The sequence below is a fragment of the Mauremys mutica genome, chromosome 4, assembly GCF_020497125.1.
Source record: "Mauremys mutica isolate MM-2020 ecotype Southern chromosome 4, ASM2049712v1, whole genome shotgun sequence".
NCBI lineage: Eukaryota > Metazoa > Chordata > Testudines > Geoemydidae > Mauremys > Mauremys mutica.
In genome coordinates this window covers 76,577,030-76,649,118 of record NC_059075.1, presented here as the reverse complement: position 1 = coordinate 76,649,118, position 72,089 = coordinate 76,577,030, and positions in this window count along the sequence as shown.

The following is a 72,089-nucleotide window of genomic DNA, read 5'->3' as shown; positions in this document are numbered from 1 at the left end:
ATGATTGTCCTCCCATATACACCATTTTGATACCTGTGTAGCTTTACTGACTTCCATGAAGTTATTCTTGACTTACACCAATTAAATGGGAGAAGAATAAAGTTCTATGCACATGTGATATTATGTATTTGAACATATGAGTCATATAAAGCATATAGACCACATCCACACATTAATACATGATATCACTGACAATGTTTTTCATTAATTTTATATAAACATCAACATTCCATCATGTGGTTTTCCAGGATAATTGTGTTTAAGGCAAACAAAGTGTAGAAATGGACTTCTATTGGGACTTTTGCCCAGACGTTGGTCTAGATTTGAATGCAGAACTGGCACATTACTTATACCTATTTTGGTGCCAGAAGACACTTATTGGTACATGAGCCCTCCTGGATCACTTCCTCCTCACACTCACTCCATATGGTCTAAAGACTTTCAAACAAGATGCACAAAGGGGATCTGGATAGTATGTTAAACCTCTAATACAAGCTGAATGCTGTGTCAGCATCAATTCTAGCTACTCTCGTTGGTGCTATTAGACACACATGGTGAGACTTCATTCCCATCATGTTTATAGCTTCAGCATTGCCCAAGGGGGTTATAAAAACCAGTAGTGCCTGTGTAATTTTTCTGGCATGGCAAAGAGAATAGCCTTGAACTCAAAGAATGATCTCTGGGTGTAAAGTGGTAATGGGCTATCATTCACTCCTTTCTTTCCAGGCTGCATTAAATAACACTTTGGTATTTAGCCATAATTCACAATCTGAAGAAGCTGTATCAAAGGGAAAGAAGGAAGTTCACTCAGTGTGACTACAAATTCAAACGCAGATGGGGCAAAGAAAAGCTTCCAATGAACCTACACAAATTATTATTCCACACACAACTTTATAATTTGTCAAGATACCGGATCTTATTTTTTTTAAAGTAACTGAGATGGTATACTCTGGGAGGTAGAACATTGGATTTCAAAACAGGAAGATATCACGTAAGTCTCATCAGGATAAAAAAGAAAAGAAAGCATGAGTATCTGAGGTGGTTGAAAATAGCAAAGTTGAGCAGGCCCAGGATGTGACATGTTTACTCACATTAATTATTATCTTTACTTCATAGTACCCTCATAGACTTCAGTAGAACTACTCAAAGTGTAAGGTACTAAATATTTAACATGAGCAAGGGTATCACAGTCGATCCCACAATGAAGAAACAAGTAATATTTCAATACAAATTAAAAAAAAACACTTAAATTTTCTCTTTCCTCAGAAGACAAAGGGCATAATCACAAGACAAGGGAAGGAAGGATGATTTTGTGATTAAGACTCTGAACAGGGACTCAGAAGACCCAGATTCCACTTCTGTCTCTGACATGGACTCTGTATGACCTCTTTGGATATGTCTTCACTATAGAATTAGTGCACCCAGGTTAGCCTAGCCTGGGTACAAGCAGTCCCACAGCAAAGCCATGACCATGTTACTGTGTCCTCACAATTCTGCACTCGCCTGTGTGTATATGGGGGGCATATCCCATGGTTCTTTGTGCTGAGATACTCTAGGATTCTTTCCCAGTCAACTATGTCAATTGCAGGATAACTTGTCTGTCCTACAGGCAAAACTGAAGACAGGCATTGGAGAACTCTCAGTACTTAATTGATTTAGCCTGTGTCCTCACTGCAAACTCCAGCCTGAGTTAAAACACAACTGAGTTCTAAATCACACCTCCCTCTCCCAGTTGGGTCAGCTAGCCTGGACATAAACCAACTCCAAACCCAGGTCAGAAGATCTGCTGCATGGATGGTAGGGGGTTTGGGCTAAAACCTGGGTAAGAGCCCTAGTTAACTGTGCAGTGAAGACATACGCTCTGTACCTTAGTTTCCCTGCCTAAAATATAGGGATAATAATTCTTTTCTCCTTCACATAGGTGTGATGAGGATAAGTTAGTTAATGTTAATGAAGTACCCAGGACTAGGGCTGCCTCCTGCTTGCTTAAATAAATAAATAATAAACATAAAAAACCCCAGCAAACAAAGGATGGGGGAAAGCAGCCTAACATACAAATTATCTTCTTATATAACTAAAATGGTCAGCTTGCTGCCTGAGACTGACCCTGTTCTTGACTAGGCTGAGAGAGAACTTCCTTTTCCTCCTCAAGAGACCTTCCTCTTTGTGGCCCTGACTCAGCAAAGTACAAAAGCACACCCTTAGCGATAACCACATACCTATTCATATCTATTTAACCATCCCAATTCAGCAACGCACTTAAGCACATGCTTCATTTTACGTATATGCCTCCTTGGCTTTAATTAACTACTCACTGAAGTGCTTTGCTGAATTATGACCTATATGCTCTAAGAAGACCATAGTTAACTCTTTTCCTGGCTCTTTCAGTGTGGGTCTATACAATCCATGACACGATCTTTATATCATACTGGTTCTCCCACTGACCTCTGATCAAAACATTAAAAGACCCATCTCCACATCAAGGCCTGCTAAAGAAAAGAAACATAGAATTTTTAGGCTGAGCCATCTTGGAAATATGAGGAGACCCTACCTCCCCCTGCCCCACCCCAATAAAGGAAATGTTTCAAATTGCCCATAATAGGGATTTTAAAAAAATACCCTGCTTTTTAACTCCTTTTCTGATTTTAGCCCCCAAAAAGACAGAAACATTGTTCCCTGGGTGAAGAATGTGGCATGGGAAATTTCAGGGGGACTGGTTCTGATTGTGAAAGTTGGGAGAAGGAAATCAGGATTGTAATAGGAAGCTGGCTCTGACCTTAACAGTGGTGTAGGTTTTCCCCACTCCACAAGGCAAATTTTTATATTCTTCATGAAATAGCCAAAGGTTGCCAAAAGTTAAACAGTATTATTCATTTAAATTCCCACTGTGAAACTAAAACTTCTATCATGTTTTCTCATCTAACAAGCTAAAGGTTTACATCAGTTTATCATTTCGGTACTTCCATTGTTTCTTTTTAATTCACATTGGAATATACTTGTCAGAAGACCTTCAGTAATGAAAATGCTTGCTTTTACAAACACATTGCCCTTTTACTTTGTTTATATTGAGTTGCGGCTAAACTTATTAGCAATTTTGCTTCAAAAGGGCCATTCATGTTGGGTGCCCTATTAGCATACTGTATGTGAATATTTCATATTCTAACAAATCTGCAAGTCACCAAGGATTTCACAGCTGTCTCTCTGCAGCACATCATGGTCATATGGAACTTCAGAACAACCACAGTACTGAGAATCAGCTCCATCTTCTCCAAGAATACAGACCCCTCACCATTATAAATAAAGGCACATCTCCATTACCATTACCATGATAGGGTCCATGACATAGCCAAGCAGTTCAGATTCCATCTACTTGTGGCCAGTGATGCAAATATACACTAGTCAGTTCAGAACTGTACATACTAAAGATAAAATTGTAATGGAGAGAGTATAGTTTGAAGATGTCACTTAAAAGGCAGATTTGTCTAGTGTTACTAATCCAGATGTCTGTAAAAGGATTTGAATGGATCTGATTAGAGACATTTACATCTTTCAACCCACTATCCATAATGCTGTATAGCTAACACAGTTAACTTCAACCTCTGACAAGAAGCATCAACAATAGCAGAGGAACCTTGATTTACCCTTGTGCAGCTGGCAGGCCACCCCCACAAAATGGTTGATAGGTAGAAAAGCTTCACATTATCAAATGCAAATTTGCTTTGAAAATCAATTTTGGAATGCTTAGTCAGAACCTGTGGTAAGCAATTATTGATTTAAAGCAGAAAAGTTAATAGACAAATCAAAATGAAATTACTTGGTTGTTCACAAATAACTTTCCATCCTTTACTCATACAACTAGCTTGCAATTAAAGAAAGAAAGGCTTCTCAGACACAAATTGCATTTGCTTTCGATATAATGAACAAACACCTTGAAAGACATTGGGCCAAGTGCTGCTTTCATTTACTGTACACTGTGTAAATCAGGAAGTAAATTGATTAGCTTTGTGGAATTAATCTCCAATTTCACCATTCTGTATTAATCCAGAGACGAATTTGTCCCATTAAGCTCCTATTGTTAAGTGAAGACTTCCTGATTCTACAAAGTCCTATTCATTTAGTCATGAAATAAGGTTTGTACAAGACACAGGCAGCATAGACTTGACCAAGTCTAGCTATAGCTAAAATCATCAGATTACAAAATCAATGGTATTACTTTTACTGACAAACCTGCTAGGTGAGAAGGGAGATGGAGAAGAAACTCGTATTCTGCTTCTTTAAGGTATTTCCTGATAATCTCACATTCTCAAGAGAGAACTTCCTGATTCCCCCAAAATGCCACCTCAAAGTTTGGAAATGCATTTCATGTTTGGGAATGATTCTGGACTGAATCCATGGCTAAACAACAAAGTAAGAGAAACAGTGAGAGGTAAAAGGCATCCTTTAAAAAGTGGAAATATAATCCTAGTGAGGAAAATAGAACGCAAGAACATAAGAATGGGCCTATTGGTTCAGACCAAAGATCCATCTAGCCCAGTATCTTGTTTTCCAACAGTGGCCAATGCCAGGTGCCCCAGAGGGCATGAACAGAACAGGTAATCATCAAGTGATCCATCCCCTGTTGCCCATTCGCAGTTTCTGGCAAACAGATGCTAGGGACACCATTCCTGCCCATCATATCTCCCCTTAGCAGTCTCTTTTCCAAGCTGAAAAGTCCCAGTCTTATTAATCTCTCCTCATACAGAAGCCGTTCCATACCCCTAATCATTTTTGTTGCCCTTTTCTGAACCTTTTCCAGTTCCAATATATCTTTTTTGAGAACGGGCAACCATATCTACATGCAGTATTCAAGATGTGGGCATACCATGGATGTATATAGAGGCAACATGATATTTTCTGTCCTATTATCTATCCCTTTCTTAATTATTCCCAGCATTCTGTTCACTGTTTTGACTGCTGCTGCACATTGAGTGGATGTTTTCAGAGAACTATCCACAATGTCTCCAAGATTTCATTCTTGAGTGGTAACAGCTAATTTAGACCCCATAATTTTATATATATATATATATAGTTGGGATTATGTTTTCCAATGTGCATTACTTTGCATTTATCAACATTAAATTTCATCTGCCATTTTGTTGCCCAGTCACCCAGTTTTGAGAAATCCTTTTGTAGGTCTTCGCAGTCTGCCTGGGACTTAATGATCTTGAGTAGTTTTGTATCATCTGCAGATTTTGCCACCTTGCTGTTTACCCCTTTTTCCAGATCATTTATGAATATGTTGAATAGGACTGGGCTCAGTACAGACCCCTGGGGGACACCACTATTTACCTCTCTCCATTCTGAAAACTGACCATTTATTCCTACCTTTTGTTTCCTATCTTGTAAATCACTAAATCATGCATTTGTGAAGTTATTCTTCCCCACTCATCAAATTAGAATTCAGCGGGTTCTCTTTGGTGCACATATTTTTGTTATGACTAAAATGTTGTAAACTACTTCAGAGACTAACAGTATCTATGTATAATTGATGTTCTAGGAACCAGTATGTGAGGCGAAATAATGTGGCCAAAGGTCAGGTCCCAGAGTGTGTTAGTTTCTTATAAAGAAGGTATTAAAAAGGGAGAGAATCCCATGAAAAAATCAACAAAGGGGTTTGATATTTGAATTCTTTTTATCCATATGAATTCATTTTTCATTAAATCACCATGAAATATTCAGATAGTGCTCCAATTGTGTTTTTGTCACTCCAATGAGATTTTTACAAAATAGAGGTTTAAAGCTCCTACTAAATTGAACTCTCACACACCCTTAATTATAAAGTCACACCCTGGGAATACATAATACTGTATTTGCATAATATAGAGACAGACAATGATACAAATTTGGATCCCATTTAAGTCAAGGGATTTTTCACTTAGAGGCTTCAATGACTGAGCTTTGGTCCAATGTGTATGCTACATACAAGTATAAAATCATTTTGCCCCAATGCCAGAAAATGGACAAGATGGCCCAGTAAAGAACCTTTTCAATCCAAAACAGTACGCAGACAAAATAGCCCATAAAGAAAATATTGACATCTAAAATCTTCAAAGAGAATCACAATGCAACATAATTATAACTTTCTCCACAAAAGCTCTGTCAATGTATTGAATGCCTGTCCAGCATCACCTTCTGCCATTCAATACTTGGGCCTGTAGGCAGCAATGTACCATCATCCTACCACATTGACACCCAACACCTTAATCCTGGTCTCTCCAAAGCACAGGCCACCAGTTGGACCAAACTGTGAAGATCAACAGGGAGTGAGGAGGGGAAGACACTATTCTTATTTTCCCCACTGATCCGAGTCAGTATCCAAATGAGAAAGGCTAGTGCAGCTGACTTGCTTGTTAAATTAACTTTATATCTTAATGTTATCATTTTTATTCCTTTCTTGTTCCTCCTAAAGGGTAGGTGTGCAGAGATTTAGTGCTATGAGCTCCATTAACATTAATGGAGGTCATACAGCTAACAGTCACTCCGATATGCTTATAAATAATAATACACATGCATGAATGAATGACTGGTAGATTAAAGAGAGATTGTCTAGATTTTACAATGTTCACCAAGGAAGTGTTTTTTGTTTGTCTTTTAAACATGTACTTCATACTACTGAGAGGTACAAAACCTCTATCCATGGACCAGCTAAAGTCAGGGCTGCCCCGGGGGGAGGGGGGAACTTTTTTTATGGAAGGGGACCCCAAAATTGCTTTGCCCAAGGCCCCCTGAATCCTCTGGGCGGCCCTGGGTAAAGTCTGGGTAATAGCAGTGCAAAGTCAGTGATGCTGACCTGAAACCCTGACTGTAAAGGAACACCTCTAGATTTCAAAGGGGCATTCATCTTTGATCCATTCTTAATCTCTACTAAGACTGGCAACTGTACAGGTATTTAGAAGGAGCTGGTTTAAGATCATTCATTCCTCCAAACATCATTATTGTAACCAAAATGGCACGTGAGGACCTAGATGGAGAGTTTGGGCTCTTTGGAGAAAAAAAAGAAAAGGATGCATCTCAGAAATGCTATTTAGGAAAGAATAGACAATATTTGGGCAATGCTAAGAGGTGAGGGGACAGGGCAGAGTGGAGGATGATACTCATGTTACGGACATGAATGGTGGTAAGTAAGAAGGTTTCTTAATATCAGATATTTGCATCAGCTTAGTGTGACCCCGGAACCTCTTGATGGTAGCTGGCAGAGGGAGCATACAGGTTGTAGAGATCCCCAAAGTCTGGAATTTACATTTGAGTTCACCAAAGAAGGTCTTGTAAGGTTGCTGCTGAAAGTCTGTGTCACACTGGTCACCCTAATCTTTGTGAAATGTATGTGCAGATAATATGCAGAAAGATGTGAATACATATATTGGAAATTATGTTCTTCAGGCTTTGTAGTTAAAGGCCGGTCAATCAAAAGTAGTAAGACAAACTTCGAGACAAACTTCTCCAGACAAGAGGTGGGAGACACTTATCTCCCTAGCTACCTATTGTATATCTTACAATAGCATACTAAGCCAAATGCTAATAAAGAGCTTGCAGGGACTTCAAAAGAAAAATTAACACAAAGAGGGGAGGATGGGGGGGACTCTGTTCTTATGTGAAGATCAAAGGTCTGGTGTGGTATATCTGGGTGTGCAAAAGACACCCTGTCATCCTTCATCAAAGGAGGCAAGCAGGCTCGGTCTCATGAAAGAAGGGTCTCTGCCATCCTGGTTGAAAAAACTCTGAGAAGGACTTTGAGGTAAGCTCTATCTTATTAGACAAGAGGTCATCTTGTGAGCTGAGTTTAGGCTCTAGTATGCACATTATGATTTTGTTTTATATGTAACCCTTTGTTTCCAGTATTTCTATGTGCTCTATCTCTATTTTTGTTATATAAAACTTATATTTTTCTCTCTCTGTAAACTAAGCTAAATGCTTTGAGTTAGGCAAAGCTGTGCTTTAAAGTGTAACTAGTAAGCTGCAGGGCCGCCCAGAGGATTCCAGGGGCCCGGGGTCTTCGGCGGCGGGGGGCCCTTCCGTTCCGGGACCCGCCGCCGAAGTGCCCCGAAGACCCGCGGCGGGAGCCCCCCCGCCGCCAAATTACCGCCGAAGCGGGACCCGCCGCTGAAGTGCAGCCCGGTCTTCGGCGGTAATTCAGCGGGGGGGGTCCCCGCCGCGGGTCTTCGGGGCACTTCGGCGGCGGGTCCCGGAACGGAAGGGGCCCCCCGCCACCGAAGACCGGGCTGCGCTTCGGCGGCGGGTCCCGCTTCCCCCCCGCCCCGGCCCCAGCCTCTTACCCCCGGCTTCCTCCTCACCTGGAGTCTCAGCGCCTTGGCGGAACAGCCGCAGCGTGTGGCCGGCGGGGCCTGAGCTCCATCCTGCTCAGAGCCGCGTGGTGAGGGGGTGGGGCTGGGAGCTCCACGCCGTGCGGAGGGAGCTGAGCTAAGCCTGGAGCTCCCGGCCCCGCCCTCTGACCACGCGGCTCTGAGCGGGGCGGGGCTCAGGGGCCCCGGCGGAGACACCCAGCTTGATGCGCTAAGGCTCCCGGAGAGGGGCGGAGGCAGGAGCCTCCGCTGTTCTCTTGGGGGCCCCTGCGGAGCCCGGGGCCCGGGGCAAATTGCCCCCTTTGCCCCTCCCCTCTGGGTGGCCCTGGTAAGCTGTGGTGTACTGTTCCTTTGGGAACAGCAAGTCTGGTCATTTTGTGAGTGTCCAGTGGATAAGGGACTGGACACTGCATGGGGCTGAACATTGCATGGTTTTGGAGTGTACCTATCACTAATCTGCATGAGGAAGAACCAAGCCTGCAGGGGCTGAGACAGGAATGCTTGTGTTACCTATGGCTGGGAGAGTCAGGGAGCTGATCTGTTGCAGGTATACACAAGGCTTCCTCACACTAAGGGCGGGTGGTAGTGAGTTGCCTCACAACCCTCAGTACCCCCAGAGAGTGTCACACTTAGTAACCTATCTTAGGTCCAAATTAAAATATGATGTGGGCAAGATCTCCTGCTTACAGTCCCAGAGTCTTAGCATTCAACTTGTTCTGTAGTAGTAAAGAACCTGTTTTAACATACATTCAGTGTTGCTCAGTGATAATCACCCTACAGGTAGAATTTTAAGTCTGTCTAGAGATTTAGTGTGACCATATTGAAGGTGGTTCATTTTACTTGAATGAGGCATAAAGACAGAACAAGTCACCTCCCTGCACCTATAATGCATCTTGTAAAAGCTAGACCAGATTCAAAAGCAATCAGTCTCCCCATTCTCACCTAACTAAGCCTCTTGTTATTTCCTTTACACTCAGTCCCTTAGATCAAAACTGTTCTGCACTGCTGACAATATGCACCACCTCTTAAATATAGACAGAGATTTAAAAAGATGCATTCCGAAAAACATCAGGAGAAGTTTATTACTGTAGCCAGCAACTCATCATCTTTCAGTCTCAATGCACACACATTCACCCTGTAGGCATGGTGCAATCAATGCATGTGGGTTGGCGAGAGACTGTAGTTTGGAAGCATATTGGTCACCAAGCTTTACGTTTAAGTCACTAATCATAACAGTTTTTAATTATTGTCTTATGATAAGTGGCAGCGTGTTACATTGGTCATTGGATTTAGACCTTGTAGCGAGGCTCCGAGATTTGTTGAGCGAGTTGGGGTTTTATTCTGCTTACGAGGTGTCTCTTAAATCATCAGCCAGATACTTCCTGGCACTGTTCCCTCAGCAATACTAATGATTTATGACAGCTCATCTCAAATTGCCTGGCTCAAACATTTAAATGTCCACCACAATCTACAAATGAACCCATCTGACTGCCATTGGGGATCAGTGAGAGAAGATTATTAATACACATAAGGGCAGGCAGCATGTCAGGGTTAATCTATCACAACAGCTGGGATAATACACTAGTGGCTTCTGCTCTTCTACCTTGTGGATGGGACAGGAGAAAGGGAAGGCCACAGTGAGCCATCACCAGAGTGTGCTGGCTTGTTGTCTTGCTTTGCTGTACCCTTTCTAACTAAACACCTATAGGTCCTCACTACAGGAATATCTGAGTATCTTGTGTCCCCAGGCCCCTAAGACATCCAACTTCCACTGAGTAGATACATTCTAAACTTTTCACTCATTAAAAATATACCAAATCCTTTGAAAAATAGCTTCTAGGAAGATTAATACTGTGGCACACTGGCTAGTAGTGAGTACCATGTATGCACTACTTCCCCCTAGTAGGTGGAATCACAACCACTCAACTGTGTGTCACAGGCTGCTAACAAATAATAAGGACACTATTAGCTGAAATGGTTGGCGCCTATACATTTTGGGGTAAGAGTAGCTGAGTTCCATCCCTGATCTTGCCATGAAGTTATTAGTGGCTTGTAGACTGCAGCACAGTGACAGCCAGGAAGTCCTAGGTGACTATGGATTTGTTGAAGGATCTTGGAAAAGCTTTTTGGGAGGACCTCTCATGTTTGCAAAGCACTGCTGTGTATTGTACAGTGCTATTATATATCATTAACTATTAGCAATAACAAATTGGAGTTTATTTAGTTTGCATTGTTATTTCCCAGTCCAATGGAGGAGCAGCTATTACACAAAAAGCTACTGTAAAGAAATGAAATATACTTTCATGTAATGATAGGTGTACTAGGCATTGGAGACACCAAACTTTGTTTCACATTAAGTATGTCTGTCATACAAGGCATATTAATACCATAAGAACTGCCATATTGGATCAGACCAATTGTCCATCTAGACCAGTATCCTGTCTTCTGAAGTGGCCACTACCAGAGCTTCAGTGGCAGTGTATAGAGCAGAGCAGAGATTCACCCTGTCTTCCCATTCCAGCTTGCAGTAAGAGGTGTAGGCTCACCCCAAGCATGGGGTTGTATACCTGACCCTCTTAACTAATCATGGACCTGTCCCCCATGAACTTACCTATTTTTAACATTATATTTTTGGCCATCACAATATCTCCAGGCAATGAATTCCACACATTCATTGTGCATTGTATGAAAAAGTGCTTCCTCTTGTTTGTATTAAACTTGCTACCTATTAATTTCACCAAGTGAACCTCATTTTTGTATTGTGTAAAAGGGTAAATAATACTTCTCTATTCACTTTTTTCACACCATTCATGTTTCATAGTGCTCTATCATATTCTCCCTCAATCATCTCTTGTCCCTAATCTTTTTAGTCTTTCGTCGCCTGGAAGCAGTTCCATTCCCTTGATCATCTTTATTGCACTTCTCTAAACCTTTTCCAGTTCTTCTTTATCATTTTTAGATGGGCAACTAGAATGGGACACACTATTCAAAGTGTGGGTGAACCATGGATTTATATAGTGATATTATGATATTTTCTGTCTTATTTTCTATCACTTTCTATCACTTTTCTATCACTAATAGTTCCTAACATTCTGTTAGCCTTTTAGACCACTGTGGAGCAGTGAGCTGAAGTTAAGAGAACGTTCCACAATGGTTCCAAGATCACTTTCTTGAGTGGTAACAGCTAATTTAGAACTCTTCATTATATATGTGTAGTTGGGATTTTTTTTCCAATGTTCATCACTTTACATTGATCAGTGCTGAATTTCATCTGCCATTGTGCTGCCCAGTCATGCAGGGTTTTTTGGGATCACCCTATAACTCTTTGCAGTTTTGGATTCCCTTTTCCAGAACATTCATGAACAAGTTGAACAGTATAGGCCCTAGTACAGATCCTTGGAGTCCCAATTGTTTACCTCTCTCCATTGTGAAAACTGATATTCACTTTATTCACTGATTCCTCAGACAGGTATGTCTGAGCCACCTTCTGTGTTTGCCCTTGTTGGGGAAGATGCATTCTCTTGCCTTACCACAAATGTGAATCTCATTACAAGTCAGTCCAAAGCACTTCCTGAAATAGTTCTATGTCGCTCTGAGACATCAATGATCTTCTATCAATTATTGCCGTTAACTAGTTTAACTGACAGTACATTATTGAATGTGCATTAATGTTATCAACTTCTATTATTATAACACTAGCCTGAACTCACATTACATTAACACTCAAAGTCATTTCATCTGGAGATGCCCCTTAGGTGATATTTGCTAGTTACTGGCCACTAATTATTGGCAGATAGGTTATTTTTTATTTAATTTAAAATGAATTTAGTTCTGGTGAAAGGTGCTGGATCTATAGCCTATGGAATTAGCTATGGCATCTCTGCTTATCTGCAGTAGAGCTAAATAATGTCAACACAAGCTTCCTCTACATTGTCTCAGCACAATGCCTCACCACTATTCTGGTGGGCTCACTTACAAGGGATAAGAGTGTAAAGGAAGTATTTATGTTGAAGTTGCATTGTTTTATGATACTATGATTTAATGTGAAGAAATTGTGTAGCGTACTGTTTTGACTCATAGGTGGAGCCAACAATAGAATTATGGGTGTTTATTTTAGGAAGCAGAACTTTGTTCTCCTATAAACCAGGTCTGCAAGAGTGGAAGAGGAATTGTTAGATAGAGTCAGAACAGCAGCCAATTTCCCAGGAAAGTAACAGGGAAGCAGAGAGGCTAGTTGTCCACGCAAAGTCAGAAACAAGGAAGCAAGGCTACTGTGGTGATTGTTGGAGACCAAACTAATTTTATATCGCTGGGAACCTGAAGAAGGTATAAAAATCCTCCTGGTAGTTTCAAGAGATAGAAAGAAGATTAGGACTGACAGAGCCAGACTGAATTCTTGAAAGCAGAAGGAAACACATACACACAAAATGAGGATTGCTGGAACAATTTTTAAAGTGATAATAGAAACTATGTATTTGGTGTTTGTTATTACTACTTCAAGCCAGCGGGCGCAGCAGCACTCCCAGCGCCCTTAGTTCCATCACCAGTGCACAAAATCCCTTGATCTAGTTATAGGACTAAGAGGAGATACTTGGGAGAAACACGGCAGCAGGTGCAAGCGTTGTTAGTCTTACCCCCAGCATTCTCCAGACACAAATACAGGCACCTTGATCATATTGAAATCAACAGCACTAAGTTGATTTACTCTTTTGCCCCTTCTTCCAACGTTCCATTCTGATTCCAGCATTACCACTCTGCCACGTGATAGCAGGTGACTAGAGTTGTCCAGGAGAAGAAATCAGTGGCAGTGAATCTGGGTATATGTTCAGTGTCGTTTGCCTTATTTTTGCATGTACACCAGTCCTGGGATGAGATGGGCAAGCAGCATGCAGGCAATTCCTTCTTCCAGAAATGTCAGCGCAATACCAATGCTTGGCTCCCAGGGAGCAACTCTGCCTCAAGAATAGAGTCTATTCAGAGCCCAAGGCAGAGAGCAAATTCCCCTGCTGCTCACACAGTTCCCTTTCTCCCCAAGCTGCCTCCAACAAAAACCTAGCATAACCTGAAACTAACAATACTGCATGCCTTCTATGTCAAAACTTGCCCACACACTAAGCAGCACTTGAAAGACTGTGTAACAGTGCCAACTGGTGAGGTCTGCCATAACATCATCAAATGAGAATCTGGCCTATGATGTGTTGGTGTTTTCTAGGTCTTTGCATAGAATGAATAATACATTTTAATGCTTTACCCTAATAACTAAGGGATAAAATCAACTAGCTAAACTCTATGCTCTAAAGAAAAACATATTAAAGTTTTGATGCTGATCCTCAGCTGGTTTATTCTGTTCCTCCACACATGCACAAACCTGAATATTTATATATCTGTTTTATGTTATGCATTGAAGGGGAACCAGCATACATACATCTATGCCAGGGGTAGGCAACCTATGGCACATGTGCCAAAGGCGGCACGTGAGCTGATTTTCAGTGGCACTCACACTGCCCAGGTCCTGGCCACCAGTCTGGGGGGCTCTGCATTTTAATTTAAATTTAAATGAAGCTTCTTAAACATTTTACAAACCTTATTTACTTTACATACAACAATAGTTTAATTATATATTATAGACTTATAGAAAGAGACCTTCTAAAAATGTTAAAATGTATTACTGGCTCGTGAAACTTTAAATTAGAGTGAATAAATGAAGACTCGGCACAGCACTTCTGAAAGATTGCTGACCCCGATCTATGCAATCATATCCCCTGTGGTTTGCTCAGCAGATGCCACACAAAAATTGCTATTGCTTTACCCACAGGGCTGCTCAGGACAGCTGAAACTTCTTCCCCTCCTTAAAGGAACAATATTCCGCTTCCGACAAAACAATCATTTCACCTGTTCTGCTAAAGCCATTGTCTCCCTGGATGATTGCACCAAGGTATTTGTGGTTGACTCTTTAGCTACTCTTCAAATTATCAGTGCCACCCTTGTTGACTTAATTATTGCCATGCTGCCCTGATCTTTCCTGGCTCCAACTGGCTTTTATTGCTCCCATTCTGATACAGGGCTGCCACATTTTTTCATAAGAACATAAGAATGGCCATACTGGGTCAGACCTAAGGTCCATCCAGTCCAGTATCCTGTCTACTGACAGTGGCTAATGCCAGCTGCCCCAGAGGAAGTGAACCTAACAGGTAATGATCAAGTGATCTCTCTCCTGCCATCCATCTCCATCCTCTGACAAAGAAAGGCTAGGGACACCATTCCTTACCCATCCTGGCTAATAGCCATTAATTAACTTAACCTCCATGAATTTATCTAGTTCTCTTTTAAACCCTGTTATAGTCCTAGCCTTCACAACCTGCTCAGGCAAGGAGTTCCACAGGTTGACTGTGCACTGTGTGAAGAACTTCCTTTTATTTGTTTTAAAACCTGCGGCCCATTAATTTCATTTGGTAGCCCCTAGTTCTTATATTATGGGAACAAGTAAATAACTTTTCCTTATTCACTTTCTCCACACCACTCATTATTTTATTTACCTCTATCATATTCCTGCTGAGTCTCCTCTTTTCCAAGCTGAAAAGACCTAGCCTTTTTAATCTCTCCTCATGTGAGACCCATTCCAAACCCCCTAATCATTTTAGTTGCCCTTCATTGAACCTTTTCTAAGGCCAGTATATCTTTTTTGAGATAAGGAGACTACATCTGCATGCAGTATTCAAGATGTGGGCATACCATGGATTTATATAAGGGCAATAAGATATTCTCCGTCTTATTCTCTATCCCTTTTTGAATGATTCCTAACATCCTGTTTGCTTTTTTGACTGCTGATGCACACTGTGTGGACGTCTTCAGAGAACTATCCACGATGACTCCAAGATCTTTTTCCTGGTTAGTTGTAGCAAAATTAGCCCTCATCATATTGTATGTATAGTTAGGGCTATTTTTTCCAATGTGCATTACTTTACATTTATCCACATTAAATTTCATTTGTCTAGTGACACAGAATAACCATACAGAATGTATCATGTTGCCAGAACACTGCAATATTTTTGCCCACAAATAATGAATCAGTGTCACAAGCTCCAAAATAAAATTGGGACACTTTAATGGCTTGCAGTAAGCACAACTCATCCATTAAAATCTGACTGTTCCTTAGGTTACACCTGGCCAATGTACACTTGAATCACAGGGTCACAAGCTTACTTGTATTATGGAGGTAGAGGAAAAAGAGACCTAATTCCCAGAAACTTGAGAAATATGGGGGACTCCTTCAGAGAACGAGGACAAGATCAGCTAGCCTTGTCCCAATCCTTAAAAGATCAAGTTACCATATGGAACTGGAAACCAGGACACTCCCATATCCAATGTGTACCTAATTCTAGTGCCTGGATACTCCTACCAGTGCTGCTCCAGGCAGAGAGAATTCTATTTCATATATCAATACTGAAAGTGCAAAAATACGCCATTCAATTCCCTGGTAAAGCCAATATCATAGAAGGGCTTGAATAATGTATGAGCCTTTAATCCATGGCCCCCTCACTCTCCCAATTCTTTCTCTGACTTGCTCTTGTTTTCTTATAGCATTTTGATTCAGAATGGATTATTCATAAGGGACCTTCAAGCAACACAACTTCCTTGAGAATTTAAATAGAGCCCTCTAGCTTAATTAGCCTTCCCCAGAGTTGATAAATGCCATTTTATCATGTTATGAAGGAGGTTTATGAGCACCCAGATAACTGACATTCAGGCATAAATTCTCAGAGTTGTGGCAGCGTGCGTATCATTTCCTAGGCTCCATTAATATAACTTACTTTACAGTCTCCTCAGGAAAGTTTGTGAGAGGAACAGTGGCTTTGCTGCTTTCAAATACGCAAGATACACAGCTAATGACTGTGAGATTTAATATGGTGTTATAGCTTCTCTGGGAATCTAAATACAGAAAATCCTCAACTGATAGAGCAACTTTAATGCTGGGGCCTTGCTTGAGATGGGACCAGAGCAAGGGAGAGTGATTTTAGAAGCAGGGGGCAAATGAATAATTCAGCAAACAGACATAGACAGCTGAGTAGGCAGTGAAAGAGCTATCTTTCTTGTTCTTAGTATTAAGATGAAATTAAAAGGGGACATGGCACAGGTATGTAAACTAATGAACAGTAACAAAGCCAATAAATACATTTAAAATGGAATATAAATGGAAATATTTCTGCACAATCCAGTGAACTTGTAAAATTCTTGGGTAAAATAATTGATGAGACAAAGGGTTTAGCAGGATTACAAAAATGTAGATTGGATTTGCATAATGGAAAAAGAGATGCAAGTGAGACTAACTTTATATTTATATTATTATGTGTAAGGAACTAACAATAGGTTTCTAGCTTATATATAAAAATATAATTATGTGAAAAAACACAGAACTAACAAGATGTTTATCACCCTGATCACTTGGCTTGTATCACTTAGCCCATTCATCATCTGTTCTTTCATTTTTTTAAATTAAAATCTACTTAGTTTGCATCTCTTTGAGACAATGACCCCATCTATCTAAATATCTGTATAATACCTAGCACATTTTGGTCACTACTGTTTACTATTGTATAAATAATTAAAATGTACTTTTTTATATGATGAAGAGGACTAATAGAGAGAGAAAGAATTATCTTATTGTTAAGGCACTGGCTGGAAATCAGATGATCTGGTTCTGTGTCCCAACTCTGCCATAGACTTCTGTGTGACAAGGGAAAATTGCTTAATATCTCTATGCCTCAGTTCCCCCTCTGTAAAATGAATCTTACTGCCTTACCTGTTCTGGCTATTTAGAGTACAAATTCTTCAGGGCAGGAACCGTATTCTACAGTGTCTTTGTACAGTACCTATCAAAATGCAGAGCCACTCACAAATGGAGACTCATCACCATAATACAAATAAATAAATATGAATAAGAAGATCCATAATTGTATTAGACTGGATAAGAATGTACACACATCTGGGACTGGCCATTGTTGGAAATGAAATGAGCCACAGTTTTATAGTACAGTAATTTTTATGTTCGTATTCATACAAACCTACACACATTTGTTGTCAGGGTTCTGTTAATTCCCTACCTGACAACGTTGTACAACTTGTGAAGATTCCATGCTGGTTTATACACATTCTCATACTGTTTCATAGAAGACTTCTCAGCCTATATTTTCCATAACTCAATTTCACCTCATCGCTCCTGCCTACACGCAATTGGACCAGTCTAAACAATTCTCCTCCCTGGCTATTTACTCCTTCCAAATCCTTATAGGTAGTTAGATGGAACTTCAGGAAAAGAATGCATTACTAATCCTTCTGGAGGTGAAATAATATCTGGGGGATGTTACTGGTGCCAAAATCCTTTAATAAATGTATGTGTTATTTTTACTTTTCTGAGGAATATTTTATGAACATCAAATATTCATAGAGAACAGATAATATTTAAATGACATATTTAAATGATTAAAAATGTGCAACTCTGGTGGGGATTAATACATTAAGGCCTGCAATACATTTTCATTAGTCACTATCTGTCTCTGAGATTATATAAAAAAGGCTTCTGAGTAATTTCTGTGTGCTATTAATAAGGGAGCACAAGCCAAGCCCGTGTCATCAGAAAGGTTAAATTAGGGTTCAGGTGGATATTTTACGTCATGATCGATAAATATGTAGAGATTAAAGAGACAAGTTTAGGCATGTTTAATTCAATGCACGGGACAGTAGGTATATTTTCCCAAGACTATGCTCCAATGCAGTAGTACTTTTGCCACAATATTCCACAGTGAGATAGACATGGCAGCCATGCCACTTTGTACAGTGATCGCTTATCCCACAAGTCAAATTGTGTTGGCCCTGGTCAGCATTTGGAAACAAGTCTTGATGAGTGATATTGGTGGTACAGTATACGGTGCTTCATAATAGCATTTAACTGGTGCCTCAAGTTGATAATAGGGTGTGATAGTGGAGATGCTATCTTGAACACTTGTGCTCAAGACCTTTTGCACAGGAGAAGTGGTGTTAGCTCCTGTATCTTGGAAAAGCTCCAGTTTTGCCTCCCTAAATTCCTCATGCAGCTTCAATTGGATATTGGAGTTCTTCACTTCCTGATTTAAGCATCTGAAGAGTGCTGCTGTATGCAATAAGGTGGATGAGGTACTATGGATACAAGGCACATCTCCATGAATTAGCAGTCCAGAAGTTGTAAGATTTAGTGAAGAAGAGTGTTAGTCAATGTATTTATACCAGGGATTGGCAACCTTTGGCACATGGCCCGCCAGGGAAATCCGCTGGCAGGCCAGGACAGTTTGTTTACCTGCAGTGTCCGCAGGTTCGGCTGATCTCACCTCCCAGTGTCTGTGGTTCGCTGTGCCAGGCCAATGGGGGCTACGAGAAGTGGTGCGGGCTGAGGGATGTGTTGGCCGCTGCTTCCCGCAGTCCCCATTGGCCTAGCACGGTGAACCATGGCCAGTGGGAGCTGCGATTGGCCAAATCTGTGGACGCTGCAAGTAAACAAACCATCCCAGCCTGCCAGCTCATTTCTCTGGTGAGCCGCATGCCAAAGGTTGCCAATCCCTGATTTATACTGTAAAACCCTCACTAAATTGCACTAATGATTGAAAGACCCAGTGTAAATTACTCAGTGTTGTGAATTAGCTAGTAACTGAGCATGCACAATAAAAAAAGCAAGATTTAGACATCATAAAATGCACCTTGTTTATGTTGATAATACACCTGTATTAGTAAACTTACCCTGAGATATTTGGCAAAAATAATGAAACCTTAGTAATAGGAGATGTCACTAGAGTATTGCCTCTGTTATTAAATCCTTGCTAAGAGATGGGAAGACTAGTGAACTATCATATAAATGTGGAAGTAGGGAAAGAATTAACAAGGATTTGAAGGGGATCTTAATGCATGTCAGTCAGTTACCAAGAGTCAGGCTAGTAGTTAGCAAGAGTTAGGCCACACTGTAACCCTAATGACGTGAGACTTGTAGAAGCGAGGATGGTGTGAGGCGAGAGGGAAAGAACTGTGTGAGAAGTTATTACGACCTTGCAACTGATAACCAAATATGTAGACTGGCGTCTCCTAGAAGTGAGAAAAATAAGATAGCAGGATGGCTTATGTATAAACAAAATGCAGTTGTTGCTCATTATTGTCTGTATTATTCCTTGTTATTGTCTGTAACAAAGGTATAAATGCTTGCTGTAATTGTTTACCTGTTGAGAGACCTGTCCGGGACTGGGGCGACCCTGTGTCCTATGGCACTCCCTCCCTCTATTGTAATTACTGGAGAAATAATAAAGTATTTGATTTTGCTGCACCCAAAGAAAAAGCGAGAACTGAGTTTTTCTCCGACATAAAGAAAAGTAACTAGCCTAGAATATGTTTTCTAAGTGCACCCCCCCCGCCGCCAATACAGCAGTTCATATGCCCTCTCTCTCTTTTGTAAACTTAACACAAGCAGGAAGCTATGTGTTTAAAGGTATTAGGACCCGCCTCCTTTCCAGGCTTCTTCCTGACAGGCCAGTGCTCATTCAATCACTCTGGTTCCTCCCCTACATATTTAGAAAGAAAGTATGGAAGTTTTTACTAGCTCATTACTTCTAGGGAGGGGAGGACTTATGCCTTCTTTATCTGCTTAGCTCTGGAGGATTGAGGCTGTATAGCTAGTTCTTTTGTGATCATCCCATAAAGCTGCTAGCCTCTTTTTTTGCTGACTGTCAGAGTACAGCAAAGAAATCAGCTGGCTAACCCAAAGCAGTTAACCCCTTTATCATACAATGAGCCAAGGTTTCATAAAACACTGAGGGAGGGCGTCACTGGAAAATCAGTGGCTGACAGTTGCACTAAAAGCCTGATCCTGTTTCTGTGGAAGTGATTGGTAAGGCTTCCACTGACAAAATGATTGAGCCATAAGAGAGCACTTCAGTTAGCTTTTTGGTTTGGGTTTGGTTTTTTTTCCCTTAAGTGTCAGACACAGAGAGAGAGGAGACCACAGCAAGGCCTGAGCCCTCTTCAAGAACATTCATAAATTCTTTTTTTCTATACTGCTAGAGGAAAAACAGAGCTCCCAAAAGGCCTTGCTGAGTGTTTGTTTTCTATGAACTTCCTAGTGAAAAGAAGACAGGAGAGCACATGGGGTAAGTCCCCACACAGCACTTTTAAACATACGATACTCTCCCCAGGCACTGGGAAGAAACTGTACATTTCCTGCTTCACCAACAGGTTCCAGTACTTTATCCAGGGTAATTTGAGGAACTAAAATGACCTTGGAAAGTGTATATGTTGTTTTAATGGGGAGGAGGGATGTTGATTACAGCAAAAGGTCACAATGGTGCTGCTGCTGATGATAGTATTTCTGTCCCACTGAGCAGTAGTACCAACCCCAGGCATTCAAAACTGATGAGATTGGCTTGAAAATCATGAGACTAATAACTATACACAGGGATTATTTGTATTAGCTTTCTAGTTTCTGTACTTGGTTCCTATTTTAAGCTTTTCTCTGCAACCATGAGGGCTAGAAACATACTTAAAAATAAAGATTCTTAGGTATTCAAATGAGTCCTGGAGCTGCGGCTGTAGGAAAAAAACAGAAAATATTGCAAGAAGTGATAAAATCACAAGAGTTGGCACCTATGAGATGGCCACTGTTGCCTTGCCCAACATATTATATCTGCAGAGCCACTCAGACATTTTTAAAAATGCTAAAATCTCTTTGGGGGTGCCAGTATCTTCAGTTGCCTACCCTATAGAGGGGATCTCACTATACAACTGCCTTCCTCATGAGACTTTACTCACTCTTATCTCTTCATCGCTTCATTCATTCCTAGCTCCAGGACTTCAGCTACCACGAGACAGGAGATGTTATGTGCCACTAAGCTGTGCTCATACGTAGTAGTGGCTCTCCAGAGAACATTTCAGGGAGCTTACCATGGTGTGTGTATTGTCTTAAAAGATAAAGCAGGAAGCTCATATATATATTTTTATTCTATCCTAGTCTACCCAAGATGCTGAACCTAGTTCTCCCAAAACATCCTTCCTTTTATGTCTTCAGACTGTACAGCTCGTATGTCTAGGGTGATGCTGCTAATGGTTGTGTAATGAAGTGTATAGATCCCAACCAGTGTTTGGTGGAGAAAGGGTTAAGCCCTCTTGCTGAGTGGGAGAGTGACAACAGGTGTCTCTCCTCAATGCATGGAGACTGGGAAACTGGAAGAGACTAGCAGGAGGTCCAGCTGGAGATGATTGCTCATTAGAAGGGATAAAGAGAAGGAAGCTCCAGTTCTCACCGAACTGGTTCTAGCATAGTGAGAGAGGAGAAAAGCAATAGGCCTGATTCTCCACTAAGGTCTGTCTCTACTTATAACTGTAGCACTCCTCCAGTTCCTTGGCAGTCCCTGGCTGTAGGCAATACAATTTAGAGCAGGCTTGGCTATTTTGGCCCTCAGCTGGCCCAGTGTCAGAGCTGCAGAAATGTGGCTTAAAGCAATCTCCTTCCACATCCCCTATTATCCCCAGCTGTGCCAGGTTTATACTGAGGATTGATTCTGCTTAGCACAAATTATAAAGGATGTGGCCTTATGATAGATCTTATGTCATATAAGATTCAGCAGAGTGGAGAATCAGGTCCTCTGTGTGCAAAAGGGTTACTAAATATTTCAAGACTCTCATTTTGGGTGCTTATCTGGAGATACCATAGGCCTGTTTTTCCAGAGTGTTGAATGGCCACAGCTTCCATTGTGTTCAGCACCTCTCAGGCTTTCTCCCATCATCTATATAGCAAACTGAATCTCTCCAATGATTAAAGAACCTGGGACTAGCTGGTTACACCCCAGTAAATGGGCAGGGCCTGTCAGGAAGAGCGCAGGTCAGGAATGTCCAGTAAATTAGACAACGAGTGAGATGAGGTGCTTATTTGGAGATCTTGAGGGTGGTGGTCACATACACAGCTGTGTGCCATTAAAATAGAGTCTTTTCCAAGCAGTTCCAATGCCCCTTCTCTTCGGACACCTCACCAACAGCACCAGTATAATACAACAGATACTGCCCGTCTTCTATCTGTTCTCTTTTGTAACCACCATACTGCAAAGTGCTGAGAACTCCAGACTGCCTCCTTTGTAACGGGAAGTTTATGATCTTAGAGTTCAGACGCATCTCACTTCAATTACTGCATGTTTATTTTAGGGTACACCAGACAAATTATATAGTGCACATTGATTTTCTTAGCGCCCCTGTACCTCTCACTAGGTGCTGAGGTGGTTGTGAGCCTGATTATGTAAACTTTGACCCCATGAAAACAATACATTGACAACTTTTATTTTTTCTTTAAAGCACACTAAGTACTTTGGGGGCAGTGATTTATTTGTGAAATTGCTAAGGGGACACTTAAGGTCCAGGCCCAAAGAAAAAGCATCTTGTTATATACTGAGCAAAGGATAACACAAACTGAGAAAAACAAAGAGAGGCTGGGATAAATGCATTGCCTGGCTGGAAAGTTATTGAATGTTTACACCAAGAGAGCATTTAGAAGGGGAGTGGGGGAGAGATTTCTCTGGCATTCCTCTCCTATAAATAAATCTTGGGTATCAACTAATAAAACGCGGCAGTGGTCAGATTGTTCCATGCAAAGGTATTAAAGCCTTTGAATGCCTAGGACAGTCATTAAAAGACCTATCTCCACAGAGCCAGAAGCAGGATTATCATTCTGTCTTTAACTTCTTATAGAGGCAGCTGGAGAACTGCCAGCTATAGTAAATATCTTTCATCATTGGGGAAAAACTCAGCACAATGTAGAAAGGATGAAAGAGCCTAAGAACAATGGCCTGCTTGCAAGCAGGTCTTTGAAGGCTGAGCAGAGTAGCTCCCTTGTCATTCTGCTGTTCTCCTCCCCGGGCTGCTTGTGATATAGGGTAGATTCTGCAGGTGAATCCCATCCGTAGGCATGGGAAGTCTGTCAGGACAGAAGATACAGCAATGCAGGCTGCCCCTGGGAGGTGGCTGTTGCAGCCCAGAAAGTGGATGGGGCCAAAAAAAACCCCAGAAAATTCCCCGATTCTTTATGTAAAGAATTGGCTGGATTGTAGAGGTGCTCCCTTCCAATGGAATTCCCCAGGCTGTGTGACATGGTTCCTGTCTTTGGTGTGAATCTCTGTGGTGGGAAATTCAACAACAAACATGAATCAAGCCTAGGGCATTAACTCACATTCTCACAAATGTGCCTATTGCAGCTGAAGCTCTTCCTCAGCCTGATCCCAAGCAGTGATGGAAGGGGTTAGATAATTCCTTGCTTCTGGCAGAGTCTGTCCCACTTTTTTGGAGTTGTTTAAAATGTTTGTGGCAGGGATGCCGTCTTGTATCTCTGTCTCAGACAGGTGCTTCTGAACAACACATGTTGCACTTGGAATCCAGTATCCAAATACATATACTGATATTTTCTATAAGTTTCCTATAAGACCCCAGAATCTGCCACAAGGAGCTGATCTCTGCACTTTGCAAACTACTCAGTTCAAACACTGCTCACCAGAGACCAGAGAAGAGGTTGTTTTACTTTGCACAAACACTGATGAAAATGAGGACTTTTGTTCTTCTCCAGGTTTTGCCAGTGGTGCTAAGGTTTTTGTACCCAGAACTGACCACAGCTGTCCCCATGTGGTATGTGATCTATGTTGATAGCACAGTAAGTGTTACCTGAATGACTGTGTGACTTTTGAATATAATGGAGCTGCGAAAGGGATTGCTCTTTCTGATATACCCAAAGGCCTGATTAAATCACTTGAACAGCTCCCTCAGGCATCATTTTGCATCTCTCGCCCCACTCTGCAAACCCCCGCTCAGCTCTGTCTCACCTCTCTGCTCCAACTTGCATTACTGACAAACTGCTGTAGCCAATCATTTGAAATAATGCCAGAGGATGTGGATGTCTCCGAAATAGCCATTACAGACTCTTGTGATATAATATGGATCCCAAAGATTTTCAACACCTTTAGCAGTGGGGCTTGGAGTGAAAACATTAATGCATATTATCCAGCTGATTATTGTCATACTCTGCCTCCAGCCATGTCGATATCAGAATGGCTTAGTAACATTTATATCAGGCAGTTATATTAGGACTTGTGTGTGTATCCTCAGGCAATGCAGGGCCTGGGAAGGACTGAGATACTGGTATAAATAGAATGTAAAAAATGAACCCAAATATACATCATTGCTACCTTTTCAAAGACAATTTTGTATTCTGTAATGAAGACTGATAAGTGTACAGGGGAATTCAGTTCAGGCAGAAATAGCTGTGGGATTCTCCCCTCCCACCCACAGCTTTTCTATTCTTTGGTTTTTGTAACCATTTAGTGACTATTTGTCTTATTATTAGGGCTATCAAGCGATTAAAAAAATTAATCACAATTAATCACGCAATTATTCACACTGTTAAACAACAATAGAATGCCATTTATTTAAATATTTTGGATGTTTTCTACATTTTCAAATATATTGATTTCAATTACAACACAGAATACAAAGTGTAAGGTGCTCATTTTATTTTTTATTACAAATATTTACACTATAAAAAAACAAAAACAATGTATTTTTCAATTCACCTCATACAAGTACGGTACTGCAATCTCTTTACCATGAAAGTTGAACTTACAAATGTAGAATTATGTACAAAAAATAACTGCATTCAAAAATAAAACAATGCAAAACTTTAGAGCCTACAAGTCCACGCAGTCCTATTTCTCGTTCAGCCAATCGCTCAGACAAACAAGGTTTTTTTTACATTTGCAGAGGATAATGCTGCCTGCTTCTTGTCCACAATGTCACCTGAAAGTGAGAACAGGTGTTTGCATGGCACTGTTGCAGCCGGCGTCGCAAGATATTTACATACCAGATGAGGTAAAGATTCATATGTCTCTCCATGCTTCAACCACCATTCCAGAGGACATGCGTCCATGCTGATGACTAGTTCTGCTGGATAACAATCCAAAGCAGTGTGGACTGATGTGTGTTCATTTCCATCATCTGAGTCAGATGCCACCAGGACAAGGTTGATTTTCTTTTTCGGTGGTTCAGATTATGTAGTTTCCGCATCAAAGTATTGCTCTTTTAAGACTTCTGAAAGTCAAAGTATTGCTCTTTTAAGACTTCTGTCCCTCTCAGATTTTGGAAGGCACTTCAGATTCTTAATCCTTGGGTCGAGTGCTATAGCTATCTTTAGAAATCTCACATTGGTACCTTCTTTGAGCTTTGTCAAATTTGCAGTGAAAGTGTTCTTAAAATGAACAACGTGTGCTGTGTCATCATCTGAGACTACTATAACATGAAATGCATGGCAGAATGCAAGTAAAAGAGAGCTGGAGACATACAGTTCTCCCCCAAGGAGTTCAGTCACAAATTTAAATAATACATTTTTTTTTAATGATTGTCATCAGCATTGGAAGCATATCCTCTGGAATGCTGGCCGAAGCATGAAGGGACATACGAATGTTTAGCATATCTAGCACTTAAATACCTTGCAACGCCATTTACAAAATTGCAGTGTGTTATGCAAACGCCTGTTTTCACTTTCAGGTGACATTATAAAGAAGAAGTGGGCAACATTATCTCCCGTAAATGTAAACAAACTTGTTTGTCTTAGCGATTGGCTGAACAAGAAGTGAGACTGAATGAACTTCTAGGCTCTAAAGTTTTACGTTGTTTTGGTTTTGAGTGCAGTTATGTAACAATCTACATTTGTAAGTTGTACTTTCACAATAAAGAGATTGCACTACAGTACTTGTATGAGGTGAATTGAAAAACATTATTTCTTTTGTTTACCATTTTACAGTGCAAATATTTGTAATAAAAATAATATAAAGTGAGCAGTGTACACTTTGTATTCTGTACTGCAACTGAAATCAATATATTTGAAAATGTAGAAAAACATCCAAAATATTTAAGAAATTTCAATTGGCATTCTATTGTTTAACAGTGCAATTAAAACTGCAATAAATTGGGATTAATTTTTTTAAACGTGAATAATTAATTGTGTGAGTTAACTGTGATTAATTGACATCCTACTTATTATTCTTACTATTGTTTATTTATATTACCATAATGCCTAGGAGCCCCAGTCATGGACCAAGCCCCCATTGTGTGAGGCACTGTAGAAATAGAACAAAAAGATGGTCTCCACGCCAAGGAGCTTACAGTCTAACACTTGAAACACACTTGTCCATGTAGCTATCATCCACTGACTTTTTGAGCACATTTCTGCTTAATTTTCCCCTCTACTGTCCTTGAAAAACTCTCAGTCTTCCATGTCACTTCTGAACCTTTCTGCTCTTGTCTTCACAACCCAATAAGAGAACCAGACCCTTCCCAATCACAATTTGTCTCAAGTACCCAACTAAACAGACTCTCCCACTCTGTTGGTTACCATCTTCTACCTCAATGTCTACTCCAAAACACTGACTTCTGCCACTGGCTACTTTACTCCTCGAGATATAAGCTTCCCTCCATGACCTTTCTGTTGGTATCAAGTTGGGACCCAGTAAAGAGGAGGCAGGTCTTTTGAAATCTGGAGGGTTTCTGGCAATAGGAAGATTGTTTGACAAACTGGCCTTTCTGCCAGCCACCATAATCACTCTTTGCTCTGAAGAAAATGCCCCCAACCCGACTCACCATCCAAGCCCGTAAAATGGCCGGTATTCAGGTGTCACTCACTTCGAATCTTCCCGGTGTTCTAAGGGTTAACATTGTGATGTTACACTCCATATGTTTTATGGAAATATGCTTATGAGTGTGAATATGATGTAACTGGAATATGCTTTATGCCTAAGATTTCTTGTAAGGTATCACAACAAAGGTTATAAGCTACTAAATATATTCCTCCTATTTGTATGTATGTATCATTCTTGTATCTGAAAGTAGATATATAAAGTATAACTCTGAGGTTCTATTGTCATTATGCATTATTAATGGTGGTTTAGAATCTTGATGGCTCCCATTGACTAGGACAATTGGTTGTAAATGGCTGTGTTTACTTGCAAGCCTTCCAGTGTTCCTGTGGGCCAGTGCTGGAAGAATGGAGGCTGGGGTCCCACAGGACATGTGACCATGTCATCTGATACTGGAATCCATCTTAACCCTGGTGCCTTTCCATTTAGAAGGAGAGGTGGGGACCCAGAGAGACAAAAGATTCCTGCCTGTGCCAAAGCTATAATAGGGGGTGGAGCAGAACAAAGGGGGCTGCAGTGATGAGAAAATCCCTAGTTTCCACCTTAAATGTCTGCTAACAAGGACTGTACCGGGGAAAGGATTGGGCCCAGACTAAGAAGGAGTCTAGTCTGTGAAAGAAACTTATTGGAACATCTCTGAAGATAAGATATTATCTGTAATCAGTTTCCTAATATATTAAGCTTAGACTTGCGTGGTTTTGCTTTATTTTCCTTTGTTCTGTCTGTTATTACTTGAAAGCACTTAAATCCTACTTTTTATACTTAATAAAATCACTTTTGTTTATTAGTAAACCCAGAGTAAGTGATTAATACCTGGGGGAGAAAACAGCTCTCTATCAGTGATATAGAGGACGGACAATTTATGAGTTTACCCTGTATAAGCTTTATACAGAGTAAAATGGATTTATTTAGGGTTTGGATCCCATTGGGGGCTGGGTGTTTGGGTGCTGGAGGCAAGAAACCTGCAGAGCTGTTTTCACTTAAAGCCTGCAGCTTTGGGGGTGTGGCCTGGGCCCTGGATCTGAGTTGCAGCAGGCTAACATGTCTGGCTCAACAAGGCAGGGTTCTGGAGTCCCAAGCTGGCAGAGAAAATGGGCTCAGAGGTAATTCCGGCACATCAGGTGACAGTCCCGAGCGGGTGTCTGTGAGTGAACCCGTCAGAAACATCTCCCTGAAAATGGTAGGGGGGCAAGGCCACTAAGCTGAATAGCAGATATGGTCTCAAACACAATCAGTGCATTGGATGTTTGACAGGGCACAGTCATGTACCCAGCAGGAGTTGTTGGAGGAATTGTGCTTCAGACAGGCATGGTGCATCCAGGATTGGAAGGGGTTGCACTGGCCTGTGACAATGCATAGCACATACTCGTCTGCCTTTTTGGTGGCTCTGGCTTTGCTGGCCAGTGCTGATGGGGGCAGGCATTTTGGAAAGCAAGGAGGCTGCCATTATGCCCAGACTCTGTGCAGCAGTGTGTGGAGAAGACTCCTTGCTCTCCTTTCTGCCAAGCAGTCCTGAGCAAGTTCTGGGAACAATCAAATCCAGAGTCATAAAGCAAGTCATCATCAGAGCTAGAAATACAACCCAGAGCACCTGATTCCCAGTTCTACATCTAACTCCCATTAGAGACATCTCTGCCAGTGTTCCTCAATCCTGAGCTGCAGCATGCTTGTTCTTGTGTCATTTAGACCAAACTCTCTGGTGGCTGGGGTGTAGTGAAATAGAAGGGGGATGAAAAGAGTGTAGGGCCAGTGTGAACCCCCCAAACTGATTCTCATTTTCAAACTGTGTCTGAATTTGAACACAATCCTCCGTAGAGGAACATAAAAGATCCGCTTCTTTGTTTGCTTCTGTTATGATCTTCATTTTTCTCCCAGGTCACATTCTATTTCTTAAGCAAAGTAAATCCTCTATGTTCACATCTGAGCCATGTAATGAACTAACTTGCATTCTGTGAAAAGCAAGGTCACAGGGAAGTTTAGTTGATAAATGTTCTGCTTTAATGCATTGGTCCTTAACTTTGGTGCTTTGTCTCTAATCCACTTCTGAATCTGAGCTGCTGGGGGGAGGGGCGGGGGGAATGCCACTTCTTGTATGCTATGGAGGTCAGACAAATGGACCAGAATAAGAAAAGATAGCTTTAGTCTATTGGTTTTCCTCCTCCCAATTTATCATATAACAGGGGAAACATCAGTATGTCTTTCAGTTAGAACTGAAGCTTCAGATGGCTAAGGAGACACTTAGACAGGGGGGTACTGCGAAGATTTCCCTCCTCGAAAGGGTGTAACGACTGCATTTGATGCCATTCTAGACTCAATGGACCAACTCTGTGCTTCTAAGCTAAGCCTCTGATGCTAAGAAATCCCCTTTACAGCCAAATTGCTTCCTGACAATTTGTATCCCATCCCTTTTACAGCACTTTGGTTTTGTGTTTCTCTTGAATGCTATTGTGTGCTGGCAGTTTTCCTAATTAAAAACACTCTTGGTAGTTCTTGAGGTAGGAATTTAAGGCTTTAATTCTCCCTGTGATTATCAGGGATGGGTGCAGATTGCTGTGAAAGGAGTAGCTGTGTACCTTGACCAGCCCAAACATCAGAACATAAGGATGCAAAGGAGAGTATTCATACAGGCTCTCAGAAGAGTTACAGTTGCTCCAATAAAGAGACTTTTAATTCAATTTATATGAGATAACAAATAGCCTTTCTTGTCACACAAGATCCTTGAAAAATCCTGGACATTTTTATGGTTGCCAGACTTGTATCTAATATTTGCTAGCATTCTAAATGCATCCTATTGTAAGGTGGTTCCCTTCCAATAGCTCTGTCTATACACCAGCCGGTTTGAGACTGCAAAAAGCTTAGCTATGCTATTTGGTTCCCTCTCTTCTTTTATATAGAAGAGAGGGAAAATCCCTTAAGGGAAAATCCAATCTTTGCATCTACTTGGGGCATCCTGCAACGCGTTAAAACAATTACAGCATCTGATCTTACTAATTCTTTTCTCATATCACGGTGGGATACCCCATGTCTCAGAATCAAGACCTACTCCACGCCTAAGACAATTTGGATAGAAAAATAATTAATAAAAATTAAAGCTCTGATACAGATGATAGATGGCCTCCTTCTATTACATGTGTAACAACAGTCTCACAGTTCCTTCTTTCAGCGGCTATGTTCAAGGATTCGTGCAAGGATAGGGACAATCGGTCTGTTTCAACTCTCTCACCTCTAGAAGAATACATTAAGAAATATGGAAACTAAAATCACTGTGTAGGAATTACCTACAGGTGGCTTAATGCTTTGCTGTACCCTCTCAATCTCAGTCTTAAAGAAGAATGGGAAAAAAGAACTTAGCCTTGCTATCACAATAGAAACCTGGGAGGATATCTGGCTTATTGTGAAAAAGACTTCCAGTTCTTGATCCTTGCAATTCTTCCACAACAAGATATTTACCAGGTACTACTGGACTCCAGACAGTTTGTTTAAGGCTAGATTTGCAATACACACTGACTACTGGAGATGCAAACAGCCACATACCAACCTTTCAAACATTCTCTATACCTGTCAAAAATGCATGTGTTCAGGACTACCACATTCATTGCCCTGTCAAAAACTTTAAGTATTGCTATTTTTCCTTCTCTGAGCTTGTGTATTTTAGCGTTCTGGATGAGTTGGTATTGCCAATTAATGTTAAGAAATGGATTGCAGTAACTATTTTTGTGGCCAAATGAGTATTTTGAGAAAATGGAAATTGGCAATTCCTTCTTCATACACAGACTAGCTTAGTAAGCTCTCTACTACTGCATTCATGGAAAAAAATATTGCCTAATAGAAAGGCTTGGGAAAAAAATATGTGTCTGGTCACACGTGAAACTATTGCATACTTTTGCAATTTAGTATATATGGGTCCCTGCTTCTCAAAGGTTATGTTCTCACTTATTTAGCTATTTAGTCACTTTAAAAATTGATGCCCTGCATGACCTCTGTGAGTTCAGGTGTTATTGTTTTTAATAGTTTGTTTTAGTTTTTGTTATTTATATGGTATTTCCATCTTGTGCATCTATTTACATATGTTTTTGTTATGTGTTTATATTTTATATTAAAACAATAAAAATAAAGGTCAAAAAGATTTACTGGGAAAAGGAAATGTCTGAAACAGAGTCGCTGTCTTCACGGGAGAAAAGTGGAGTAGCAAGCAAAAAATTGGTAGCTCAGAATGAACTCTATAGCCCGTGGATCCAGTTTCACAGCCTAGAGAGGGGAGGGTCAAATGTTGCTTTAAGCCGTCTTTAAACTGCTCAGAGTCTGGGCCAGTTGAGGACCACAGCAACCCTTGATGTAAGTTAGAGTAGCCTTGGCATTGTTCTAATTTACAGCCATTTATTATGAATTGCCTAAATGCCTCCTGTGATGGGGTGTGCACTGACAGGATTAATGAGGGCCTTAGAGCCCAATTAGGTTGCCTGGCATCACTTGTGTAAGGGAAGGCCAGGATTAATTAAGAATGATGCTCTGCTGGGGAAGGCGGGCACATTATAAAGCCAGAAGAGGGTGCAGAAAGGGAAGGAAGCTACAGTCAATTCCTGGGATAAGGAAGATTGTCAAGGACAAGGAGAAAGTCTAGGGAGAAGGGTAAGCTCTGAGATCTTGCCCTAGAGTAATGAGTCTAGCAAGAGGTTGGAAGGTAGTAGAGAAGGCTCCTGCGGTAAACTCAGAAACAAGCAAGGGAAGAGAGGGAGAGGCTGGGTAGGAAGGAATCCAGGGAAACAGCAACAGGGATGGGGACTGAGCAAGACTGGTTTTAGGGTCCCTGGGCCAGAACCTGGTGTAGTACATGAGTGCAGATTCCCTTGCTATCCACAGAGCCCTTAACTGGCACTGAATGCTATCCGAAGAAGGTAGCTGGACACTGGTGCTGTTGGACTTCACAACCCTCAAAAGGGGTGTACTAAATGGGTGCCTGGCTGTTAAGTTATCAGAAGAAAGACTTAAAGAACACATTTTCTCATGAAGGTTCATCGTGGGGCTCAAATTTGCAAACTGCAGAGGTTTCTATGGCTTAAATAAGGTTTATTCCTAATGGACTGCAGATTCTTACTCCTCTTCTGTTGTCAGTTCCTCTTGTCCTGCCACAAGCTGAACAGTAGCCATATTGGATTTTTACGTAGACCTTGTCACAGTTTTCTGCTGTCATTCTCTTTTACTCTATTTTTTTAATTTCCTTGGCCTGCCAGGCTCAGGAGACTCTTATATGGCATGTGATTAAGAAACCATGAGCCACAGAGAAGAACAATATAATAGGAAAAAGAAAGACTCAATTCAACAGAGAAAGAAATTTCTATGGAAGATAAAGCTCTTTTTCCTGTAAAAATGTGATGGTTTCCTGAAAGTCAAATGCAGTGAATTATGAAATAGATTAAGGGGGAACAGTATTTGAATGGATATTGTCCTTAATTGTAATGGTGTGGCTGAAGCAGCATCTTGTTATGGACCTCTCTGTGATGGGTCTCCCCAAGGATGGGAACTCTTTCTTTGGCATCCACTGAGGCAGGCTCCGGCCAACCAGCTAATTGTCCCTTCAGTCTTATCCCCTTGGGGTGGGGGAGGGGCAGAAGGTGAATATTCTAAAGTAAATAGTAATACTAAACTGTTCCTAGTGGGGTATCCCTGCCCTTTCCTTCAGGGTTGGTTCCCAAGCAGTCTTTTACTCAAGCATCACTTTCTCCTGGGGTTTAACTGTTCCTGTCCAGTGGCTGTTCTGGTTAGAAGGCCTATCTGTCAGCAAAGTTCCCCTCATTCAGAGAGGCAGAGTTCCATATTGGCCAGGCAGCCCTGAACTGAATCAGGATTTCTCCTTTTATTTCTCCATCAGGGTTGGTATTGGCTGCAGGTATAAGAGGGTGTGGCTAGCTGGACCCACAGGTTCTCCTTAACCCTTTCCCTGCTATTGTGCGGCTTCTTTGCCCCATGACATTGATGATTGAGAATTCCACCCCCATGATGCTGGAACTTCTGCATATATTCTTTGAAGAAACACTATGATTATTGAATCTGGCTGAAAAATGGGGAATGGTTTGGTTAAAAAAAATTCTTTGAAAAATTCATCCTGTTTATTTTTAATAACATTTTTCAACATTTTAAATAATTGAAATTATTTTGACCTGCTTTGTAGCAAAAATTCTTCCTTTTTTATTTGTTTGAGAAATGAAATTTCAATCACAATTTGGAAACTTTCAAGCAGCTCTAGTGATTCTGATTGTGTCATAAGGTGACCTTACAGAGTATTTACACTAAAGCAAAAGATTGTAGCTATTCCACCCAGATCCTTGCTTTCTGGATTGCTAGATATTTGGGTTGGTTCTGCCCCTCAGTATTTGCATGATGTAGTAGAATCAAAACTTCTTTCTTCATTACCTCTTTTTCATCTCTTCAGTCTTTGAATGTCTTTGATGATCCATGATTGTGTTAGCAGATAGCACCTTGGCTGACCATAACTAGTATTTGGTATGCATGGCAGGCTTTTTTTCCTCCAAGAAAGTGTCTCCAAAAAAAATTCCCATCTTTCACTGTTAGCTAGAATTAATTGTGTTGTCAGTGATGTCTATTTGCTTAAATTAACTAATGTTAATCAATCTCCCCACCAGACCAGCCAGTCCAAAGGGTGGCCAGCCACCCTTGTGATTTTTGCTGCTGATTGGTTTGTAAGCTTGAAGGAAAAATGAACAGAGCCACAAAACCAGAAGGGCCAGTTTAGTTTCTACTCTTCATCAGTAATCATACCTGTGGCAAAGTCACTCACAGAGTAGCTCTTCTTACCACCGGTGGGAGAAATACTCAGACCCCAAGAATAGAATAAGTTGCAGAAAAGGTGGTTAGGGATGTACTGAGGAAAAGCACTTGCCTTTAAATCACGTGGTCTCCTAGTAACAAATATATATATGATCCATCTATATAAAAAGCATCACACAAGTTAGCCCTAATGGCATTGGACTTCTAGCCTATAAGATGTTATCTTATTGACACATGTAATCAGCTGCATTTAACATGTTGGTGAGCAAAGCAGTTTGTGGATTGTGGACACCTAAAGAGAAAGTTGATTGCTATCACAAACCACATGAGTGACAGCTTCCATGTCCCAGTGAAAAGAGATTGATGAAGAGCCTTGCATGATCTTTCATTTACTTTGCAATTATTCCCCACTGACATTCGCCATGGAAGTGGGCAATGTGTCCTGACTGGGTTTTGAGCTATTACACCTACTCTAAAGACAAACTGCTACAGGTTAAGAGGTGACATAAAATGAAATATACATATGTTTTTAAGCCAAAACTGCTTACGTATTCTGACAGCATTCATTCTCTTTAAAGTATGCACACAATGCACATTCCATCACTTTGGGCCTGAATCTGGGAGGTGCTGAGCACCAGCTGCAAAGTTCTAAGTGCCTTCAAATCCCATTGAGTGCATCTTAAAGCAATAGCTGTTACTGGAACAACTGAATCATAAAACGTATAGGCATAATGCAGTGATGGCTTACATTAACAATAACAGAGGAATGAAGGTGGGATGCTTTGGCTAAAGGGCTCTTTACTGACTCAAAACTCTGCATCTGCAGCATTCAGCATCTGAGGTATAGAATCAGATTTCCCACTTGCACTGCAGATAATTGTAAATAAGAAAACAGTTAGCCCTCATCACCAGCATGTAGCTACAACAGTAGCTGTGCAGAGCAATGTCATAAAGATGGCAGATGCACGAAGCAGGAGCAGGGATGGAAGTTTCATTCCCTCAACTGGCAAGGGACTCATGAGTCAGTGGGACCCTTGCCTTGCCCTCTAGATATCTCCGAGGCACTGATAGATTCCAAAGGAAGCTGTGTTCAGCGCTCCTGAGTCAAAAGCACAATTCCGCTTCAAATGAACAACATGCTGGGTCATCATCCAAGACTGCTATAACAAGAAATATATGGCAGAATTTGGGTAAAACACAGAGCAGGAGACATACAATTCTCCCCCAAGGAGTTCAGTCACAAATTTAATTAACACATTATTTTTTTAATGAGCGTCATCAGCATGGAAGCATGTCTTCTGGAATGGTGGCCAAAACATGAAAGGGCATACGAATGGTTAGCATATCTGGCACATAAATACCTTGCAATGCTGGCTACAAAAGTAACATGCAAACATCTGTTCTCACTTTGAGGTGACATTGTAAATAAGAAGCAGGCAGCATTATCTCTTATAAATGTAAACAAACTTGTTTGCCTGAGCGATTGGCCAAACAAGAAGTAGGACTGAGTAGACTTGTAGACTCTAAAGTTTTACATTGTTTTGTTTTTGAGTGCAGTTATGTAACAAAAAACCTACTTTTGTAAGTTGTATTATTGTGTTCACGATAAAGAGATTGCACTACGGTATTGTATGAGATAAATTGAAAAATACTATTTATTTCCCTTATCATTTTTTACAATGCAAATATTTGTAATAAAAACAATATAAAGTGAGTACTGTACACTTTGTATTCTGTGTTGATTGAAATCAATATATGTGAAATATTTAGAAAAACATCCAAAATATTTAATAAATTTACATTGGTATTCTATTATTTAACAGCACAATTAAAACTGTGATTAATCATGATTAACTTTTTAAATCACGATTAATTTTTTGAGTTAATCGTGTGAGTTAACTGCAATTAATTCAACAGCCCTAATTTATTTTCATTCCACACTGGACTGAAAACAAAACCTTTTGAATGTTTGTGCAAAACAGCATTGTGTTGAAGCATCCATTTCTGGATCAAAAAGGTCAGGTTTTCCTTTCAGTGTGGGTCTCTTTCTCGTTGGTCAGAATTGACCAGAAAGCCCTGGATTTCAGAAACCTTCCTCTCAAAAATGGTCAAAATTGATACGTTTGCATAAAATATTTCAGCTTCAATAAGACGGTATATTTCAGTGAAAATACAGTTAGTCAAAAATATTCTGACAGTGCTAGTTACATGCTCTTTTGGGGATTTGGGGGATCCATTCCATACCCAGCTGCAGGTTGCTTCATAATATGATGCCATCTCTCTCCTCCCTCCTAGGCATAGGCACAGTTTTCCTCACCACTGTTTGATGAGAGAAGTCTTTTATGATTGCAGACGATTTGAGGAAATATCTTTCATGCACTTCTTCATATTTTGGACATCGTAGTAGAAAGTATCCCTGTGATAACCTGGGTTTTTATTCTATGGAAATGGGATTGTAGATGAAATAGACATCCTGCACTGGGCAAGACACAATTTAACTAAATGGCATTTTATGAACTGACTCCAATTCTGCCAAAATGAATACTGTCAGAGGTTATATGTATGTGGAGATTCTTTTGGGGTTCAGCATGGCACTCAGAAATGATCTGTGCAAACACATTCTGTTCCTATCCCAACAATAATAAATATACAAAGCACTTCCTGCCCTTCAAACTGAGGGGAGAATGGGAATTCACCAAACCAGTGGCTAAGAACAACCATGTCAGCAGCATTTCAGGCGACTCATGTCTTTTCCAAACATTTTAGACTAAGGAAAACAACAGAAGGCTGCCATTTGCCCTCCTGGGTCCTATCTCCATTTTAAATGTGTATTTCATTAAAACTGCAAGGGGAAATTGGAAAAAAATAAGCCCCACTCCCCCTGCACCTTTAAAATGCATTTATTTTGGGCCTAGCATTGGACCCAAACGTATATAACAGGGAATTGCAGAACTGTGGAAAACCAGAGTCCCAGCTGGTAATTACTGACTTTCGCAGCAGGATTTTTCAAGGGTCCCAACTGCTAGAGTAAAAGAGCTGTGCATACGTACATCTGCATTCAGGATTGAAAAGGTTGTAAAATCACGTCCCATCTTCTATTCTCCCCCCTTTCTCAGTTGAGCTCTTAACCTGCCACTACCTCCCCACCCCCATCCCAAACAAGGAGGGGGAAGGAGGGAGGGAGAGAGAATTTCCCATTTTATTAATCTTGATGTCCATCTCTTGCCCTCTTTCATTACTTTCTTCATTGGAAGGAACTTTATAAATCAAACTTCCAGATCTCTGCTGAGATGTTTGGGGGCTATAGAAGCCCAAGCATTTTCCCTCCTGTAATAGTAAGCTCTAAAGGGAACTTCAAGAAACCTGGGACACTCTTTACTCATCTGTGAGGTCATTGACAGTGCCTGAACATGTGGGTTCTATGAGGGTGAGTAATAGAAACAGTAAATGAAAGCTTAATAAACTAAGTCTTGCAAAATATAGTTAGTGAGCCCACTTCAATACTGGTTTGCACCTTGTGTCATCATTGACACCTAAGCAAAGTGGCTGTAATTCACTACCAAATCAGAATTCTACCCTCACTAACACAAATGGCTATCACACATTTTGCACTGGTGTAAATGATGACACAAGATTCATGGCCTTGGAGAATCATTCGTATGTTTCAGTGAAGAGAACCTGCAACCAGGGCCGCCCAGAGGATTCCGGGGGCCCGGGGTCTTCGGCGGCGAGGGGCCCTTCCGTTCCGGGACCCGCCGCTGAAGTGCCCCGAAGACCCGCGGCGTGAGCCCCCCGCCGCCGAATTACCGCCGAAGCGGGACCCACTGCCAAAGTGCAGCCCGGTCTTCGGTGGTAATTCGGCGGCGGGGGGGGGGGTGTTCCCGCCGCGGGTCTTCGGGGCACTTCGGCGGCGGGTCCCGGAACAGAAGGGCCCCCCCCGCCGCCAAATTACCGCCGAAGACCGAGCTGCACGTCGGCGCGGCTCCCGCTTCGGCGGTAATTCGCCACTGGGGGGTCCTTCCGCTCCGGGGCGGAAGGACCCCCCGCCGGCGAAGACCGGGAGCAAAGAAGCTCCTGCGCCCTCTTGCCCTGCCCCCTCTGGGCAGCCCTGACCCTATTCACCCCCCCAGAACACCCACAATCCACCCCCCCATTCCCTGCCCCCTGATCGCTTCCCCAACCTCTGCCCCCTCCCTGTGCCCTGACTGTCCCCAGGACTCCCTGCCCCTTAGCCAAACTCCCTGGCCCCAGCCTCTTACCCCCGGCTCCCTCCTCACCCGGAGCCTCAGCGCCTCGCCCGACAGCTGCAGTGTGTCTCCGCCGGGGCCCCTGAGCTCCGTCCCGCTCAGAGCCGCGTGGGGAGGGGGCGGGGCTGGGAGCTCCACGCCGAGCGGAGGCAGCTGAGCTCAGCCCGGAGCTCCCAGCCCCGCCCCCTCACCACGCGGCTCTGAGTGGGGCGGGGCTCAGGGGCCCCGGCGGAGACACGCTGCGGCGCTGTGTGAGGACAGCGCTTGATGTGCTAGGGCTCCAGGAGAGGGGCGGAGGCGGGAGCCTCAGCTGTTCTCTTGGGGGCCCCTGCGGAGCCCGGGGCCCGGGGCAAATTGCCCCCTTTGCCCCCCCCTCTGGGCGGCCCTGCCTGCAACATATTCAAAGAAGTGATGAGGCCTTGTAGACTTAATGATCCATCAAGTCTCTTCCAGCCCTAATTTCTGTGATCTTTAAACACATAGAGATGCACATATAGGTATGCTAGTGTTTTCCATTCTAATGTACTGAGCACCTATGATTTCAATGATTCCATCATGAGATTTTGCCGTCTTGAAGTTAGAGCAGGAGTAGCTTAGATTCCAGAGTTCAAGTCCTGCTTCTGTTTACATAATTTGGACATATTTTTAATACATAACTACAACTTTTTAATTGTTACCCATACATACATCACACAATGATTATGATGATCAGTATAACGTAAGTTTTCATTTGCTACCTTACATTACATGAAGCTGCAGAACTGGAATTAATTTGCAAACTAGATACCATCAGATTAGGCCTGAATAAAGACTGGGAGTGGTTGGGTCATTACAAAACCTAAACTTAATTTCCCCAATACTAATTTCTCCCTACTGTTACTCACACCTTCTTGTCAACTGTCTGCAATGAGCCACTCTCTTACCACTTCAAGAGTTATTTTTCCTCTCTTGGTAGCCTGCTCTTAATCGATTTATCTAGTTAGACTGACCTCACACTTGGTAAAGCACCCCATCCTTTCATGTATTTATACCTGCTCCTTCATTTTTTACTCCATGCATCTGATGAGATGGGTTCTAGCCCACGAAAACTTATGCCCAAATATATTTGTTAGTCTCTAAGGTGCCACAAGGACTCCTCGTTGTTATAGCTATGCCAGCGTACACAGAGCTATGTCAATAGAAGAATGCTTCCATCAGCAATATAGTTACGCCAACATAGCTATGCGGGTGCAGTCTCTGTAATATAGACATACCATAAAGTAAGAATATGTGATGGACAGAGAAGAATGGCAATTCATTCTGTGGATGAAGTGTGTAAGGAACTGGCTAGTACTGTGTATGTGCACCTCTGTCATCTCCTGCATGGAAGCATGGACTCCAAGGGCAGTAGACACCACTGTGGTCATCTAGTCTGACCTCCTGTATAACACAGGAAATAGAATAAATCTGAATTAATTCCTGTTAGATATAGAGCATATCTTTTTAGTAGGACTGTCAACCATTGCATGATTAATAGCACCGTTAACAATAAAATAATACCATTTATTTAAATATTTTTGGATGTTATCTCCATTTTCAAATATATTGATTTCAATTACAACAACAGTGCTCACTTTGTTTATTTTTATTACAAATATTTGCACTGTAAAAATCATAAGAAATAGTATTTTTAAATTCACCTAATACAAGTACTGTAGTGCAATCCCTTTTTCATGAAAGTTGAGCTTACAAATGTGGAATTGTGTACATGAAATAACTGCACTCAAAAATAAAACATGTAAAACTTCAGAGCCTACAAGTCCACTCAGTCCTATTTCTTGTTCAGACAATTGCTCAGATAAATAAGTTAGTTTACATTTACAGGAGATAATGCTGCCTGCTTCTTGTTTGCAATATCACCTGAAAGTGAGAACAGGCATTTACATGGCATTGTTGTAGCTGGTTGTGACATTCTATACCTTGGGGAGCATGCTGTAATCCTCATATTCCTCATTTTCATATAGTTGTGATCTTACCTTACAAGGCATGTTTTATATGTATCAGGGGAAAGGTTATGATCTGCTGAAAGTCATTTCTCTATCCATATATATATATCATTAATGTATATGAAGTTATGAGAATTGTGTAGTATGGTTGTCACTAAAACATGCTGTAAGTTGGGGGAATCAGCCAGAGGCAACAGAAAGAAAAGTAACCAACACCTGGTCGGGGTGTGAAACAGCCATCAACAGCCATTGTCCAGCAAGGGAGCTACAATGCAATGACTCTCTTGCATGAGGCTCTATCAGGGGAATTGCTCAACCTTTCTGGGAGAGACTCAGCAATGCCCCACAGACATGCCTGGACTTGTGTTCTACAAGCAGATGGACTCAGAGTATAAAACAGACAGAGTGGACACATACGATGCCCTTCTCCTGCCCCACCTATTCTGCAAGCAACCAAGACACTGAGAAGAAGACAAGACTCCAACACAGGAGATTGGCCCAGGTTTAAGGAACAAGCGGTACATTAAAGACTGCAATATCCAGTGGGGTGAGAAAAACTCCTTAATCTAGTTGCCGCCCAGTCTAATAGGGTTGAGGGTTTAGAGTGCGTGCTTATATTTTATTTTATTTTGGTAACCACTCTGACTTGTTATGCTTTGACTTATGATCACTTAAAATCTACCTTTATAGTTAATAAATCTGTTTGTTTATTCTATGTGAAGCAGTGTGTTTGGTTTGAAGTGTGTCAGAGACTCCCCTTGGGAGAACAAGCCTGGTACATATCAACTTCTTTGTTAAATTGACGAACTTATATAAGTTGCAGTGTCCAGCTGGCATAATTGGACACTGCAAGACGGAGGTTCCTAGGGTTGTATCTGGGACCAAAGATATTGGCTAGTGTCATTCGCTTGGAAGTAGCTGGGAGCAGCTTACATGCCAGAAGCTGTGCGTGAACAGCCTGGAAGTGGGGATTCTCACAGCAGAGCAGGGTAAGGCTGGCTCCTAGAGTTAAGGATTGGGGTGACCTAGCAAATCACCGGTACAGATAACACCAGAGGGGAAAGTCACACTGGTGTCGCAAGATATTTATGGGCCAGATGCGCTAAAGATTCATATGTCCCTTCATGTTTCAACCACCATTCCAGAGGACATGCATCCATGCTGATGACAGGTTCTACTTGTATAAGGTGAACTGAAAAATACTATTTCTTTTGTTTATCACTTTTGCAATGCAAATATTTGAAAAAAAATAATATAAAGTGAGCACTGTCCATTCTGTATTCTGTGTTGTAATTGAAATCAATATATTTGAAAATGTAGAAAAACATCCAAAAATGTTTAATAAATTTCAATTAGTATTCTATTGTTTAGCAGTGCGATTAAGTCTGATTAATTTTTTTAATCACGATTCATTTTTTTTGAGTTAATAGCGTGAGTTAACTGTGATAAATCGACAGCCCTACTTTATAGAAAAAACATCCATTCTTGATTTTAAAATTGCCAGTGATGGAAAATGCACCATGACCCTTGGTAAATTGTTCCAGTGATTAATTACCCTCACTGTTAAAAATATGCTCCTTATTTCCAGTCTGATTTTGTCTAGCTTCATCTCTAGCTATTGGATCATGTTATACCGTTGTATGCTAGATTGAAGAGCCCATTATCAAATATTTGTTCCCCAGGTAGGTACTTAAAGACTGCAATCATGTCACTGCTTAAACTTCTCTTCGTTAAGCTAAATAGCTTGAGCTCCTATTACTCTTATAGTTTTTCTAATCCTTTAATCATTCTTATGGCTCCTCTCTGAATCTTCTCCAGTTTATCAACATCCTTCTTCAATTGTGAATGTTAAAACTGGACACAGTATTACAGCAGTGGTCACCCCAGTGCCAAATACAGAGGTAAAACAATCTCACTACAACTACTCAAGTATCCGCCGTTTATTCATCCAAGGATTGCATTAGCCTTTTTGGCCACAGCATTACACTGGGAGCTCATGTTCAACTGATTATCCACCACAATCCCCACATCTTTTTCAGAGTCATTGCTTCCCAGGATAGAGTCCCCCATCCTGTAAATATGGCCTACTTGGTTTGTTCCTAAATGTATACATTTACATTTAGCCGAATTAAAACATTATTTTCTTGCACCCAGCTTACCAAGTGTTTCAGATCAGAGCTTCTCATGTGTGGTCCTAGGCCTTAGAATGCTCACAGCTAAATGAGAGTCTTCTTTAGTTGAAGTGGTAGGAGCTTTTGTTTTGTAGTGAGACAATGTGAATTCTGTCCCCACATCCCTGTTAAGTACTGAGTGGCCCCTGATGTGCAGAATAGTGACAAATGTTGCATGCTTAGGTGGTGACTTGTTACAGTGCAGACAATTAGTAATTCAAACATATTTTCTTACATTGTTCAAGTCTTGAATCACCATTATATTTGTAAATTATTAAAATCATAAGTGGAAACTGATCCCTCTATTTCAACTTGTTCTGTGATATGACAACATAGTCACTTAAAATTAATAGCTAGTGATATCTTAAGAAATAAAAAATCTTTCTTTGTACAGTGCCTCATCAGCCTGTGGATCTCCCTACTATAGGAAGTGAAAGAGTGAAAGTGGATTTTAAATAGGGTTGGATATTTCAATACTAACAAAACTCTGGTATATTTGTATGTTTCAGGCCATAAAAATCAGGCAGGAGACTGTAATTCCTCCCCATCCCCCAAACATGCAGAGCATTCCAAGACTGACAGGTGCATTATGAAGGGAAAGGCCTTTCCCTGTAGCATCAAGTACTGGCTATTTTTAGATTTCCAGGAGCAATGTCCTGATCCACTATGGCAAGTTGTACATTTTTTGTCTGTGCAGTTGTCATATCCACACTGGTTGTGGGCAAGGGGAGAGAATGCAAACAATGATGAAAGAATATGGTGGGGAGCCGTAGAAGAGGGGGTTGCTCACATTAGTGCATACTTGTTTTTTGTTCCTCTTTATTCCTCATACAAAGACTTGCATGCACCCACATTGTGAAGATAAGAGGGCATTTTGGTGTTACAGTTTGAGTGATATTAACAAACCATTTTCACTTTGCTCTCCTGTGGTTTATAATGTTCCCGGAATTCTGAGATGCAATTGCAACCTTTTTTATGTGCTATTGGGTACATAATTATTTCCATTATTATTCTGGTTATTAATTATTATTATTATTATTACCATTCACATCCTATTAGCTTCTTCACCTTGAGCTAATATGACATTTCAGTGCTATGGGAAATCAATGGGGTCAAAAATTTCTCATGCTACCACAATTACAGTTGATTCAACTACAAAGACTAAATATCACACAGACAATATGGATAAAGAGATTAAAGGACGGGGTGGAGGAGAAAAAAAATCCATTATTGGGAATCTGCTAAACAGTTTTTAAAATTGGTGTGTTCTGCTGGGAAGGAAATTCTTCTTTATTGAATGACCATAACGTGAGTTAAACTGGCTTTCAACATAATTAGCTATGACCTCGCTTCTGATAATGGTTCCAAACTTCAGATTTAATTAGCCACTAACTGCTGTTTTAAATTGTCTGCTGCCTCAGAATTTGCTCTGTCTGTCCACTCTCACTCTTTATATAAAAACTGTTCTTTCAATATAGACCTAGACTTCCCTGAAAAATCATAAAATAAATGTCACTCTAATGTCCCCAGTTTGTGTGTGTATATGCATGTGAGAGTCCCCACTGCCCCCTCCTGAATGGGACTGTGTGTGGTAGTATAATTGCCCTCTTACTAGATGAAATATCTGTCAGGTGGTCTCAGTTTAACTTTGTAACTCTCTTGCTCCCTAGTGGCTGGAGGCTTGGAAAGATTATGATAGATCTACTAGTACTACATTGCCAGTAGGTCAAGAAGCAGAAGTGAGTGAAGGAGAGTCTCTGACTGAAGGGCTGTTTTTGGAGTGCTCCACAGAGGTTTTAGCCTGGTGGAATTACACCAGGGAATATCTGCTGGTTCTGTAGAGTCAATGATAGACTAAATGAGTCTGGAAAATTGGCCTAGAAATCTCTTCTTGTGAGCGTTCTGGGTGCTCCTGGCTTATGTTCAGTGTGGGAAACTAACAAGAATAGCCTTTTTTGTGGTGTTTTTGGCACCAAAGAAAAATCAGTTTTTGGCAAAACTTTGATTCAAGACACTCTTTATTTTGGCCCAAACCTATAACTACCAGAAGGCCTTTGTAGGAATGTGGTTAATTGAAACAGGGGATATAACATGCAACAGGGGGCTGCTTTATCTTTTGGAGTATACTCTGCTTTTGACATCTGCCATGGTGTGATAGGCTGCTCCACTCACCACTAGGCTGGTGCCTCCTGCTGGGCACTCTGAGAATTACATCCCTTCCTACAGTTACACGCTGTCACTCCATCTCTCTCTGGTGTGCAGCCCCTCTCTTTCTTCAGGAACCACAGAGTTCTCATCGTGACTTCACCCTCCAGCCAGGTAACTCAGCGTCCTCCCCTTCCAGGTATAGGCCTTCGAAGTTTCTGTCTCTCCCACAGTGACCCAGGTAGTCTTCCAGTTCACTACCCTATCAGTGCCACTTCTCCAGTGGTTGGTAGGGGAACCTGGGTCCTTCTACTCCAGGTTCCAGCCCATGAATCCTACAGCATGCAGCCAAGGTCTGTTCTGTCCTTGACCTTGCTACTTACTCCCTTAGCTGCTTACCCCAGCACTCTCCCAGTCTCTGGGGTTTGCCAGCCTCTCTCCTCCCAGGAAACAATTGTGGGCTATTTGTCTCTATAACCTCCAAACCACCACTCTTCTCCCAGGGAGTGACTGCAGATTCCTACCCTGCAGTCTCCTTCCTGCTATCAACTCCCTGGCTTTAGGGTGAGCTTCCCCTAATTAGGGCTTTCCTCTCAGCCTGCAGCCTAATACATTAATTGGCCCATCTGGCCTCCATCAGTCGCTTCAGGGCAAGTGTTGGGTGGACAACCCACCACACATGGTTACAGTTACATGACACAGCACATTTAGTTCTTTGAATCATTTTGACGCTGATGTGCAGAAACGTTTCCAGAAGCAAAGAACTTAAACACTTACAAATGTCTGCCCAACACGCAGGCAGATATCTTCTTCCTCCTGTAGACATGGTAAACCCCTGCCAGTTTAATCTGAATTTTTGAAAGATCCTTCAGAGCTTAGCTCCTTTGTTCACAAAGTTATTAGTTAATACCTCTCTCCATCTGATCTGTGATCAAAAGCAAAGTGCTGCATAGTTCAATCATCTGTGTTGTGTTTAATCATCACTGTGCAAAAGGCAGTGTTAAAGAAGCCACAACACACCCCTTTCTCCTGTCTCCTCATGTTCCTGCCCTCTCCTCCACTGCAAGTATGCTAAACAGAAAGCAAAAACCACAAATGGGATTTTACTTTGGATACTGCGCAGTCTAAAGACACATGGTAGGGCATTTAAGAGGTTAATTAAAACCTCTGTGAACATGAGACTATATGTATATCTGCCGATATGGACTCATCACTCGGTCTCTCATTTTATAAATTCTTTGGATTCTTCCTATTAAACTGTGGTTTGTCAGAAACTGGTTAAGGAACCTAGTGTTAAAAAAAAATATGCGAAACACAGTAAAATGGAAAACCTGAGCTATTGCTTCTGAAATGTGATTAAATTGCCCATAACTGTGTCCCATATGAAAAATATAACTCTCTCTCTCTTGTCAGCAGCTGAGTGAAATTTTCTTCTCTATTTTACAATGCAAAAATTCTTTCAAGGTCATAAACAGCATTTGTCTGAGCTTCTATATTTCCTATTTTCATTCACACTGAATGAAAGTGAGTTTCTCTCCTGAACTATTGTAGTAACTGAGGCTATTGCTGTTAATTATTATTTCTATTTACTCATTTCTATGCAGCACATTGCTGTAGAGATGGCAGGGGAAACTATCGTATCCATCTCCAGTATTTAGAGAGTGCCAATTGCAAGAGTCTAGGCACTGAAAGTCATCCACATAATACAATATTTTAATGAGAAATGACTGAAGCCAACCTTGGCTGTTTAAATTAAAACATACTTAGGATAAATTTTTATGTGATTCCTAAAAATATTCCTACAGTTTCCCCTGCATACGTTACCATGAGTGTAAATTTTCATGTCTACTTTTTTGCACACACATACTCATGGTGTAAGCTGTAACCTGACTTTTACCCTAAAGAAATTTCCCCATAGGGTGCAGCATTAGGAGATCTTTAGCAAAGATAGGTCAATATGTTTGGATAAAATACAGGCAGTGCAGACCAAACATTTGTCTTAAATTCTTACCAAACTGTCTGTACTTTTGAGGTTTAACCATCTTTGGCATTTGCCTGCCAGTCATTGTAGTAACTTCCGAGAGCTGCAGATGGCACAAAAGACAGAATAAGAATGGTTCAGAATGTTGGCAAATCCAGCCAGTAGTAATGTCATATAAATAAGTCCCTACCAAATTCACAGTCATGAAAAACGTGTCACGGACCTTGAAATCTGGTCTTGTGTGCTTTTACCCTATACTATATAGATTTCATGGGGGAGACCAGTGTTTCTCAAATTGGGGGTCCTGAACCAAAAGGGAGTTGCAGGGGGGTCACAAGGTTATATTTATAGAATCATAGAAGATTAGGGTTGGAAGGGACCTCAGGAGGTCATCTAGTCCAATCCCCTGCTCAAAGCAGGACCAACACCAACTAAATCATCCCAGCCACGGCTTTGTCAAGTCAGGCCTTAAAAAAATCTCAGGATAGAGATTTCACCACCTCCCTAGGTAACCCATTTCAGCGCTTCACCACTCTCCTAGTGAAATAGTGTTTCCTAATATTCAACCTAGACTTCCCTCACTGTAACTTGAGACCATTGCTCCTTGTTCTGTCATCTGCCACCTCAGAGAACAGCCGAGCTCCATCCTTTTTGGAACCACCCTTCAGGTAGTTGAAGGCTGCTATCAAATCCCCACTCATTCTTCTCTTCTGCAGACTAAACAAGCCCAGTTCCCTGAGCCTCTCCTCATAAATCATGTGCCCCAGGCCCCTGATAATTTTCATTGCCCTCCGCTGGACTCTCTCCAATTTGTCCACATCCTTTCTGGAGTGAGGGGCCCAAAACTGGACTCAGTACTCCAGATGTGGCCTCACCAGTGCTGAATAGAGGGGAATAATCACTTCCCTCAATCTGATGGCAATGCTTCTACTAATGCAGCCCAATATGCTTTCTTGGCAACAAGGGCACACTGCTGACTCATATCCAGTTTCTCATCCACTGTAAACCCCAGGTCCTTTTCTGCAGAAGTGCTGCTTAGCCAGTCGGTCCTCAGCCTGTAGCGGTACATGGGATTTTCCCATCCTAAGTGCAGGACACTGCACGTGTCCTTGTTGAACCTCATCAGATTTCTTTTGGCCCAATCCTCCAATTTGTCTAAGTCACTCTGGACCCTATCTCTACCTTCCAGTGTATCTACCTCTCCTCCCAGCTTAATGTCATCTGCGAACTTGCTGAGGGTGCAGTCCATCCCATCTTCCATATCATTAATATAGTTGTTGAACAAAACTGGTCCCAGGACCGACCCCTGGGGTACTCTGCTTAATACCAGCTTGACAAGACATCAAGCCGTTGATCACTACCCATTGAGCCCGACAATCTAACCAGCTTTTTATCCACCTTATAGTCCATTCATCCAATCCATACTTTTTTAACTTGCTGGTAAAAATACTGTGGGAGACCGTATCAAAAGCTTTGCTAAAGTCAAGCTATATCACGTCCACTACTTTCCCCATAACCACAGAGCCAGTCATCTCATCATAGAAGACAATCAGGTTGGTCAGTCATGACTTTCCCTTGGTGAATCCATGTTGCCTGTTTCTGATCACCTTCCTCTCCTCCAAGTGCTTCAAAATGGATTCCTTGAGGACCTGCTTCATGATTTTTCCAAGGACTGAGGTGAGGTTGACTGGTCTGTAGCTCCCCTGGTTCTTCTTCTTCCCTTTTTTAAAGATGGGCACTATATTTGCTTTTTTCCAATCATCCAGGACCTCTCCTGATCACCACGAATTTTCAAAGATAATGGCCAATGCCCCTGCAATCACATCAGCCAATTCCCTCAGCAACCTCGGATGCATTAGATCTGGACCCATGGGCATGTGCATCTCCAGCTTTTCTAAATAGTCCTTAACCTTTTCTTTCACCATTCAGAGCTGCTCATCTCCTCCCCATACTGTGTTGCCCAGGACAGCAGTGTGGGAGCTGACCTTGTCTGTGAAGACCGAGGCAAAAAAAGCATTGAGTACTTCAGCTTTTTCCACATCATCTGTCACTAGGTTGCCTCCCCCATTCATTAAGGGTCCTACACTTTCCCTGACCTTTTTCTTGTTGCTAACATACCTGTAGAAACCCTCCTTGTTACCCTTCACATCCCTTGCTAGCTGCAACTCCAGTTGTGTTTTGGCCTTCTTGATTACACCCCTGCATGGTCGAGTGAAATTTTTATATTCCTCCCTATCATCTGTCCAAGTTTCCACTTCTTGTGAGCTTCCTTTTTGTGGTTAAGCTCACCGAAGATTTCACTGTTAAGCCTGCCATATTTGCTGTTCACCTGCCATATTTGCTGTTCTTTCTGCACATCGGGATGGTTTGCTCCTGCGCCCTCAATAAGGCTTCTTTAAAATACAACCAGCTTTCCTGGTCTCCCTTCCCCCTCATATTAGCCTCCCAGGGAATCCTGCCTATCTGTTTCCTAAGGGAGTCAAAATCTGCTTTTCTGAAGTCCAGGGTCTGTATTTTGCTACTCTCCTTTCTTCCTTTTGTGAGGATCCTGAACTCAACTATCTCATGGTCACTGCTGCCTAGGTTGTCACCTACATCTACTTCCCCCACCAATTCTTCCCTGTTTGTAAGCAGCAGGTCAAGAGGAGAACAGCCCCCTGGTTGGCTCCTCCAGTAGTTGCCCCAGGAAGTTATCCCCAACACTATCTCTATTGCCACCCTTACTTCTGTGCTGCCTTCATAGCTGAGCAGCTGGACAATGGCATTTATTGGCTGGAGGCCCAGCTCTGAAGGCTGCACCCCGCCAGCAGCAGCACAGAAGTAAGGGTGGCAATACCATAGCATGTCACCCTTTACTTCACTGCTGCCTTCAAATATGGAAGACCAGAGAGTGGCGGCTGCTGACTGAGCGGCTGCTGCCGCTTTCCAGCTGATCAGCTCTGAAGGCAGCACTGCCGCCGCCTGCAGCAGCAGCACAGAAGTAAGTGTGGCAGTGCCGCAACCCCACCTACAATATCCTAAATAGCTGAAATCATGACATTTATTATTTTTAAAATTCTATGACAGTGAAATTGACCAAAATGGACTGCGAATTTGGTAGGGCCCTAATTATAAATGTATAACAAAGTTAATGAGATATGGCTATGCTCCAAGAAGAACATTTTGTCGTTCTATAGCATCTGATCTCAAAGCAATTTATACACATTAGGAATAATTGTCAAAATGGCCAATGTCCCCCTGGAAGTTAATGGGACTTAGGTTCATAGGTAATATAGGCACATTGAAAATTTTACCCAGTTATTAATTCTCACAACAGTCCTGGGAGGCAGGCATTACATTCATTTTACAGATGGAGAAACTGAGGCACAGAACGGTAATGTGGCAGTGGGAGAAGCAGGACGTGAAGCTTACATAACATTGAAACGTGAAGCTGCAGAACATTTTTATAAATAAATACTATGATAGTGATGTGTTAGATGTAGTGAGTCTGTCAAGCCTGATAGGAGTTGCTGTCACATTACAGTGAACCCTTTGTCAGAGGGCACTGAGGGACTTTAAGGTCACACAAAGCTCTGGGTTTATACCCTTAGGAGAGGAGGAGTTCTGAATCAGGAGCCCTACCTCATTACTCTAGCCCTTTAACCCTATTCAGATGTAAGAAAAAGCAAGGTTAGCAGCCAGCTGAGAGCCTATCACATATTCTAGCAGGAGACCCTTGCATGCCCTGTCCCAACAGCATGCAGCTGTGACATTTAGGGCCATAATAAGCTAGGAATAGCTCTGGTTAAAGTAAGCACAGAGAGATCTGTTATGGCTATATTACATTGAAGAAATGTTAAAATGTATCCATTTGCTTCTCTGTGGTATATTTGTCTTTTGTTTTCTGTGGACTGCACTTTTACAACTCTAAGGACCCTCCCTGCATGTGGAACAGGGATTCAATAGCTATTTTGTTCTCAGATCTCAATTTAGTCTTTCAGAAAGGAGTCTCTGTTGGAGACTTTACTTTTGTTCTTTCTTGGTTTGTGGTTCGCTTGATCTAAAATAAGTCATTGTGACTGAAAGGACCTGTTTCCTCTTTGAGTATGGCAAAAAATCATGGCAATCTGCTTTTGCAAACAACATTTAGTATGACTCTACAGTGTCCAGCATCTGTTTGAAAGGACTCATGCTAGAATCAGCAACCCTCTTTTTTTTTTTCACAACAGCTGTGAATTTACTGTTTTCTCCTTGACACAGTTAGGCACAGCAAATCAATTTGGGTGGTTTTAGAGTCTCTCGCTCTCTATCCCAGAATAACAAAATCTGAAATGTACCTGGCCTCTCTTTCCCCAAACACCTGTAATGAGTTAATTGATCTAATCTCACTATCATACTGGTAATGCCTGTGTGTTAACTACAGAATCCTCTCATCTTGCCAGAAGACTAAGCAGTCATTAGAGCTGTCACCTCCAACTCTAAGGCAAAGGCTACAAAAATAATTTAGTGTGAAGTGAATTTGTCTGGAACTGGTCCTGTCTGAACACACATCTGCTGGGAATACACACTGGCTGGAAGAGAGAATGAGGGAGAAAGAGAGAGAAGGATTTTGTTGCGAGATGGATAATCATTGGTGCTCTCACCCGGGTTTGTGCATTTGCATAAATTATTTGGTAATTAGCAGTTTTAATTGCTTTCTGACACTAAGAATTAGTTTGGCTGCCCTGCTCCACATTCTCAGTCAGAACCATTACTGTGCATGTCACCGGAGTCAATTGAGTCCATTTCAATGCTATGTTTATCATCTGGTATCCCTTTCAAGCTGAACCGAATACTTCAACAAGAAGAACAAAGCATATGCCAGGGGCTTGCAAGACCCTAATCTATCTTTAGTGCGTACAGTAGATATTTCAAATACGATCACACTCCATGTTGGTGCCTTGGAGGTTATTAATTATTGTTTACAGTAAAGGATGGTCAACTAAGGTTCACAATTTTATGAGTGTTCACTAATGACTTTGGTATTGCAGTATTGTTTTTTTAAAAAGTTTTTATGGAGATTACAATGAACAGTGATTACGCAGAAGTGTCGTCTAGCAATCTGGGTGCAAAATCAAGAGTCAGATAGTCCTGGGTTTGTTTCAGGCTCTGACACAGCCTCTGTCGCTTCTGGAAAATCACTTTATTTCTTTGCCTCAGTTTCCCATATATATGTAATCAGTATCAGAACACCACTGTCACTGGAAATAGAGCCTTTTTCATTCCATCAAAACAGGGTTGCATCTTGATTGCCAAGACTCTAATATTCAGGACCTATTGACACTATGAATTGACATGAAGTATCTACTTACTAATGCTTATTTTCCTCACATGGATGTTAAGTATCACATTAAAAGACGTATGGGCACCATCCACAAATGTATGGAAGATGTGAATGTCAAAGAGGGAGAGCAATTTTTTTATGGTGGTACAATAGAGTATACATAGGAGTGATGTGGTATACCTGAGCAAAAGGAAATTTACACTTCATATTTGGGAAAAAAACCTATGCGATTATGAAAGAGATTTCAACAAGAAGTGATGAAGGCCCCTCATCTGAATCATTAAAAACTGGGCTGGACAAAACAGTAAAATGTTCTCCACTCACAGGAGAAAGGACTAGATAGACCTGATGGATCTTGCCATTTCTGTGAGTTGTACTAATATTTAGATTAACTCAGGTATGGGTAAAGTCTATTTAAATTTGCCCAAAAGAGAAGCAAACAACACTGTAGAAATTCAGAGTTATTATAATAACTTGCCACTTGTATGGCATAGTGTTTTTTTATCTTCCAAACACTAGACAAACATTAACTAATTAATTTAGCATACTCTTTGCCTGTGTAGTTGCGATGACATTAACATATTATTCATTCCAAGTTGTCCCGGGGTTATACATTTTAATTTGGTTTATTACTTAGTGTCCTTAGCTTTTGCTTTATGTTTTTTAAGGTATAAATATAACTAAAGCTTGGTCTACACTTGGACCAAGCAGTGGCTGCCACGTGAGCTCCTCCTTGTGGCCAGAGGGGCCTCCGCACTGCCTTTCTCTGCCTCAGGGCCCCGCTTCAGGGCCCATTTAAGAGCTCACTCTATTCAAAAGATGGTTCAAACAAATGCCCTTTGGGGGTCCAGTTTGAGTCCTCTAGTACTCTAGCCCTCTAGGCCTCAAGCCCAGTTCACTGTCTTTCCTGATTGATCTAAAACATCTGGCTTTTACAGTGTCTCTATTGGTTGGACAAAGTCTCTCCCAGGTCTCCCTGCATGATGAAGTCTCTCCCACTCTCTTCTACATCTTCAGTTTTTTTTCTGCAGACTGAAGACCACTTAGGAACCTTCTTGCTTGCTGAAAGATCTACAGACATAGCTGCAGTCTCCTGGGCTTCCCCCTTCCTGCTCTTTTTACCCTGGGATCACCTGATTCAACCCAGGTATGGCTCATCCTGTAATATGGGCTGGAGAGCCTGGGGCTAAACCAGGAGAATAATTAACCAATGGAACAGTTATATCTTGACATTTCTAGTGCATCACTTCTCCTGAGCAGGATCAAAACAGCAGATAATCCAATCATTAGGAAGTTAAACTGTGTTAACCATGTCATATGAACAAAGAAACATGGTCATTGCTATGGTGGATCAAACAAGAGGTTACTCTAATCCAGTAATGCAGTCTGACACTGGGCAGTACCAGATACTTCAAAATCAAATGCAAGAAACCCCACAGCAGACTGTAATGGGAATAACTAGATTATAAGAGGAGGTTTCTTCCAAAACACCAACAGTAAGAAGTCATTTTATGTCCTGAAGTACGAGAGTTTATATCCTTTTTCCATTTTATCCTATTTAATGTACTGTGGATGTTCTTGTTATCCATATAAATCTCTAATCCTTTTTTTTTTAATTTTACTAAACTCTTGGCCAAGGTAATATCATGCAGCAATGAGTTCCACAGATTAATGCTGCATTACATAAAAAGAAAAATCTTTTTACCTAAACAGTTTTAAATTTCTTGCCTTTAAATTTAACAATTTAAATTTGTTCTTGTGTTATAAAATAGGGTAAATCTGAGCATTAGCTTCTGTCACTGGTTATTTTGTATACTTGTGTCATGTCTCCACTTATGTATCTCAACTCTAAACTAAGTCATCCCTATCTGCTAAATCTCTGAACAGCTAGAATTCTTTCTATTCTTCCAATCATTTTTTCCCTAGATTTATATATTAAGACCAGAAGAGGCAATTGTGCTAATCTAACCTGAGCTTCTGCATCAATTCTTGTTTAAATTTAAGCATATCTTTCAGAAAAATAATCCAATATTGATTTAAAAATCCCCAGTGATGGGGAATCCACCATGACCTTCAGTAAATTGTTCCAATAATTAATTGCCCTCATGGTTAAAGTTTTACCCCTTATTTCCAGTCTGAATTTGTCTAGCTTCAACTGTCAGCCATTGGATCATGTTATACTTTTGCCCACTAGACTGAGGAGCCCTGTATTATAGAATTTCTGTTCCCATGTAGGTACTTATAGACTTTGATTAAGTCTCCCCTTAATCTTCTTTTTAACAAGCTAAATAGTTTGAGCTCCTGAAGTTTATTACTATAAAACCTGTTTTCCAAGTCTTTAATAATTCTCATGGCTCTTCTCTGAACCCTCTATAATTTATCGATATCTCCATATCTTATTTCTGCACTATCTCTTTGGGGATACAGTCATCAGAACTGAATACAGTAGGCCAGTTCTGGGCATATCAACGCTTTATACAATTGCATTATAATACTTTCTGTATTTTCTGTCCCACTGATTGGTTGCAGTTAATTTCTGCACTTCCTTCCAATGTGCATTACCTTGCACTTCCTTCCAATGTGTATTACCTTGCCTTTGTCATTATTGAATTTACCATATTTTGTTTTACCATATTTAATCTGGTTACAATTTTAGCAAAGATCTGTGGTGTAGGCAGAGTCTAAATAGAAGAGTCATAGTAGTTCAAGATGGAGGTCCAGCACTTGCCATGATAGGAAGTCAGGTTGAACGAAAGGGGCCCTGTAGTTCTGATGAAAGCTGAATCCTGACAATGAGTACACATATCAAAATGTTCTGTGCTTCCACCACATCTCATTAGCTAAATCTTTGCTATTAAGCATCAAAAGAAATACTTTTTCCCTGCCATTCTCCTGTTCAAACAGGTGCAAAACCATTTTGATTGTTATGGTTTTGAGGGAACAAAAGACAAGTGAATTTCATGTGATCTGATGAGATCAAAGTCTGAAGCCTACAGGTATTCAGCACTGAACATTTGAGATGATAAACAGGGGAAGAAGGAAGTCTCCAGAGAACTATGTGGCTGAGAATGTAATGGATTTCTTCTGGGAGCAGCTGATTAAAGAAACAATAAGAAAACAAAGGTTGTGTTGACTGAAGCTTTTCTAAACTATAACTGTTTTAATGGACTGATTTTTTCATTTAGAAATAAACACATTTTCTCGTATTGTGATATTTCCCCAGTCAGAAAAATTTAATGAGGAAAATTCAGCATAGCATGAAATCTCTGTGCATGTGGCCCAGAACTAGAATAGTACAATATGCTGTAGGTAAAGGAAAGAGGTACATTGTCAGAGCTGTGTGTAGGATTCTTGCATGGAACTTGCTTCAGTAGGCCTAGCTCTAGTTGTTCCCCTCCTCCCCCCACATCATCAGAATCAGAGCGGCATGGGACCCCCACCACTGGAATAAAAAGGGGTGTTGCAGATTAGGACTGAGATGGCAAGCCTGTGTGGGGTCTCCAGTATTTATGGCACAGATGCTGCAGGTCAGAATTGAGGCGCATTAGCAAAGCAGTCTGTACAAACAGTAGGCAGTGCTACAGATCCGAAAAGTGAGTTAGAAGAGATATATGTGAATTTACATGCCATCTGACTTCACTGTATTCTCACTCTTCGTTTTAATTAGTTTTATGAGAGAAAGGAGGGTCCAGCAGATAGGGTGATAGATACCCAAGTTCAATTCCATGTTCTACCATAGACTTCCAGTGTGACCTTGGGCAAGTCATTTGGTCTCTCTGAGCCTCAGTTCCCCATCTGTAAAATGGGGATAATAGCACTTAGGTTACGTAATAGGTGATACTTCACAGGTGTAGTGAGAATAAAGATATTAAAAGATTGTGAGGTGCTCAGATGCTACAATAACAGGAGGCATATAAGTATGTAAGATGGATAGATAGCATCAAGTTCACAATTCATAGTTGCCCTATGGGCCCCATGTGCTGACTAAGTCTGCACAAATGGACCACCAAGCAGTCACATGGGACCCCTGAGGAATAGCCCCTGTTCTATGCCCCATCCCCTCCACCACATTCTCTGTCCTGGCTGTTCCCCAGCTTTTGCAAAGCCTAGAGGGACCCTGGAAACCAGAAGAACAAGCTTCATTCTCTCAGCTCCTGTGTCAGTTGCAGTGCTAGCTCAGAGAGGAATTCAATTCTAGGTTGACAAGGTCTGTACTTGTGGAGAGTTAAGAATAAGCCATTTGTCTATCTGTCAGGCATGAAGCACTCAGGGTATGATTACAGTGAAATCATAGTGTGTGATTGCCTCTGGTATAGACTTACCCAAGTTAGATTTAATCTAGCTAGCTCAAATACTGTAGCAGTGAAGCTATGGGTAATACTTGGAAGGTTAGCCCATGTTGAAACCCATGCTGCTGTAGTTTCAGGCTCTGTTACCTGAGCTAGCTAGATTAAAGCTAATTTGGGTATTTCTACACAAACATTCCCTTTGATTCAGATATTTGGTGTGTGGATGTAAAAGGTGCACAACCACAGTGCTTCCTAGTGGTCAGGAGATGGTTGGCAGGACATGACACTATTGAAGCGTACAGTCTTGTCCCTCATCACTCCCACCCCAGGGATTTCCAGTCCTCTCCTTTCACACAGGATCTTTGAGGGCAGGGCCCTTGAACAGTTAGTCTCTTCCAGCAGGCCTCTCCCTAGAGGAGAGAGCTCTTGTTGTGGTATTGTCCTCTCAGAGTGGGTTGGGGAGCCCAGGCCTACCCTCTCCACCAGGCTCTGGTACAGGGCCCAATGGTAGTCAGCTATACCCAATGCCCTCTACTCCTGACCACTTTCTATCCCTATCTCATGGAGCTTCCCAGAGTAAACCACTCCAATAAGGTCTCTGACCCAAACACAGTGTCCCCTGCTTCTCCCTGGTGGGTTTGCACAGCCTATGTTGTCAGGCCCCATGCAATGAACTCCTGGGCAGTACTTTCCACTCAGATCAGCCATCTGCTTCCTTCTGCTGGCTGCCTCTGAATGGCTCTGTTCCCTCATTTAAAGCCCTGCCTCCAGGATTTGCGGGTGTGTCTAGGTGGGGCTGCCTGGGCCCAGAGATGTTCTTTAACCCCTTGCTATCCAGTACAGGTTTTGTATATCCCATCAGAGCGGACTAGAGAGAGATGGGGAGATTGAGGTTACCTGGAAACTTTATTCAACAGAATCAGCTGAAACAAGTACAGCTCAGCAGAGTAAAGAAAACTCCTGTTATGTTTCTAGCCTATCTTTTCAGCCAGCCAGTGTCTAATCAATTCAAATAGCCTCCTTGCTGAGCCTTCTAACCTACTGAGGTTTGACCATCACTAGCAAATAAACCTGCCTATGTTCAGACAGAGCTGCATGTTCACTGAATAGTAGTTTGCAGAGGACTCCCAATAAGCAGCGTTAGACTCAAGCCACAAGTTACAACTCTGGACACAAACTTTCTGTGAGGCAGTTTAGACCTATTAGAGACAGTGTTCAGATCCCAGGTTTTGATTCATCACCATCTCCACTGACCAGCAGCCTCCGCTCCAGAATTTCTTTGGTTGGTTTATGGTTTTAATGGTTCGTTTAGCCAAAGTTCTTTGGTGCAGATTTGTGGGATGAAGAAAATGTCTAAAGTGAAACATTATGTCCCATGCCAGCTGAGCCCATATATCACTTAGTGAGGTGCTTCACCACTCAAAGCACTGAGAGTTTAGTTATGTCTATGGGGTGTCTCCTTGTAGTAGCTGTGGAAACACAGCAAAAGTTAAGGGGAATTTGTCATGCTGCATTTATCTCTGGTGGTTTCAGAGACACAGCCTTGTATTAGTTTTATCAGCATGTGCCAGTGGCCCTTTGAGACAGGGCTGTAAAGATTAGAAACACAGTTTATGGGAACCGCAGTGTGTTTTTTCTCCCCCCTTTCTCGGTCCCTGCTGGTGTCTGAGCTGGGAAGGAGGAAAGGGGGATTGTAACTCAAGTTGAAGCCCTGATGCTTGATGAGACTAGCAAAATGTAAATGTGTCATGCTGCAGAAAAGACCCTATTTGCCTCTTAATCTTTCCTGTAAGAGAAGACTTACCTGTTCAAAAACATGGATGGACTATATTGTTTGTTGTTTTGGTGCCAGCTATGCATGTATATTCAGTAAATCACACCTATGTGGAGGTAATAGCATGTGCTCTATCGCAGAGCAATGTGATAAAGAATGTTATCTCCTCACCTATCTTCTAACAACTAATCCATCTCCCCAGGTCTAACTCCTCTAACATTCCAGCACCGAGCAAATTCAAACAGTCACTATTTGGGAAAAATAAATATTTCCTCCTTCTCTTCACCTAGCTTATGGAATTTCTCCTCAAAATTACAGCGGCCAAGTTCCAGAATAGGAAACAATCAGTTCTGAGCTAGTAACAGCTCTTCTATATATAAAAATGACATGATGTTAAAGTCTGATATCTGACAATCTCATAATGTTAGAAAAGGGATCTTTATGCCACTGGAAAGGGAGATGCCCAGCTACCCACTGAGGCGACATTTGCTTCGAGATCCAAAATGCTACAAAATACTGGCTTTAAAATCCACTATAATTTGTGATAAAGAAAGGCTAATTTCAGTTATTTTTAGAAGTTGATATGGCTCCCCTGGAGATGTGCATGACTCATGGTAACTCAGGCATCTGATACCCATGTGAAAGGATGCAAAAAATTGTCTCAGAAAAGCTTTTAATAAATCTAATCCACATGCAATCTGGAGGGCAAGATATCTGTACTCTAAGGTATGTAAAAGGTGCCTAGAACAAATGGAGAGGTGCTTTAGAGGACCAAATTGTGACCTCCTTTCTCACCTTGAGTGATATCTCACTATATAATCAATCCCCATTAATTCAAATGGGACGATTTGTTTAGTAAGGTATTGCTTAAAGTAAGTAAGAAGTTAAAAATCTGGCCATAAATAGACATAAATAATATATTTAAGAACTACATGGTGGCATGGGGGCTCTACTGGCATTCATTTGGGATAACCCCCATAATTCACTTGTGGCCTTGCCACTTGTGAGTAATAGAGCTATCCCACACTTACATAAATAAAACCACATCGCAGGACACGCCTGTCCTCTAGTTCCTTCTCCTGAGCTAGTGTGGCACTCCTGGCCTCAGTTTCCCTTCTCTCAATCCCCTTAAGCACTCCACACAGTCCAAAAGCATGTAAGACAAAATGCCCCTGCAGGGATTCTACTTTATTAAATACCAAAAAACCTGAAATAAAGCCTCTCCCCTTTGGACCAAGGGTTGCACAGTTGTTCTTCTTGGAGGCCTGTGGTCTCTGGGAGCTCCTTACTCTTAGGAGAGCCTCTCTCTCTCTAAGCACTTCTTTGTAACTGAGCCCTGATTGCCTTTTGTCAGGCCATTGTCAATCAATTAACTGCCTATATAAGCTCATTCCCCTTAACTTAGCTCATCATGGGTAGCTTGAGCTTGGACCAGCAGCTCTGAGAAACAAACCCTCACTCTATATATTCACACATGGAGCTCTGACAATTAGCCTTGCACAAATTATTTCCATATGCTTGTTGGTCTGTGCCTCAGTTTCCCCATCTGCAAAATAGTAATTTACCTAGGTCACACAAATGCTATGTAGATGAATTAGCATTTGAAAAGTGCTTTGAAACTGGGAAGTATTACATATTAGAGGTCACTGACTTGGTTTTGCAGCTATTCTGTGCCAGCAATGCTACACAGTAGTTTTTTGAGAAGTGGAAGTGTTAGTGTGCTGTCGGGAACAAACTTGCATTGGCAAGGGGAGTCCTTCTCTAACTCCTGGGACTCTCTGAAGTGAGAAGTGAGGTACCCTACAGACACCTTCAACTTGATCAGAAAAGGAGCAGCAGCCCTGTAGAGGCCTTCACTTGACTCCAATGGACTGAAAATCTGTGATAGTGAGTGGGATTATCAAACAGAGCCCCCAACAGCCACCCATAGGAGCCTGTTTTTATTATTGGAAGGTTGCATGGTATCCTATGTGAAATGAGCTGCTCATTGAAGCAGAAACACTGAGTGAACTGTCCAGACTGAACTTGATGAAAACCATCCAACTCAAAGTTAAAAGTGGTTAAAAGTGGAGATCAAACGTCATCCTTTATTATCATCAGATGTGGAGAGGAATTGTCACCACAAAACAGAAAAGGAAAAGGAGATGGGTAATCACTCTTTGAATTCCCAGGTGCCAAAGAAATCAGTGTATTTAAGAAACAAGACTTCCTGAAGACATTTCCAGTGATTCAGCACTTGGTACTCCAGACTTAAGCCAATGCAACTCCCCAGGAAAACTTTTTGGCATTAGACTAGTTTAAAACTGGAGTAACTCAGTAAGGAATTATGCCCATTTTTCTTGAGATTAGCATGACATACATAACATTATGTAGAAAAGTAGTTGAATCATTTTCCTGGGCTATCTGGCATTTCTTTTTGATTCCCATTTTATTGGCTATGTGTGGAAGATGCCATTTAAAACTTTAATTGCCAGAGAGAGTTGTGAAATATTAACTGAGATTTATCGCTTTCCCTTTGTGAAGTATTTTAGCAGCAAAGTGACCCTTGTGGCTAGGAAGCATATTGTACGAATAACAATTTAACGAGGTCATGGAGACTCTGAGGTCTCCAAAGAACACTTGATTTTTAAATTTCTTTATTATGAAGTATTTTATGGGTAAATCCTGTTGTGAATTCCAATGAGGATAATTTGGATCTTCAGCCAGACAAGTTGCGAAAAACAGAACGGAATTATAATCCAGTAGTTTCACATCTGTAAGCTACAGGTTTGTATAAGTATCTTCAACCCTCTCATTTTTCCTAAAATGATGAAAACAGACATTTTCAGATTGACATTGGGGGAGAATAAAGTCCTCTGTTTTCAAACATCCCATGCATTTTGCAATTCTGTGGCTGTGGAGTTCATCCTGGTATCCAACTTTTGCTGCAGAATTGTGCTCCAGAATGTGAGAAATGTGTTGCTAGCCCTTCCATTTTTGAAGAATACCTTCAAAATGTGAAACAGATGTAAACCTAAGCAAAGCTGTCTGTTCAAGTCTGGATATGGAATAGTTATAAGAGTGATTAGAACTGCCTCATTCATTCTATAGGTTGTTAACCCTGAAACATAAAAATGGTCATTTAAATGTCAACATTGTTAAATGTTTCACTGATCATTTTTAGGAAGAGCATCCATATAATATTCTTAACTCCAATCCCTTACTGACCCCTCCTAACTTCCTGAGTTGCCAAAACCTTCTATTTCCTCTCTCTTCTCCCTGACTGATAACTTCTATAAAGCAGTTCAATGTTAATACAAAATCAGAAGACACTGAAAACTAAAAATATGTGAATATTGTAATGTATGGTAAACTGAATGCAACTATAATGTGTCTCAAACCAGTAGAAGCTTCCAAAATAAAAGGAAAAAAAACTTTGCATTTTTGACTTCTATCCTTTTTTTTATAGAGACAAAGAGGGCTTTTTAATGGAGATGTGGGTGGATGGATGGGTGATGTGACAAGTTAATTGAATGATTTTTTACCCAGCCAATCTCCATGTAGTGACATCCAGAAGAGAACAAAGCCCATATGAAAAATAATGACTTAGTAATTAGTGGCACCATGGGACTGGGCGCTGTACACAGACATCCAATTGTACCTCACTGCAAAGCCAATCTGTAAGGGACTGAAATACTGAATAGACAGGACATGGTTGAGTGAGAAACAGTGAACCCTGAAATGATAAAAGGGAATATATTGTATGGAAATATGAGTCAATAACTTATTCCAGACAGATTTTGCCTCATTATTAGTTTATTTATATCAAGAAAGGCTGTTTGCTGGAAGGTTTGTTTATATTACCTAGCCTAGGAGAAGAGGTGAATCCTACTGCTGCTGGAAGGATAGTTGGAGTGAACTCGGCCATTTTGTGTTTCCCCCATCTCATTACTAGAGATTATGATGAGTGGATCAACCTACATATCACCACAGGAGATTCCCCATTGGGGGGCCTGCAGGCTCTACCAGAAAAGGAAACCTTCCCAACCATGTTTGATCCATTAGGAGCAATATGAAGTCATTAGCCACTTGTACATATGTGACAGCTGCAATCTTGGTCAACACCAGGTATTGAACCAGGGATCTTTATAGCTGAAAGCTAAATATTCTATAGCTCGAGTTAAAGAACCAGACTCTGGGAAGGGCTGTAAGGGTTTGGCTACACAGCATTCTTCCCAGCCTGGGTAAACAGACTTGCACTAGCTCTGCTTGAGTTAGTGTGACAAAAACAGCCAGGAAGATGTTGGAACATAGGTGGTGGCTTGGGTTAGCCACCTGAACTCAGATCTGGAGGGTTGAGGATGGCTACCCCAAGCCCCCCCATATACTGCAATGCCTATACTGGTATTTTTAGCAGCTAGTTCGAGCGGAGCTAGCATGAGTCTGTCCCAGGCTGGGAGGTTCACTTCTAGCTGCAACATAGACAGATTCACATCCTCTGTGGATTGGACTCGGAGAGGGACGCATAACATACACTGACCAGTGCAGTTACATATACATCACAGGAAGATTAGGAGTCTAAGGCCATCAATACATGAGCTATGATGTGTTTCCTTAGTCCATTAGCATGTATATAGTTTGCGCCTGTTTATTCAGCTGTGCATTTGCTTCAAAGCATGTGCTAATATATATTGATATCTTACAGCATGGGACCATTACCACTAACTAAAGCTAAGACAGAGTCCAAATAATCCTAGAATAGTGTCCAGGGAATCAAGAGCTAATTCTACTTTTACACTGGGGTATTGCATAGTCTGTCTCTTCTGGATTGATCTTAGAATTAGATCCACTGCCTTGGGTGACCTGAACTATAGTCTTACAGGAAAACCTTTGGTGAAGAGATGCGTTGGAAGCGTGGACACACCATGAACAGGAGAATAGGAGCCTATGCATCATTATCTTTTGAGCAGGGCCAGCTCCAGCTTTTCTGCTCCCCCAAGCGGCAAAAAAAAAAAAAAAATCCAAGCGGCGGCACTTCGGCGGCAGCTAAATTGCACCGCTTCTTTGACAGCAGTTCGATGGCGGGTCCTCCCTCTCCAGCAGCAATTCGGCAGCAGCTCAAAGAGGAAGAGAGGGAATGAGGGAGCTGCCACCGAATTGCCGCCAAAGACCTGGATGTGCTGCCCCGATGCCGCCCCTTTGAACTGGCTGCCCCAAGCACCTGCTTCCTATGCTGGTGCCTGGAGCCAGCCCTGCTTTTGAGTCTCATGCCCTCCCCTTCCAGTGTTGTCACTCCATGTCCATTATGAGTTTTGAGTCTGCCTCTAACAAAAGACATTGGCTTTGAGCCTTGGCTATCTTTTGAGTCCCTGCATTACAGCTGGCACATCCAGCTATAGAAAGATTACCACAGCACAGGGAGAATCCTTCACTGTTGCAAAGCTGATATAGCATCTCCTCTTCTATCCTCCATCCCTATGCCCAGTCAGGAGCATGTCTGAGGGAAAATGAAGCAACACCACTGTTCCTCTGTGCTGTGGAAAACCATTGCAGCTGTAATGGCCCCATGGGAACTAAAGAGGACCAGCCCAACACACAGCCTGCCAAGCATCAGAGGAACGCAAAGATGTTCTTCAGCTACACCCAAAAATCAGTTTGTATACTTTGAAAAACAACATTCCTTAACCTATGTTACACCATAAATTATGAAAAAAATAGATTTAAACTTTGTTTTACTTTTCATACTTTTCATTACTTACACTCTTTGTTTACTTCCTACATTTAAGTCATCCTGGAAAGTGAAACTAGACTAGGTTGTTCCATCTGCTGTTTAGAGTCAGTTTCACCTTCAGTTTCTGGAGGATTTGAATAATGCATCAGGACTGGTTTGGGTCTCCAAACTTGCAGGGGAATGTTTACATTTTTGTATTGATTTTTATCTTAAATTTCATGAAAATATTTCTATTCTTATGAGGGACATGTCCAGACCAAAACCTTAAATCCAAACACCTTTCTGCCCGTCTTACACATTTAATTCAAATTTGGAATAGGATGCTAAATTAGAAGGGGACTACATCTGGATCCCATTTGGCCCCCAACCCAAGAGAGCAGAAGTTGCAGGAGAACAGTTGATTATAGCATTTCAGAACAGAATGGTTGTAGTGAAGCCAAAATTTAACCCAAACTCAGACTCTGGCAGTAAACCCATTTTACATTAATCTTTGATTATGTACTGTCTTGTTTTGGTTTAAAACAATGTATATTTGGAGCCTAAATTTAGTTTCCCCAGAATAATATGCCTCATAGTTCAACACACTGATAGGAATTAATACTCATTTAATACTCATTTCAGTCTAAATAGTTGTGCCAAGGGTTCTCTACTAGCAGTAAAAACCATAAGAAGGGGTGCAGTTTGAGGTATTTTTACCTAATTTCTCTTTAAATGCTAATGGCTTGAGATTATTCTATTAGAAGGCAACATCAGAGCAAGCATAAAAGGTGCTGTTTCAATTAATAAAAGGATCACTGGTTGCATCTGAATTCTTGCAACAGCCAGTATAATTACTTGCATTCATTTAGATCAAATGCCTTTTTGGCATCAGGCAAAATAGCTAGACAGAGACTGTTTCTCTATAAATGGCCTATTTACTGAATATTTTTCTCTTTTCTATTCTCTCATGCTTAGGATTCCAATACAGTTCTATAAAGTCCATACAGTTTGGGTCAGCTGTATCTGGAGAGGAAAGTTCTATACATCCTCCTTCCAATTCCACATTGTGCTTTCAGACTAATTTTTTATTTCACTGAGTCATAAAAAAAGTCTGCTGGGTGTGAGATAAAAGGCCCAGGAACTGCCATCAAGGAAAGCCATTAGGGCTGGTTGTACATTTTCTTTTTTTTTTAATAAGGGTTGGAAGGGACCTCAAGAGATCATCTAGTCCAACCTGCTGCTCAAAGCAAGACCAATCCCCAAATCCCTAAATGGCCCCCTCAAGGATTGGACTCACAACCCTGGGTTTAGCAGGCCAATGCTCAAACCACTGAGCTATCCCTCCCCCCCTTAAAACCTTTCTTCGACAGAAAGTTCTGTTTTTGAATACATTACAATTTTCATCAAAATTATTGACTTTTTTCAAAAAAAATGGATTTTTCATCAGAAAACCAAAAACTTGCAGCCCAAACCTAATATTTTTATGGCTTTTGGAAGATAGCTGAAAATTTTAGGTTTTTCACGGGAACATTTAGATTTTTAGTTGCCAAAAAAATTGTCATTTTGGAGGGTTTCCATTTTTCAACAAAAATTCAAAATTTTCAGCCAGAAATTCTGAAAAAAATGTATTTTTCAAAAAGTTTTCATTAAATATTTTCATGGGAGATATGAAATTTCAAGTAGGTATAGGAGCCACGAAAGCTCTCAGGGAAGACCCTGAAACAGAAGTGTGGTTTAAATTTAAAACAGGGTTTGCTATTCCACATATTCCCATGTAATCTGATATTTTGCTTCTGGTAGAGGTCAATGTCCAGTACTTCAGAGGAAGGTAAACTTCCTCAGCCAGTCTTGAATGCTGTACGTTATAGAAATAACTCCCACTGAACTCTGCAGCAGTCGATTGGTTTGCATCCTGGAACATGGCCTCAGATTAACCTTCTCTTAGTTTATAGCAAGAGATGGATTTAGGAGCTGGGACCAGATCCAGATTAGGTTATGCTAGGTTCAAATTCATGTCCAAATCAGAATTTAGCTACATATATGAGATTTGAGCCCCAAACCATGAAAATCTCACAAAAGTCATGGATCTCACAGGTCATTGCAGTAGCAGCTGAATGAGTTCATGAAATTTTCCCACCTTGAAGTGAAATCTTGCAAGGCATGTTATGATGAGATTTTTGCCACTCCTGAAACAGAACCGGCCCCCTTCTTGGCTTTGGATTCGACATAGAAACATGACTGTAGAGTGCGGGTTTGTTTCCAGGGATTTGAATCTATTTTTCCCCTGACTCTTTTCATATTACATCCACACACAAAACAGATTAGGATCCAAGGTTCAGTTTTAGCCCAGATATTACTGGTGATAAAATAATCCACTGTTTAATAAATTCCATCCTTAATGTATCTAACTCAGTAAATCAGGTGGCCGGGAATTCCATCTGGTGACTGAGAAGTAGCATTGTTACATGACCTTCAAAATATGAGAGTAGCATCATAATGGAATGACTCTTCTGATGGGCTTATTTAGACAGTGCATTAAAAAATAAAGAGCTTACTTACTACATGGCCTTACTTTTGAGTGATTTTCTTTGAAAAGTGCCTTTTGCATTTTTTGGACAGTATTTTTTAATGGGATTTGTTATTAGAGCACTTTAAAATTTCTACTTTGGAAATAAAAACAGTGATTCTTTTTGCTAATTTCATATAAAGACAACTGTGTGTGTGTGTGTGTGTGTGATATTCATGTTTAGCATCCAGGCAAAATAATAACTCCAAATTCTAAGGGGGGGTTGCTCAAAATAGTGAGGCAGATTTTCAGATTTCCCAAACAGGACTGCAGATTTCTCAGAATAACGGCGAGGATTATGAATGCTGTCTGATGCTATAATCCAGCATCTCTGGAAAGTTTTCATATTTATGAAGTGTATTTGAAAACCCTGAAAAGGGCTGAAAGAAGAGCCCTGCAGCCCATTACCCTCCAATCCGCCTGTCATTTGAACCTTGGAATGCCTTTGCTCTCTAAGGGTACTTCCTGCTGGCCCATGACAGCTGATTCCGCCTCACAGGTCTCGGGCTAAGGGGCTGTTTCAGTATGGTGTAGACATTTGGGCTTGGGCTACAGCCTGAGCTCTGGGACCTTCCCACTTTGCAGGGCCCTAGACCTCTGCCTGAGCGTGAACTTTTATACCAATTTATACCCCCTTAGCCCAAGTCTTACAAGCCTGAGTCAACTGGCACAGGCCAGTCTCTGGTTTTTTAATTGCAGTGTAGACATAGCCCGAGGGTATGTGTACACTGCAATAAAAGACCTGTGCAACAGCTGCAGCTGGCCCAGGTCAGGTGACATGGGCTTGCAGGGCTCAGAGGCTAGAAACTGCAGTGTACACAGTTGGGCTGGGGCTGGAGTTCGGCCTCTGGTACCCTTCCCCCTCATGAGGTCTCAGAGCCCATCCTCCAGCCCAAGCCCAAACATCTACACTGCAATATTTAGCCCTACAGCCTGAACCCTGTGAGTGTAAGCAGGTGATCACAGTGGAAAACCTAACACAAACCTTAGCCTAGCAGCTCATAAGACTTTGCTTCAATTAGATCCTTGTATCAGAATCATCATAAAGATTTGCCTAAAAAAACAAACAAAACAGAAAAACAACCAACAACAACAACAAACAAACAAAACTTTAAATACCAATTTGTCTGTGCAATCTCTGCAATTTAGAAGCAGCATGTAAATTTGTATTCCAGCACCGCCACCAAAACTGGGCACAGGCCTATGTGAGCTATAGCTCTTCTTGCAAATGAACACATGCCACACAAAATTAGCTCTTCAGTAAGCTAGCTCAGTCTCTCTCTCTCTCTCTCTGGGGAAGGAATTAAAAATAATACATATTTACACGTTCTCACTGGTGTAAAGGAATTACACTTCTACTTCTTCATTATTTGTTAAGGGCTGACAGTCTGCTCAGTGCTGGGCAAAGAGACAAACAAAGACAATTCCTGCTTCAAAATGTCTACAATCTAGAAAACAGACATAGATGAGGTATGTCGTAAGAGGAGATAGAAAGGAAGGTCTTAACTCAACATAGTTTTGATTCCTTTCGTTTTGTATCTAAAGGAGGGGAAGTAGAAGGCAGTGACTGATAGTGGGGTTGCCAACTTTCTAATCGCCCAAAACCGAACACTCTTCTCCCACCCCCTTCTCCAAGGTCCTGCCCCTTCTTAGAGGCCCCATCCCCTGATCACCCCATCCCCCCTCACTCTTCCCCACCCTCACTCACTCACTCATTTTCACTGGGTTGGGGCAGGGGATTGGGGTGTGGGAGGGGGTCAGGGCTCTGGCTGGAGATGCGGGCTATGGGGTGGGGTAAAAATGAGGGGTTCAGTGTACAGGAGGGGGCTCCAGGATGGGGCATAAGAACAGACATATTGGGTCAGACCAAAGTTTCATCTAGTCCAGTAACCTATCTTCCGACAGTGGCCAATGCCAGGTGCCCCAGAGGGAATGGATAGAACAGGTAATCAAGTGATCCATTCCCTATTGCTCATTCCCAGCTTCTGGCAAACAGAGGCTAGGGAGACCATCCCTGCCCATCCCTGCTAATAGCCATTGATGGACCTATCCTCCATGAATTGAGGGGCTCCCTGGATGCGGCGACATGTTCCTCAGCTCCTAGGTGGAAGTGCAGCCAGGCGGCTCCGCCCGCTGCCTCCAGCCACAGGCACCACCCCGCAGCTCCTATTGGCCACAGTTCCTAATATCAGTCTGATAGGTGTTAGAGTTTGTGGACCTCACATAAGAATTGTGCTTATTTTTCAGTTGCCACTCAGAAATGATCAAAATCTCAGGAGAACAGTACTCTTCACAACATTTGTTTAGGACTTAGTTGAATAAGGATAAGTTAGAAGCCTAACACATGGGGATTGGGAGGGTCTTTCCATGCATAGGTGGGGTAGCCTAGAAAAAGGAATGAAGATGTGAGCTGGAGAAGGAAGTAATCAGGTGGTGTTGCTGGCATCATTGATGGAGCAGAAGAGTTGAGGAGAGGACACAATATGAAGTCTCCAGGCAGAGAGAAATATAAACTTGATACCATGGCCCAGGGAAAGCCAGTGGGGCGGAAGTGGGAGTGTTATTGCTTGATTGAGGGTGTCACCATTCCACACTAAAGCCTATAAAGCTTTGATACAGAATCATAGGTTCATCTATGCCATAGATTGATTAAATTAGACAGGAGAGCTAGTGGAAAAATGGGGAAATGGTTGCATAAAATATTGAAATTTCTTTGTTTTCATTTTTCTGCATTCAAAATTGATCCATTTTCCGCATATTAAGCAAAATTCCTAGTAAGGTCATTTTCAATTATTTTTTGTTACCAAAAACCAGTTTTAAGTAGGAAAATGTGGCTTTCAGTAAACAAAACATTTCAATACATATTTTGAAAATGATATTAATAAATCTTTTGGTTAAAAAGTCACTGAAAATTTTGGAACTTTTTTTGTATTGAAAAACTTTTTTTAAAAGGCCATTTTTATGAAGTTTTCATAGGGGAAAAAAGTCTAATAAGTATTAGAAAGAGAGAAAGACAGAGTCAATGGCTAGGCCATAAAGATGGAGGAATAAAAAATAACTATGGCATTTTGGATAAACCTACATTAAAATGACATATGTTCCCCAAAGTTTTCCTCCATTGTCGCTTGGTGTAAAAGGTGTATTGATTTTGGCCTTAGGAACTTCATTCAGTTCTTTCCTAATTTCAGCCGATTAATCAAAGCTGACACAATAAAAGTGAACTGGAAATGGGACTCCACTATGAAGCTGAAGCTGGTGTAAAGCAACCCATTCCAGCTAGCTAATTCTCCAAACAATTGCATCTGAGACTCAGTGTGGAGTCAGTATCCAGAGTTAAGAAGTACATTCAAGATGTATAATTTCTTTTTTAAAAATGGTAATATCTCCTTAAGAAAATTACTATTTTTTCTGAAAATTGCTCTCTGTGAGTATGTTCTATAATACGTGCCTCCCTGTTTGGGAATATTCTGATAGGGTCTTTCTATTTTTCCTTATCTACATCTTACCTTTTTAAAACCATAGTAGTTAGAGGTATAAGTGACCTATTACAATCCAGCTTTTCCTCTCCCTCCTCTTGGGCCTGTGCAGGGCTATCCTTTATATTATTATCTCCTCACTTTTTTTTATTTTTCCTGATGGGGGAAGGGTCAGTCGAGTTTGAAGAAGTGGTAAATCTGAGAGAATAAAGGAAATTATTTATTCACTTCAAAATCACCTCTGCAGTGAGAATTCAAAAACAACCAACCAACAAGCAAGGGATTTGCTCAGACAGTGCTACTTAATCAGAGATTCACATAAACTGTGTTGCACAATGTCTCAGAACAGAAGAGAAAAAAGGTAGTGGGGAGGGGAAGGAAAATATATTAAAAATAAAAAAATGAAGTACAATTTCTCTTCATTTGCCATTCCTGCCATCTATTTTATTGGCCAGTACTTTGTACATTTCAAGTTATTATTAGGTTGTCGGCACGGCTGACTGAAGGGGCTGTGCTGGGAGGCTGCTGCTGCTGCTGTTTTAATCAATATAACATAAGAAAACAAGCAGGAAGCCCAGTACATCCTTCAGCAGCTGATGTACTATCTACCTTCCCGTAGGCCCTGCTAGGGAAATAAAATAAAGTCAATCAGATTCTACGAGCTACTGTGGCTTTACAAGGGCATGTAAGAAGTTCTGTAGCATCTCCTAAGCTCTGAGGCATGGTAGGTTTAATCAGAGGCACTTGCTCCCTCGGTGATGGAAGCAATTTTGTGATAATATATTAAGTAGAGAAAGTAAGATTACACACACAGAAAGGGAGACTAACTTATAGGGGAGGGGAAAGTGTTCTCCTGCACTGGGGGAGGTAGGGCTGACAGGTGTGAGCCTTTTTCCTTCCTCTTTCACAGCAGTTTCAGGCTCTGAAGTGCCTCACTTGCTTCCCATATCCATCTCCTCCTGACCACTTACCTCTAACCTCTTCTTTAAATATTCGCTCTTAACTGGATCCTCTCCTGCACTCCTCAGCCATGTTTTGGTGCCCCCTGTCTAACATCTTCTCATGATCCCCATGGTTTCTCAAACTACATCCCAATCCTCCTCTCACCTCCAGGTGTCTGCATATATTCCCACTACTTTATTTCCTTTGTTAGCTTTCTCCAGGATCCCTACAGTATAGTTTCTGCCTTTTCCACTGCACTGAGACTGCTCATTCCAGTCTCTCCTCCTGGCACAGTCTAAGGGTCTCCTCTCTGTTCTTATTCTCCTTAATATTTCCTCAGCTTTCTCCTGAGTTGATTGCTACTTCCACCATAGCTCTTTGCATTGGGTTTCTGGGATTCTGCCATCACCTAGTCCACCTGCTACCATTCTTCTCCAATCACCCCTTCAACATTACTGTTGGTGGCTTCTTCTTCTCTTTCCCCTTCTCTGCCATTGTACCTCAAGACTGGGGGGGCAACCTCAGATCCATCATGACTTCATTTGTCCTCTCTGAGCTGATGATTCACAAATCTGCCTCTCCCCCCTTGACTTTCTACCTATTTTCAGTCCTGCATCTCCAGCTGTCTAACCCAGCGGTTCTCAAACTTTTTTTTCTGCAGACCACTTGAAAATTGCTGCAGGTCTCAGCGGACCACTTAATGATCTTTCCAAATGTTGTTTGTACCATTAGCTAATTATTGTAAAGCACTTTGGATAAAAGCACTATATAAAAAAACTTAATAATAATTATTGTTTTTTGTTCTACAAATAAAAGAACACAACTCATATTTTAATATCAGTAGTCTTACCTTTCTAGTGCAATGGATGTACCTACCTCTCTCCCCCACTGCAGCAACCCCCGAGCTGGGGCTGGGAAGGAGTGGGGACTCTCCCCTACCACAGCAGCCAGAGCTGAGGGTGGGAAGGAGGGCCATCTCTCCCTGGCAGCTGCAGCCTTGGATCTAGGGAAAGTCAATTCTTTCTCTAGCCGCCGCAACCCAGAACACCCCAAATTCTCGCCACCTCCTCTTTTCACCCTACTGCCCCCTTCCATCTACTCTCTATTCTCCCTGTGTGGGTCCACTAATTAGGTGGGTGGCCCTTCATTCTCTTGTGTGTGGCCGCCCAGGCATGCACCTTAGAATCATAAAATATTAGGGTTGGAAGAGACCTCAGGAGGTCATCTAGTCCAATCCCCTGCTCAAAGCAGGACCAACAACAACTAAATCATCCCAGCCAGGGCTTTGTCAAGCCTGGCCTTAAAAACCTCTAAGGAAGAAGATTCCACCACCTCCCTAGGTAACCCATTCCGGTGCTTCACCACCCTCCTAGTGAAATAGTGTTTCCTAATATCCAACCTAAACCTCCCCCACTGTAACTTGAGACCATTACTCCTTGTTCTGTCATCTGCTACCACTGAGAACAGCCAAACTCCATCCTCTTAAGAACCCCCCCTTCAGGTAGTTGAAGGCTGCTATCAAATCTCCCCTCACTCTTCTCTTCCTCGGACTAAATAAGCCCAGTTCCCTCAGTCTCTCCTCATAAGTCATGTGCCCCAGCCCCCTGATAATTTTTGTTGCCCTCCGCTGGACTGTCTCCAATTTGTTCACATCCCCTCTGTAGTG